Here is a 60,948-nt window from a genome sequence, read left to right as displayed (position 1 = left end):
TAGAATGGGAGTGGTAAACTCCTTTTGTTCATGATTAATGACTGAAGAACTGTAAGCGATAGTTGTAAATCAGAATTACAATACAGAAAATTTAGCTCTAATACTAACTTGAAGTGTTTGAATTTATGTCATCTCAAATACATAGAAAATCATCTTTTTTATAGAAAAATTACAAAAATAGTTTTATCTAAAAAATAAAAAATACTCACTTAAAATAAAAGAAATTAATCATAAAATTCTTAAAATTAAATTAAATTAAAAAATATAATAATTAATTTTATTTATAGAAAGAATTTATAAAAAAAAAATAAAAAATCTGATTTTGATTTGATTGATTCAACATAATTTAATTGAAAACTATTTTTTTAGAAGATAAATATTTACATGTTGAAAAGCTAATTTTTTCAAGGACTAATCTTAAACAAAAGTTGATAAGAATTAATGTATTTTGACGTGAATTTTTTAGCAATTAAAATATATCCATTTAATTTAATATTTAAAGAAATAAAAATCTTGAAAAGAAATAAAAATCTCACTATATTATTTACTTACCCGACAATGACAAATAAATGCAAGGCGGTGAAGAGGGAATATTCTTGCTATATAAAGCAAGAAATCTCTCTCTCAGTTTGCACTTATATGATGTCTACACAAAATCCTTTGTAGCAAAAAAAGCTAAACTATACAAAGGGTTCCCAATTTATTTATTATCAACTTCCAACGAACTCTTATCAAATTGAAGCAGCACCAATATTGTTACTGTTGATTTTTTTCGTCATCACAACTACTTCTACCAATTTCAATTATGGTGCGTACCTTAGCTTCTTCTCTTTAATAATATCTCTCTGCACCTTCAATTTCCTTGCCCCTTTATAAACTTGATTTCTTTGTGTGTGTGTATATATATAATGGAGCCCAGAATTAATTAACAAATATATTTGAACAAAGTGTTTCTGATTTTTCTTTTTCTTTTTTGTGCCAAGTTCGTGTAAAAAGTATAGAACATTGTTAGGAAGATTATGATGAGAAGAACAAAGATTGTCTATCCTTAAATTCTTGTAGATATATACATGCGTGTGCCCATACCTTCATGATTGATAAACTTGTGTTTTTTTTAATTTAAAAAATAAGATAGCATAAGTCAAGATTTTTTTTTTTTTTGTTTTCATCTAGGATCAATATGTTCTTGCAATCATTTTTCTGTCGTTATGTGTACTCACTAATTTCATTACATCATTGCCGCCTCTTTTCTAAAGAAATGCCTTAGAAGTTAGAATGTATTAGGACGACAAGATATCATTATTGAAATGCCGAAAGCCGAAAATTTATTATTAGAGGGTTAAGAAAAATGATGAAAATAATAATATTTTTGGTGTCTAATATTAAGATCATATATCAAGCTTTAAGGGAACTCTTTATTTTTTTTCTTTTATATCCAAAAATGAAGGAGATTTCTGTGCTCCAGAAACAATACAAATAAAGTATGAAAAAAGACCAAAATCAACTTTACCTCTTCTTCCTACGCCTAATAATGTGACCGTGGGGTTACTCAATACACATCCCCTACATTCTTCTAAATATCTATAATAAATTAATAATACAAAAGGATTTAACTATCTTATACTCTAAAAATATATTTAAGAGCATAATAATAAAAATTTAATTTTAATATATTAAAAATTTAAAATATTTTACATAATTATTTTACTATATCTGTTTTTCTAGATAATTATTTATACTGTTAATATAAAAAATAGTTATTATTATTGACGTTACGATAAATAATTAAATACACGTATAAAATTATTTTATACTGACAGTACATTAAAATTAAAATTTTTTAATATATTAAAAATATAGAAAAAAAATATAATTTATTTTAATAATTTTTAATAAGATGTTTTTATGATTTCTATAACATATACCCTCACAACACAATATAGCCAAATGGCAAAATTAGACCCAATGCCAAATACGAACATAAAACAGAAAACAAACACATTTAAATGCACCCACGTGCATTGGTACTCGTCCTTGTTCCAATTTTGCCCTTTTAAAGAGTCAAACTTATACGCCCCTTTTTTTTTTAGTGATTTTTCAAAAGTTTTTTAACCAATTAATAATTTTTTTTTTTAAGAATTAGGAATGAGATTTGAATTTATGATCTTTAATCTTTAGATGAATATAAAAAAATTATACCATATAAATTATAATTTATTGTATATTATTTAAATTATAGCTCGTTGAATCACTTTTTAAGTTAGCGGTTAACTTTTATTAGCAATCTAATAAACAGCAAGTTTAATTTAAATTATATATATTTTGAACTCCATTATTTAACTTATTTTTAGTAATATTTTTTTAGTGTCATTTTTTTGAGATCTAATATTCATATAATCATCATTAAAAATAATTATGAGTGTTGGGAAAACTCAACAAAGATTTAAATAAGAACCTGTCTAATAGCAGAAGCATCAAAAATAATTTTTTCGTAACTTGTGCGATTAAATAGGCAATACCAAAAATACTCCAAACAGCAAATATAGTGGCAGAAATTAAATAATCAGGCACCAGAATTTTAACGTGGAAAAATCTCCAAAAGAGGGATAAAAAACCCACGGGACTTAATTCAAAAAAATCTTCTACTATCAGAATAATGAGTATACAAACAGTCTTTCTAGTGACACTAAGGCATCTCAATAATCAACAAAATACATCATTAAAACTGGTGGAATCAACATAAATCCTCCACAAAGTGGGTATTTCAAATCAGACAAAAGAGAAAGCAATACAACTAGCAAGTTATATCCTAATGTTCATCTCTACACCAGGAATAACATACTAAAATTTCATAAGAAATGAAGCAAGTTTACCAATTCAATTGGATAAAAATGACTTGTCCTTTTCCCCCAAATTTCCTTCTTCTCTCCGCCGCCGAAGCAAGGCTTCGTTTCTTTCTTTTCATTCAAAGAATGAAGCTTCTCTTTTCTCTCTCCCGTGGCCTGTGCCACTTTCTTTCTTTATTTATTTATCTTTTAATTTTTAAAATTTTTAAAATATTTGTGGGCCCCACTTGGTTGGGACCCACTAACAAATCTCCCTCTCACCAACTCAAGTGGAGATAGGTTGCTCCATCAAGCCCGCCTTCTCTTTGTAGGAATCAAATTTCATTGTAGGTAAACTTAGTAATCATATCTGAACCATTATCATCAGTATGAATCTTCTCAAGTGCATATGACTTCATCTCAAGCACTTGTCGTATCCAATGATACCTCACCTCTATGTGCTTCGATCTGGAATGAAACGTAGGATTCTTACTGAGATGGATAGCACTCTGACTGTCACAAAATAACACAAACTTCTCTTGATTGATGCCTAACTCTTGTAGAAATTTCTTCTTCCATAAGAGTTCCTTAGAAGATTCAACAACAGCAATGTATTCTGCCTCTGTAGTAGACAAAGCAACACATTTCTGAAGTCGAGATTGCCACGACACAGCTCTCCCTGCAAAAGTCATCATATAACCAGAAGTAGACTTTCTTGAATAAAGATCCCCAGCCATATCTGTATCTGTGTAACCATCCAATAGAGGTTGGCCACTTCCAAAGCATAAACAAGCTCTAGAAGTACCATTAAGGTATCTGAGAATTCACTTCACTGCTTGCCAGAGTTCCTTGCCAGGATTAGACAGAAATCAACTAACAACTCCAATGACATGAGCAATATCTGGCCTAGTGCAAACCATAGCATACATCAAACTGCCAACCGCAGATGCATATGGAATCTTCTTCATTTCTGCTTTTTCTTTCTCACTTGTAGGACATTGCTGTGAACTTGGCTTGCAATGACTAGCAAGTGGAGTACTAACAGGTTTGGAATTACTCATGCTAAACTTCTCTAAAACCTTCTCAATATACTTCTGCTGTGACAACCACAGTTTTCCATTCTTCCTGTCACGAGTGATACTCATGCCAAGGATTTTTTTTGCAGGACCCAAATCTTTCATAGCAAAGGATCTGTTCAAGTCTTTCTTAAAATTTTCAATCTTCTTAGTGTCATGACCAACAATCAACATGTCATCAACATAAAGCAAGAGAATTATAAAATCACCATCAAAGAATTTCTTAACATACACACAATGATCAGAAGAAGACTTACTATACCCATGACCTTCCATGAAGGAATCAAACTTCGTGTACTACTGCCTTGGTGCTTGCTTCAACCGATATAAGCTCTTCTTCAACTTGCATACAAGATGCTCTTTTTCTTTAACCTCAAAACCCTCTAGTTGCTCCATATAAATTTTTTTATCTATGTCACCGTGAAGGAATGCAGTCTTCATATCAAGTTGCTCAACCTCTAAATTCAAGCTAGCCGTCAATCCAAGCACAACTCGAATAGGAGGACATCTTCACAACTAGAGAGAAAATCTCCTCAAAATCAATACCTTTCTTTTGCTCAAAGCCTTTCACAACTAATCGAGCTTTGTACCTTGGCCGTGAGACATTTTCATCTGCTTTCAATTTGAACACCCATTTATTCTTGAATGCTCTCTTACCCTTCGATAGCATCACCAATTCAAATGTATGATTCTCATGCAAGAATTTCATTTCTTCTTGCATGGCCTTCAACCAATCTTCCTTATGCTCATCAGACATAGCTTCCTGGTAGCTCTCTGGCTCCCTAGTCTCAATGTTCATCACATACTCATGAGGAAAGTATTTTTGAGAAGGACGATGCTCTCTAGTAGATCTTCTCAATTCAGGCTCAACTGGTGGTTCAGGTGAAATTTCTATATCTGGCACCTCAGGTTGAGGTGTAGGTTCATCATGCAAATCATCACCATCATTATCAACTTGTACATCTCCCCCATTAACAGGAGGTCTAGTGGAAGGACTAGGTTCATCATCAGCAGAACGTCTAACAGTTATTGTTGGCTTATTTGTCTTCTCAAGGTCTTCAAGAAAAAATCACATCTCGGCTTCTAATTATCTTCTTGCTCACAGGATCCCATAATCTGTAACCAAAGTCTTCATGACCATAACCCATGATGATACACTTCTTTGACTTTTCATAAAGTTTAGACCTTTCATCTCTTGGAATGTGAACAAAAGCCCTGCAGCCGAACACTCGCAAGTGACTATAGGAGACATTTTTTTCTCTCCAAACTTTTTCTAGAACATCACCATTTAGTGGAACTGAAGGAGAAATGTTGATCAAATATACTACAGTTCTCATCGCTTCATCCCAAAAGGATTTAGGCAACTTTGCATGAGATAGCATACATTTGACTCTATCATTGATAGTGCGATTCATTCTCTCTACAACTTCATTATGTTGAGGAGTCTTAGGAACCGTCTTCTCAAACTTGATCCCATGTCCTTTACAATACTCTTCAAACAGACCCCTGTATTCACCATCATTATCTGCTCGAACATATTTCAATTTTCTTTCTGTTTCTCTTTCAACACTTGCATGAAAGTGTTTAAAGATACCGAGCACATGGGCTTTAAATTTCAAAACAAAAGTCCACACTTTTCGAGAATAATCATCAATAAAAGTAACTAAATATGATGCACCACCTAGTGTCTTAGCATCCATAATGCAAACATCAGCGTGAACTAAATCTAGAACATGTGATCTCCTATGAGGTCCATAATTATGAAATGATACTCTAGCATGCTTTCCTACAAAACAATAAGTACAAGTATTTAAATTTGTACTTTTCACGGGAAGTGAGTGCTTTTTGACTAAGACGCTTAGTCCTTTCTTATTCAAGTGACCAAGACGTATATGCCACAAATCAGAAGATGAATCATCAGCTACATTCACATCTTCTTTGCACAACTTTGCTTGCAACCGGTAGAGAGGACTATTATTTTTTCTAGCAACAATGAGAGCCCCTTTGGTAATCTTGCATTTTTCACTACCAAAGGAAGTACAATTCTCCTCTTGATTCAATGCCTTCACTAAAATGAGATTGAACCGCATATCTGGCGCATGCCTAACATTTTTCAACTGCAACTTGCATCTCATGTTGGTTTCAAGCCACAAATCACCCCACACTAATGATATCACACACTCCTTTATCTCCCAATTTGATCTTGCCAAAATTTCTAGCAGTATAAGAAGTGAAAAATTCACGTTTCGGAGTGACATGACATGAGGCACCAGAGTCCATAATCCAAGTGGAATCATCACAGACAAGATTCACATAATTTTCATCATATGTGATAAGAACATCTTCATAAACAATAACAGCAGTTTCTTTATCACTATCTTTATCTTTGTCTTCATTTCTTCTCCTTGGTTGTTCTCTTTTCAAGAACCTACAACACCTCTTGATATGCCACGGCTTGCCACAATGGTGACAAATGAACTCCTTTCTTGACTTGTACTTTCCTCTTAACTTGCTTCGACTCTCTGACCTATCAGAACTGTGAGATGTTCTACTTTGACTTCTCCCTCGTGACTCTGAAACAAGTGCTTCTGACTTGGAGGAGGCATTAGCCAAACCTTGCTCTCTTCTTTTGGCTTCTTCATTCAGCATGCTCTCTTTAACCATTGCTAACGTCAACTTTCTATTTGGAGCTGAGATAGTCAGTGTCACAACCAGAACTTCCCAACTATTAGGCAAAGAGCTCAACAACAACAACGCTTGCAACTCATTATTCAAAGTGATTTCATTATTTGTTAGTTGGTTCACCGTCTCCTAAAAAATGCTCAAGTACTCCAACATTGATTTACCTTCAATATACTTCATATTGACAAGATTTCTAATCAAGAATGTTTTGTTTTGCACATTCTTCCTCTCATATAACTCCTTCAATTTGTTCCACATCTTCTCGGCATTCGTTTCAGTGTCAACATGTGGATACACACTAAGATCAAGCCATTGCCTAATCAAAGCAACTGCCTTCGGATTCAGCTTTTTCCATTCAGCATCAAATTTAGTACCTTTGGATTTATCCCCCTCCACAAGATCATACAAGTTCTTGCTATACAACCTATCTTCCATGAGGGTCTTTCAAATTGAATAGTTTTGGGAATTCAATTTGACCATATTCGGTCTATGAATATTTTCCTCTATTTAATCAGCACAGAAATAAATAACCAAAGCTCTAGATACCATTTTGTTGGGAAAACTCAACAAAGGTTCAAACAAGAACCTGTCTAATAGCTGAAGCACCAAAAATAAATTTTCCACAATTTGTGCGATTAAATAGGCAATACCAAAGATACTCCAAACAACAAATATAATGGTAGAAATTAAATAATCAGATACCAAAATTTTAACGTGGAAAAATCTCCAAAAGAGGGACAAAAAACCCACGGGACCTATTTCATAAAAAATTTCCACTATCAGAATAATGGGTATACAAACAGTCTTCCTAATAACACTAGAATATCACAAAAACTGATGAAATTAACATAAATTCTTCACAAAATGAGTATCTCAAATCAGACAAAAAAAAGACAATACAACTAATAAATTATATCCTAATATTTATCTTTATACTTGAAATAACATACTAAAATTTTATAAAAAAATAAAATAAATTTACCGATTCAATTAAATAAAAAATGACTTATCCTCCTCCAAATTTCTTTCTTCTCTTCGTCGCCGAAGCAGGACTTCGATTCTTTCTTTTCATTTAAAGAATAAAGCTTCTCTTTTCTCTCTCCCGTGGTCCGTGCCACTTTCTTTATTTATTTATTTATTTTTAATATTTTTATAAAATTTGTGGGCCTCACTTGATGGAGACCCGCCAACAATGAACAAGTAAAAATTATCTAGCTAACAATCTTTCTAATCTACTTTAAGTGGAACGTAAGCCAAAATCACTTTTTAATTTATGAATACTGAATAGCAAACTTCAAAATCTAATTTAACAGTGGTAAGTTGAAAATCTATGTGAGATTTTTAATATATGCATACCATTAGATTATATTTCTATAAATAATAATGTGAATCTTTTAATGAAAAAACTATTTTGACAATTTCACATTGTATTGATTAGTATTCCAAAATAAACACAAGAGAGAGACAGAACAATTAAGGTGATTGAATTTTTCTTTGAAGAATAGACCCAACTAGTATTTTTACTAGTAACATTATTACGGGAATATAAATCTTTTAAAATTACGTCGATTTTGGTATTATAGATTATGATATAAAAAATTTATAGCATTAAACTATTTTTATAAAATAGTCGTAAGGGACAAAAGTTTTCATTGGCTAAGAAGATCAGAGTCTTAAACAAAATTAAATAATAAATTTTTTTAGTTATTATTTTCAAATGAAAGAGTTTAATTTTTTTTACTTAATTTTAATATTTGTTATCTAAAATTTGAAAGAATTTAACGTGTATATTTTTATATTTAATTAGATATTAAGTTTATTGTACAAATAAAAATAATTAATTTTTATACTTGTTATTTAAAAATAATATTTTTTTATATATATAAAAATATAATTAGATATTAACATAAAAAATTTATATTGATAGTCATAAAATTAACTTATTTTTTTAAAACAATTGAATCTTAATTTTAACTTTTAATCACAACATTAGTATTTTTTTTAAATTATATGTAATAAATATTTAAAAGAAAAGAAGTGAAAATATATATTAAAAAGATAAGCAATAAAAATTTAAAATTAAATAAAAAATATGTATATACTAATATTTTTAATTAAATTATATTATGTTGTTAATTTTATTTTTATAGAACATAAAGGTAGAGAAAAATAAAGAATGAGAGAAATGAGAGAGAAAGATAAAGAAGAAGAATGAGAGAGGGAGTTTGTTAATTTTGGAAGCTAAGAAAATTTTTTATTTTAATTATAATGAAATATCTGGTGACACATTTTGATTTGTCAAATTACTAATATAAAATATAAATTATAAATTATATATAGAGTGGGAAGGATAAAGAGAAATAGAAAAAAAGAGAGAGGTAGATAAGAAAATATAAGAAGGATGTTTACTAATTTTAGAGGAAAATATTTTCTCTAAATTTTAATAAGAGGGTGTCATGTGACACATTTTAGTTATTAAATTAGTTAGTAATATATAAATATAATATATAATATAGTTATATTTCAATTTTAGTATTTCAGTTTTAATTTTAATTTAATTTAAATATAAATAGAGAATGTTTTGTTGTATATTTTGATTGTCAAATTCGTAATTAGTCTTGACAATGATATATAAGAGAGATAGAGAAAGAAAGAGAAAAGAGGGGAGAGTTCCTTAATTTTGAAAGGAAAGATTTGATTTCAATTGCAATGAGAAAGTGACATGTGGCACATTTTGGTTTTAAAATTAGAGATATATAATAGATATAATAGAAATAGATTTTAATTTTAATTTAATTTAAATACAAATAGAGAATGTTATGTTGTATATTTTGATTGTTGAATTCGTAATTAGTCATTGACAATGATATATAAAAGAGATAGAGTGAATGAAGAAATGAGAGAGATAGAGAAAGGAAGAGAGAAGAGGGGAGAGTTCTTTAATTTTTGAGGAAAAGATTTGATTTCAATTGTAATGAGAAAATGACATGTGGTACATTTTGACTTTAAAATTAGAGAGATATAATAGATAATAAAATTAGAGAAATATAATAGATAATAGATAGATTAATTGAGTGCTTGATTTGTACTTGTGAGTGTCTGAGTTATCAATAATTAAATATATAACTACTCTTTGTGAATTGTGAATATGAATGAAAGGACAAAGAAAATGTTATTTGTATTATACATAATCACAGAGAATGGGGTGTATATATTGGCTGACTTAGAGACAAAAGATAAAATGAGAAAAAATAATTCTACTAAAAGTATACTAAAAAGATTAAGTGTCAAAAAAATCTTAAAAAATAAATTAGGCAAAAAAAAAACCTTATAAAAAGATAATAATAATAATAATAATAATAATAATAATAATAATAATAATAATAATTTGATAAAAATGACACAAACAAACATCATGTTAATAAAAATAATTGGAATCGAAAAAGTACTTGTATATAATTTTTAATGGAACAAATATATACCCATACAAAAAATATATGAAATGTATAAGAAAAAACTCTTGCTTATCTCACTTAGTTTATGCATTTGGTAATTGGTACCATACACGGTTTTTCTCGTTCTTATAGATTTAGCAAGAATAATTTTAATCTTCTCTTGGAATATCAATTGCTATATATTTCGTTACTAAATAAATAACACAGTAATTAACCGTCAATGACTCATGTTAAAGAAGCATAAAAACTTAAATGAATTTTGCTATTTCGTACGATTATAAATTGAAACTTTTTTTATTAAAAATATAAAAAAAATTAACTTTTTAATGTATTTATTTGTCTTTATTAAAAGATAAAATTTAAATCTTTTCATTATTGATAATCTTTTCATGTATTCTAAAAATACATGTTAACTAAATCCAAATTTAAAAAATACTCAAAAGAACAATAAATATCAAAATTACTCTTAATACAAGATATAATGAAATTGATCTTAGAAACTCTTATTTTCATATAGTATTAATTACTTTTCTTTTCATTTCTTAGAAGAGGAGTGCTAGGGGCCAGCATATTTTATGAGTTGTAGCCATCAATTAGCTATCAATAGTGTATTTAATGGTATGAGATTTCATCTAATGGTGGAAAATCACTCATTTTTATTTTGCTGGCTAAGTGCTGGCCAAATTTTAACAAATTTGCTGGCCCTAAACTTTTCCTTCTTAGAATACTTATTTTGGTTAACTAAAATTTTTAGGTAGAAGATAGAATATATATCTTATTTTTATCCTCATTTAACAATAATTGAATTTGATGTTCAAAAATACTTTGAACTTTAATTTGCAATATTCACATATCATGTAATTGATTACTTGATTGGTTGTGAATACACCGAGCATCTTTATCATAGAGATAATACTTGAAATGTACCCACAACCAACACTGGTTAGATTAGAGCACATGTCATGCAATACTATCTCTGTCCAATTTCTTTCAGAGTATGTGTGGAAGATTGGAACTGTCAAAGCATGGGTAATATTTATGGTCAAGAGTTATTGATTAGGATTCTTTTAATTCTGAGGGTTTTTTTTTTTTTTCAAATCAGAATTTATTTTTCCATTGCAAATTTTAAGATATATTGGAATACTAATTAAAATTTTGACGGTTTTCTGTATTTATTTCTTGTTTCTTTGATCTAAAATTGAGGTAACTGTAATTTTTAATAGGATGAATAAAAGTGATTTTATTAAGATTTAGGGACATAAAGTAATTAAGATGTATAAATTTTTTGAAAAAATTAAGCTACCTAATCCCTTAGCAGAGTAGACTAGTAGTACATAGTTGTTGCTATCAAGTATCAATATCATTGTAGCAGAGAGTAATCAATATTGAAATTTAATTGGAATTAAATGTAAAAACTGTTTTGGGTGATGCGGTGGCAGGACAAAAACATTGTGCTGACAAAGCCATTCTCGTTGGAGAAAGAATCGGATGGTGATTCTGATTATAGAGCTCCAAATCTTATGAAACGAATACTGAGTCTATTTAAGAATGTGCGGCCAGGATCTGATCTTACTCGCTTTCAGGCAAGTTCTTTTTCGCATTTATATTTATTTGTGAGTGATGATGTTCTATATTAGTCTTTATATTAGACATAACTCTAATGATTTGAAATATGTTGTAGTTAATATTTTTTGTAAGTTTAGTTTTTGCTAATTTTAATTTTAAAATTTCTTATTTAATTTAGTCAATAAAATATTTTACCTAAATAAACAAAAAATAATTAATACAACAATTTCTTATATCCAATATTGAATCAACAATTTGTATAAAATATATATTAAAAATACAAAAAACATATTAAAAATAAAATAAATTCTATATATATTTATATACAAATATATAATAACTGATTTTTTATGTATACATATTATTTTTGCCATATAAAATAAATGGTGAAATACAAAATATATATAACGTTTTTGTATACTTAATATTTATAAACGAATACATAACTATTAATTTGATATCTGATTTTTTATATACGCATAGCATTTTTGGATAATGCAAAGATAAAATTGTTTGCAGCTGCCAGCAGAGTTCAACATGCCAAAGTCACAACTCCAATGCTATGGTGAAGAGGTATATTGTGGTGGTTGTGACATGCTAAGCAGATGCAACAATGGAGAAAGTCCAGTTGATAGGTTCATATCAGTTGTAGCATGGAGCATTTCTACAAGACGCCCTGTCATTTTTGGAGTTGCTCCTTACAATCCCATTCTTGGAGAGACACACCATGTTTCCACACCAAATCTTAATGTCTTGCTAGAACAGGTCTACATATATATATATATATATATATATATATATATATATATATATCTTTAACTGTGATCTTGGCCAAAATGGTATGAATAATGAATTTTTATGTGGATTATTGTCATTGTGTGCAGGTTTCTCACCACCCTCCGGTGACTGCACTTCATGCAACAAATGAGAAGGAAAAGATAGAAACAATATGGTGTAGTTATGTTGTTCCAAAGTTCAATGGTAATTCATAATATATATTATTTGTGCATTAATTAATTAATTACAAGTTATTGTATTAGTATTTTAATGTTTACTTTATTTGGAATTTGGTAAAGGACAAAAATATAAATATTTCTTAAATATTACATTAAAATGTGTGAAAATAAAAAATATATTGAATTAGAAAGAAAAAAAAAAATCTGCTAAGCAAGTTAATCCACATCAATGTACTATGTTAACATGCTTCATGGTATTACTCAATTCTTGAATCAGGTGCCGCAGTGGAAGGTCAAGTGCATGGTAAAAGAGAATTGAAGCTCCACAATCATGGAGAGACATATGAAATGAATGCTCCTTATCTCATGATCAGGTTTCTTCCAGTTCCTAGCTGTGATTGGGTCGGCAATGTCCATATCCGGTGCCCGGAATCTGCCATTGAGGCAGAGTTATGCTACACAAGCCACACTCTGTTCGGATTCCGGGCAAGCCGGAAATCAATAAAGGGGAAGATCATTGATTCAATATCAACGAAGATTCTATATGAAATTAATGGTAATTGGGATAGGTATGTATATGTAAAGCATCTGTTTTTGAAGTTTTTGGTGTATATATTTATATTGATCATTCTAATAAAACTACGTTACGATGGTTATAATATCTCAAAATGTATTGCTAAATTTAAATTAGTGCTTTTTAGAAAGTGCTGCTTAAAAAATGTGTTACCAAAATGTAAAAAAAAATGTGACTTTAATTTTTACAGCATTTGAGTAGTTACCATAACATAATTATATTAGAATTCACCTATTTATACATAATTTGCCAAATTAAAAAATACTGCGACAAAACCAAATTTATATATACTAGAAGTCTAGAAATCAATGATCTTGATCATCAAATGTTCTATTGTCATAATTTGTGCTAATTAAATTGATTTTTTTTCCTTACCTTCTTAAACTTATGCCTTGTGCTATGCAGTATTGTGACAGCGAAGGATACAAATAATGGAGAAGTGAGAGTGATATATGATGCAAAAGAAGTCATTTCGGGGCTCCAAACTCCTGTTGTGAAGGACTCTGAGGTTATTATAGTAAAGATCTATTTATCAGTTTTGTACATAATTATATAACCTATTTGTATATCCTATAATTCCTATAATTCAAATATAAGAATATAATAAAAAGATTTTTCAATAAATTTTAGGCCTAAAAAAATATTATATAATGGGAATGAAATAAGAAACTAACAGAAAGATAAAACATGTCTAGTATTGTAATTCTTTCAAAATTTATTTGGTACTTTTATTTATAAGTCTATCTTAAAATTGTTAAAAGACTTGGTATTTTTTTCTTTTTCTTAATAAATTGTTGGTAAAAACTCAGGTGCAGTTAACTTCATGTGAAGTTGATAGATAAGAATCGTTAAATGATTTGTCTGATTTGACTAAATTATCATCTAATAATTTTCAATTATTAATTTTACGTGAAGTTAAGTGCACTTGAGTTTTTAATTAAATGGTTGAGTACTTAAATGACTTACTAACATGGTAAACATTAAAGGGGTATTATGATATTCACAATTCAGGGATAATTACTACACTAACAAATAATTAAACCATGTTGTTCAGTGTGTGTGGGGAAGCGAATCAGCAGTTGTATGGAGTGAAGTAAGCGAAGCAATCATGAACAAAGAGTGGGAAAAAGCAACAGAAGCAAAGAAATCTGTGGAGGAAAGGCAAAGGGAGCTTTCAAGAGAAAGGATCACAAAAGGAGAAACTTGGCTTCCTAAGCATTTCACTCTCTCTCACTCCAAAGAAGGAGGCTGGAATTGTTTTCCAATTCAAAACTGGGTCCCACCTTCTCCTATTCAGACCTTGTAATTTCTTTCTTACAATAAATAAAAGTATACATGGCAGAATTTGAAATTAATAAAAATATGCATCAAAGATTCGTTAATATTAAATTTTTATTAATAGCATGACATTTTTGTTCTAAATAATTTCTAAAATATATACTTTGATATTTATAGATCTTTAGTATGTAATTTTTATTCATTTTAAATTCTTTAGTATGTGATCCGACCGCTACAAATATCAAGTCATAACTCGCCATTATGAGTCATAACTCGGCAAAATGCAGCATAGTTCGGCGTTACGCGTTACAACTGAGCTCAACGGTCTACATCCTAGAATCAAAACGTCCGACCAGACATCATCACTCATTAAACTTTATTATTACTCTTTAATTCAGACATCATCACTCATAAATTTTTGGCCGACGTTGCAACAAGATTGTAAAACAAAAGTCAAAAGCTGTGACAACTACCAGAAACACAGTCCGATCACCCACCTTCCAGCCGAACTACTACACTGTTCCGAGGTATGCTGGCCGTTCAACCAATGGGGGCTCGACATCTTCGGCCCTTTCCCCCTAGCGGCCGGCCAGGTAAAACTTTTAATAGTAGCAATTGATTACTTCTCAAAATGGATAGAGGCACAATCCTTAGCAAAGATCGCCTCACAACAAATGATCTCCTTTTTATAGAAGCATATTATCTGTCGATTCGTCATACCTTGGCACATTATCACTGATAATGGACGCCAGTTTGTCGATAAAAAATTCATCTCCTTTTTACATAATCTAAAGGTCAACCAGCATTTTTCATCTGTAGAGCACCCACAAACAAACGGGTTAGCAGAGGCCGCGAATAAGGTCCATCTTACATGCCTTAAGGAAGAAACTTGACGAAGTCAGAGGGCTTTGGGCTGAACTCATCCCCAAGATCATATGGGGATACAATACCATCCACTCAACAACAAAGGAAACACCTTTCCGGCTAGTCTACGATTCTGACGCAATGATACCCGTGAAGATCTCTCAATCCTCACTGCGCATTGAAATGGACGACCATACTACAAAAGACGCAGCTCGGCAATCCGAGTTGGACCTCCTTGAAGAAGTCAGATCTTCCATAGCAATCAAACACCTAGCTATGCAACAACGCATAGCTCGGCGATATAATCAAAGACATCACCCAAGGTCTTTTCAAGTAAAGGACCTTGTGCTCAGAAGAACTGAACAGGCCAGAAAACCATCAAGCCATGGCAAACTAGCAGCTAACTGGGAGGGCCCTTACCGAATCATAAAAGTCATCGGCAATGGAGCTTACCAATTACAAACCTTAGATGGTAATGATTTGCCTAACACTTGGAATGTATTATCTTTAAAGTTATATTACAGTTAAAAGCCAGGGACAGGCGAGTACTCTTTTTTCTACTACTAAGATTTTGTCCAAAACGGGTTTTGCTTGGAGAGGTTTTAACGAGGCTTGCCTGCCTACACCTTTGTAACCAAAGGTTTGTTAACATATATAAGTTTCCTATTTTCATCAGATTAATTATCATATTAAGTACTTTTTCTTATCTCCGAATTTATACTATTATCCTGCCAAACTCTATTTCGAATCCGACTATTCAGACTTCACCAGTCAAATAAACAGCCGAGCTCTGTTCTATTCGGACTTCACCGACCAAACGAACAGCCGAGCTCTGTTCAATTCGGACGTAATGATCAAACAAACAGATGATCATTCAGATTTAACCAAATAGACTACCAATACTCCGAATCCGACTAATCAGACTTTACCAGATAGGAGATCTATAGTCCGAGTCCGATCATTCGGACTATGCCAATTAAACAAATATCCAATAACTATTCATACACAGCCTACTTGGTATTTACCCATCAACTTAAATTGGCCGAACCTAACCCATCAAATCGATCAACAGACAAAGCAAGCTCGAAAACAAACTCACTGTACCCAACTTGCATCTACTTTATTTGACATATCCTATCCTACACCTATTACAGGGTACCTCGCAAATAATCCTACTTATAAATCGAAAGATGCAACACAACATTTTACCATATGAAAAATAAACTGCCCACTTCAAACTGGCAGCAAAAACATCCAAAATATAAACAGTCAAAGTGCTCATTCTAAGAGCAAACAATTTTTACCAAACCACTATTACAAAGTTTAAACAAAAACATACAGATGTATGAAACTAGGGTTACTGCCCAACATTTTCACCTCCCTCCTCTTCAGCACCATCATCCTCAATCATGGCTCCATCCCGAACAATTTTGCCCGGATCCATCAGACCAAAATCCACGTTAGGAGCTAGGAACCTGGCTTGAAGAGAAGCTCGCTCAAACCCTTCAATAAAAGAATCCAAGATTGCTGTCTCCTTGCTCTTCTCTGTATTTTTCAACTTAGCAGTCAACTCTACCATCCGAGTACTCATACTCGAGAGATCAGCCTCTTTCTTTCTCACATCCTCCACTTCCTTTGCATAATTTTCCTTGGTCAACTTTAGCTCTTTCTCAATCTCAGATAATTTACTCTCCAGTTCTGTAACCCTAGCATTCTTCAAATTCAACTGTTCCTCCAAATTCACATCTAGCTTCTGCTCGGCAACTTGCCGATGTTTTTTTCTCTTGGCTGCGCCCCAAGCTCGCAAGCCGAAGTCCAATAACCTTCAGAGACATAGCAACTAATACATAGATATCCACCCAAAACATAATTGACAAAACTAAATCACATACATACCTGCATATATTTATCAATGGCCACATCACCGACTTCACCAGCCAATGTGACATCCGACGGCCCCGGACACACCTCGTCTGTCACCACCATATATGGAAAATCCTTCCCTCACAGCGACGACCCATCACTTTGCTCGGCCACATCATGCAACTTCTTTTGATTTTCAAAATACCATTGAAGCTCCTCCGTTGGAACCTCGTCTCGAATATCCTCGGACTCATCAGACAAATCAACCACATCATGTTTCATCTTCTTCAGAACAACCTTTCTCCTCCTCGGCTTGGGCTGGTTAACCTCGAAAACACTAGCGGCTTTGTCAACCTTAGAGGACGAGCCCTCCTTGTCCAAATTTTTGCTTTTTACTCACGCCCTCAGAGTCGCAGCAGACACTCCAGGATAGTTTCCTCCTGGAAAACAAGCCAAAACAAACAGTTACAACATATCTCGACCTCATTCATAACACAAAAAATTCAAACCCTCACCTAAATACTCTATAACGGCATCCCTATTATCCTCCCACTGAAGCAAGTCAAACACCGAGATTAGCTCTTTTCGATCAACAGCTTCAATTAAGTATTCTATGATGCACTCATTCCTTGCATTTATAATCTCCAGACCCAAAATACTCTAAGGCTCCGAACACCACCAGACAGGAAACTTCTCCCCGAAATGCTCATCCATATAAAAAGGAAACTCTCCCTCAACATTTCTAACCTTCACATACATTTCCTTGAAATTTTTAAAGGAGAATTTGTAAAGTTTGAAAACAGCAAATCGGGGTGAACTATTCAAGTTCACCCAACCCCCTTCCAAACCCCTTTGGCTTGAAATAATGAAAAGAACAACTCCACTGTCGGTTTCTCCTCCAGAAATTCCATTAGAATTTCAAAACTACGAAGAAATGCCCAGCCATTAGGGTAAAGTTGGGAAGGTGCACAATTTAGCTGCTTCAACACCTGACACTTAAAGTCCGTAAACGGCAGCTTCACCCTCAATTTCTCCAAAACACTACTATATATATAGAATGCTCAAAACCCTCCCCTCTGTGAAAATCCTGTCACCTGAAGAACAAGGAAGTAGCTCCACCCGAACCCCAGAACCTACCCTAACAATCCTACTACTATCAATCTCCTTCACAACATCTTCATCTTGAAACAGAAATGCACGACTCCTCACGTCCTCATTCACCCAATCATATGACCAATCAATCTTCTCTTTTTTCTCCTCTTCGAAACCCATCAGCAACCAACAAATGTAGAAGAAGAAGAAGAAAAGCAAACAAATGCAGGAGGAAAAACAAAGAAATTAGAGCATACCTCTTTTACTCATATTGCTTCAAAACATCTCTGATAAACAAGAAAGAGAAAGGGAGCCAAAGTGAAAACTTTCAGGATTACAAAAGTGTTTTAATTAAATACACTTTACCCAACTCTTTCGATTCCACTGCCCTCAATCAATCAGGGACATTGGAACCACGCACGTGCATTTAATTCTGTATCTCTCCTACCCACACCACCATTTGCCATCATTAACTCTTTAATAAAGCAATTTGAACAGGGGGCTACAAGGCCTAACCTAATTGGCCGAGTTACTCGCTCAATAACCGACTTATGTTTCATTAATAAGCTCAACCTGCTTCATTAAACACATTTCCAAGCTAAGCTTGGGGCTATGATCTGACCGCTACAAATATCAAGTCATAACTCGGCATTATGAGTCATAACTTGGCAAAATGCAGCATAGTTCGACGTTACGCGTTACAACCGAGCTCAACGGCCTACATCATAGAATCAAAACGTCCGACCAGACATCATCACTCATTAAACCTTATTATTACTCTTCAATTCAGACAATAAAGCAGAAATATAACTGACCTGTTTCATTCCACTTATAAAAAGGTATGATCTTCTATCCTAAGGGACAGATTGAATTCTCAATACTAACTTAAGCTTCGGAGTGCCTTTGCAGGTACACTCTCCCTTTGTTTCTTGTTCGCACTCTGCACAATTGGACATCTCTCCAGGCGTAAAGCTCAGATTTTCTCAAGGCTTATAGATCGACACCGAAAATAACAACTCGGCGCCGACTCCCAGAAGTCGAGCTCCCCTCCAGGTATCCACACAGGAATAGTATATTTTTGTTAAGTATTCAGTCTTTTTATCTTTTTTACATTTATTGCATATTTTAAAATAATAGCATGAAGAAATTTAGATATGACTTGATTTGCGATTGATAACCTTTTTTTTTTTTATTTTATTTTTTATAATTTTACAAAAAAAATGAAAATAAAATATTTATTATTTTTCACTTTTCTTTTTATAAAAGTATTAAATAGAAATAAATCAAATGATTGAAAATAAGAATGAGAACAATTTTATGGGTCAAACATGCCCTAATATTGGCAAATTCATTGTTAGCTAAAAAGCAAGGATATTGTATAATATTGTCAAACTCTGCTCAGTAACATTGGATATTGTACTAAACAAGGTACTATATTTGAAAGATTTAATGATTTAATTAGATACAAATTCATAATACATACTATATATATATATCCATAAACATAAAAATATACTTAAAAAAGGAGGTGAATTGAATGATAAAATTAATGATAATTAATTTTTTGTGGATTTATATACGAATTTTAAATGTTCAAATTATGTAATAATATTTTTTGCACCACTTAAAAGTAATTTGAATTAACAATAATACTCCACATTCATGTAAAAAACTTAACTAAGTCATTCAAGCACTTTTTTGTTAACGCGCCTCTCCCACCCTCAAGTTATGTGAAATACACGTGCGTCCCCTCTCCCTCCTATTAACGTAATAGAATTATGTAAAGCTTTTTCTTCAACGTGAACATTTTTTTCACATTAATGATCTGATTGCAATTTTTGGATCTACTCTGCTACTGCGTCGTTCTTCTTCTTTTTCTTATCTGCTGCTCGTCGTTCTTCTTCCTATTCTTCTTCGTTTTCTTTTTCGATATGTGAATTTATCTTCTTCGCTTTCAGATTTCAATAGGCTATCAAAACAATGAATGATTCAACTTCAAATCAGTTGAATGAGAGTGATTTGAATTATTTTTCAGAATTGAATCAAGCGGACAAGGTTTTTATTATTGAATTGAATTGAATGCAATTGCTAAATTCTAGGCGCAGATGTTGTAAGATCCGGTTAATTAACGGCTAATTAACCCATAAATGAGAATTTATTCTAGAAAGCCAAAAATGTTATTTTTATGGCTTAATATGATAGAGGAAATTGAGACGAGAATTTCGGTACCAATTTTATAGAAATCGGACCAAGATTGGACCGAACGGGCCAAACCGGACCAACCGGACCCAAAGTGGGCCCTTGGCCCAACATAACTAAACCAAAACCCTAGTTTTCAGCACTCTCTCTCCTCACACAACACCAAAACACGCTGAAAATTGAGATGGAAGGGGGAAGAACACTCTCTCAACTTCCTTCTCTCACTTGATCTTCAAACCACCATAACTTTTGATCTAGAGCTCCGATTGCCGCTCCGTTTGCGGCCACGCGTTCACCGCGGAGAGCTCTACAAAACCCATACAATCAATCTTGAGGTAAGCCACGTTTTACTGTTCGAAATTCCAGCCCTTGATTTCGAGTTTCATGAGCAAAAATGTTGAGATTTTGGGTTCTTTGATGTTATAGGACCCAACTCTCTTGAAGGAGAAGGTTAATATTGTCTCCTTGGACCTTGGGTGTGGTAAGATTCTCAACCCTAGTGTGATTTTGTTGTTCTATGATGTTTGGGTTTTGAGATGTTGTGTATGAGTATGATGGTTGTGGCTTAGGTTGTGTATGTGTGGGTATTGGAGCTTGATTGGTGACTTTGAAAAGCTTGGAAAGGGTTTGGTGGTGAAAAATCTGTTCTTGGAGGTGTTGAGGCCTTGAGAGCTTGTGGATAAGTGGTTTGGAAGTGCTCCGGGGGAGCTTGGGAAAATCGGCTAAGGTATGGTTTTGGTTTCCCGTATCTAATATGTAATGTGGTAGGAAATACTTAGGCTAGAGACCCTAAGATAGGCATTGAATTGTTGGTGTTGTTGGATGGTTGAAATATATGATGTGTTCATATATGTGATTATGAATATTGATGCCTTGATTGTGTGAAATATGAGAAATGCATGTTGTGATATATGCTTGATGGATGATTGATGTTGAATTGATGGGTGGTATCATGTTGATGGTGAGTATGATGTTGATTATGTATAATGATGGTTAATTGAAAATGGTATTATTGGAAATTTGGAATGAGGAAGGATGTATGACATGATATTGTGTTTGTCCTTTAGCCATTTGATTGAGAAGTGTTAAAATGGTTGGATGTGGTTTTGGAAACCTTGGTAAAGTGTCAATGTGTGAGTTGAGGATGGCTTGTTGTTGATTTTGGTACATTTTGAATGATTTCAAAGAGAAGGGTTGAAATTGGCATGTTTGATTGATTTTGAAAAGAGTTGAAAGTGGCTTGTTTTGAAAATGGCACCTTGTGGTTTTGTATGAAAACATGGTTTTTGGGCATACTTTGACGAGACATAACTTGGACTACGGATCTCTGATTTGTGCCAAATCTGTTTAGAAATGAAATTGGATCCGGGATGTCCATGCCGTTCGAAGAACGGGTGAAAAACGATTTAAAATGAGGAAGTTATGTCCGTCGGAAGATTGGGGTTTGAATCTGTAAATTCTGCAGCTTTTAACTTAGAAAATTTTTAGCAGAATGACCCCTCGCGCGTAGGCGCACTTGGTGCGTACGCGCCGTTCTTCGAGAAAGCGCCATCCACGCGTGCGCATGGAGTGCGCGTACGCGTGGACCTATTTTCATCCCAAAGTTGATTTTTGAGTTTTAAAAGCCAAATTTCATACTTCTAAGCCTCCGATCTCACCACTTATGTCTTAAATCATTATGATATGCCTAGCATGAGAAAAAGGGCTAGTGAATGTGGTAACTTGCGAGTGAAGCAAGGGAAAAATGAATGATCATTGAGGATCAAAGATGATTTTGTGAGATGCGGAGAATGGCGGTGGAAGTGCTTGTTGTGCCATGGGCCGAAGGGCCGTAATTGTTAATGAATTGGCTGGTTATGGATTTAACCGTGAGCCGGATGGCTAGATTATTGCCGTGTTACGGCGGAGCCATGTTTATGGCCAAGTATAAATGCATATATGATGTTGATTGAATTGTGAAGGTTTGCACTTCCACCATTGGAGATGAGGGTTTCCCTGGGTAGTAGCAATGGCTAGCCACCATGTGCTCCAGGTTGAGACTCGAAGCTCTTTTGACCCTATGTCGTAAGTGTGGCCGGGCACTGTGAAAGGCCCGGATGAGCTCGCCCCCATAAATATTCACCAGTGATGGTGATGGATAAATATTCACCAGTGAGGGTGATGGATATGGATCATGATTATGATCAAGTTTATGATGAGTATAACTCGAGTTGGGGATGCACGACAGAGGGACAGTCCAATGGCTAGCTACCAGGACTTGTCGGGTTGGCTCTATAACCGACAGATGATATCATCAGCCACTAGGGACAGGCATGCATCATAAGCATACTACATGAATTGTTTGAGATTGCCTATTTGACTGCATATTACTTGCTAATTGCCTAAATGCCTTATTTGTTCCTATTTGTAAATCTCTTGTCTGATATAACTGTGTTTGCTATATTATACTCCTGCTGGTTGTTGGGAGGTCTGAAGGAATTGGAAAGGGAAGTATTAGTTAGACTGAAGAATCTTTAGTCAGTTGCCACTTACGGTTTAGCTTGTTTATAAGCTTTGATATTATCTGAAGGAAGTTCTAGGATTGCCTTCGGCTTTCCTCTATTATTATGTATTATATATGTGGAAGCTGTTACCGTGCTGGGGACCTCTGGTTCTCACCCATGCGGATTTTGTGGTTTTCAGATGCAGGACGCGAGGCTTCTCGTTGAGGCATGCTGGAGACTTCTGGATTAGCGAAGATCCTTTGTTCTCGGGACTCTGTTTTGGGTTATATATCTTGTTTAGATACTTTTATCTCCATTAAATAATACAAACTGTGACGACTCCTTCTAGAGGGGATTTTTGGAGAATAGGTTTTCTGTATTTGTGTCCCTTTGGGTTTTCCTTGGGGTTTTCCTTATTTTATTATATGTATATATTGCTATGCTCGAACCGGTTACCTTCGCAGCCGGATTTTGAGTCTTGATATTCCTGTTTTTGATACTCTTTATATATATGATCTTGCGTTAGCTTATCCTTTTCTCGTTACGTTATCGATCGGAGTGTTGCGCGTTCGAGTTACGGTTTTTGTTTACCCCTTTTTCTACAAAGGCTCCTAGTTATAATCAATTATTCATACTACTATACGTACTAAATTTTTGTTTTAGAGGTCGTAATACCTTGCCATCTCTGTCTTATGACTTAAGCATAAGACTCTGTATGATAGGGTGTTACATTATGGTATCAGAGCAGTTCGTTCCTGTAGAGCCTGAGGGATGGACTGACTATGCTTCTGTGCATTCTCTGTATGTGTGTTATGTGCTGTTAGTATATCTACTTGATATAGTTAGCATAAACGTTCATGAGCATGCATTTGGGACTTTGAAGCACTAAACTTTCGATATTGAGACTGATCAACTTAATATCGATTGTTTGATGTGTATAGGAACCAGATGGCACCTCGTGGACGCGGTAGAGGCCGTGGGAGAGGTCGTACTAATACTCGTGCGCCGGAGACTAACCCTAATGACCCGGTGAACTTTATGACTGCGTTGGAGAATATGGCTGCTGCTATGCAAGCCACTGCTGAGGCTCTTGGTCAACAGATGAACAACCATGGTAATGACGGAGGTGGAGTTCAGGACCCGATGACACTGGCAAACTTTTTGAAGGTTAATCCACCTAAGTTCAAGGGAACTACTAGCCCGACTGAGGCCGATACATGGTTTCAGGCTATAGAGCGAGCACTGCAAGCACAAGTGGTACCTGAAGGACAGCGTGTCGAGTTCGCTACCTATATGCTCATAGGTGAAGCGTCGCATTGGTGGCAAGGTATCCGTCGTCTTCTGCAGCAGGGTGATGATTATATCACCTGGGATGTCTTCCAAGAGGAGTTCTATAAGAAGTACTTTCCGACTTCTGCTAGGACGGCCAAGGAGCTTGAATTGTTGCAGCTGAAGCAGGGTACTATGTCCGTATCTGAGTATACTGACAAGTTTGAGGAGCTGTTCAGATTCTCTCGTATGTGTCAAGGGACTCCGGTGGAATATGAGGAATGGAAGTGTGTTAAGTACGAAGGAGGACTCCGGAGTGATATTTTCGGTTCGGTGGGGCCAATGGAGATTAGAACTTTCTCCGAGTTGGTGAACAAGTGTAGGGTTGCTAAAGAGTGTGTGAAGAGGGAAGCCGCTGAGAAAGGAAGTCACAAAGGATCATTTCCACAGAACCGAGGGAAGAGCTTTGCACCTAGAGGTCCGTCTTTCAAGAGGGGAGGTTCTTTTAGGAGGCCTAACAACAACTACTCCCAAGGGAAAAGGTTTGGGAAGCAGCCTCAGAATGATCAAACTTGTACTAGGTGTGGGAGTCACCATCCGGGAGTACCATGCAAGGCCGGATGGGGTTTGTGCTACAATTGTGGAAAGGCGGGGCATAAAGCCGCAAGTTGTCCAGAGAAGCAAAAGCAAGGTGCTGGGAAAGCACAACAGACTGGTCGGGTGTTCACCACCTCAGCTGTGGGTGCAGAAGGATCTGAGACACTCATTCGAGGTAACTGTGAAATGGCTGGTCAAACTTTAAATGCTTTATTTGATTCGGGAGCATCGCATTCATTTATTGCATTTGAGAAAGCCCATGAGTTAGGATTGAAGATCGTAACCTTAGGTTATGACCTAAAGGTACATAATGCTACCCATGAAGCCATGGTAACTAGGCTAGGATGCCCGAAAGTTTCGTTCAGGTTCAAGCAGCGTGATTTTGTCCATAATTTAATCTGCTTACCGATGATCGGTCTTGATCTTATCTTGGGATTGGACTGGTTATCTGAGAACCATGTCCTGCTTGATTGTTCTACAAAGTCGGTGTACTTTATGCCGGAAGATACAGAAGGGCCGGTCGTGGTGAATAATTATTACTTGAATTCGATGATGGTGAACTGTTCTGGAATCGAATGTCAGGGTATCCTGTTGTTAACCGCGGGTGTTTCGGGTGATGATCAAAGGTTGGATCAGATTCCGGTAGTGTGTGAGTTTCCGGAAGTGTTTCCCGATGATATTGAGGAATTTCCACCTAACCGAGAGGTCGAGTTTGCTATTGAATTGGTGCCTGGGGCGGGACCAATCTCAAGTGCTCCTTATAGGATGTCACCGTTAGAGATGGCCGAGCTAAAGTCTCAGTTAGAGGAATTGTTGGGTAAGAACTTTATCCGACCAAGTGTTTCCCCGTGGGGTGCTCCAGTGTTACTGGTAAAGAAGAAAGATGGAAGTATGCGGCTCTGTGTGGATTACAGGCAGCTGAACAAGGTCACCATAAAGAATAAGTACCCATTGCCGAGGATTGATGATCTCATGGATCAATTACAAGGAGCTGGGGTTTTCTCTAAGATTGATTTGCGATCCGGTTATCACCAGATAAGGGTGAGGGGTGAGGATATCCCTAAGACCGCTTTCAGGACTCATTATGGTCATTACGAGTACACTGTAATGTCCTTTGGGTTGACGAACGCTCCTGCAGTATTCATGGATTACATGAATAGAGTGTTCCGTCCGTTTCTGGATAAATTCGTGGTTGTCTTCATTGACGATATACTAATTTACTCCAAGACTGAAGAAGAGCATGCGAAACACTTGCGGACCGTGTTGCATATTTTAAAGGAGAAGAAACTCTATGCGAAACTGTCTAAGTGTGAGTTCTGGAAGAGTGAGGTGAAGTTTTTGGGTCACGTGGTGAGTAAGAAGGGAATAGCCGTAGATCCAACCAAGGTAGAAGCTGTGATGGATTGGAAGCAACCAACCACAGTAACTGAGATAAGGAGTTTTCTGGGTTTAGCTGGCTATTACCGAAGGTTCATCAAAGGCTTTTCGCAATTAGCTTTGCCGTTGACAAAGTTAACTCGCAAAGACACTCCGTTTGTTTGGACTCCTGAGTGCGAGGAGAGCTTTCAGACATTGAAGAAAAAGTTGACCACTGCACCTGTGTTAGTGTTACCTGAGCTGAACGAGCCTTTTGAGGTGTACTGTGATGCATCGTTAAAGGGCCTAGGGTGCGTGCTGATGCAGCATCATAATGTGGTGGCGTATGCCTCACGACAGTTGAGACCTCACGAAGTTAGTTATCCTACGCACGATTTGGAACTCGCTGTGGTTGTGTTTGCCTTGAAGGTGTGGAGGCATTATCTCTATGGGGTTAAGTTCCAAGTCTTCTCCGATCACCAGAGCTTGAAATACCTCTTTGATCAGAAAGAGCTTAATATGAGGCAAAGGAGGTGGATGGAATTGTTGAAAGACTATGACTTTGAGTTAAATTACCATCCTGGAAAGGCGAATATAGTGGCGGATGCGTTAAGTCGAAAGTCGTTATATGTGTCTTGGATGATGCTTCAAGAGGAGAAGTTGCTCAAGGGATTCGAAAGTCTAAAAATTGGTGCTCGAGAAGTATCTGGAACCTTGTGTTTGAGCCGATTAGAAATCTCGAGTGACTTTAAGTCCGAACTCCTAAAGGCTCATGAAAATGATGAAGCGTTATGGAAGGTGTTACCGGCTATCGAGCAAGGAAAACAGTGGAGAGTGTCGGAAGAAAAAGATGGGTTATGGAGATTCAAGGGTAGGATCATTGTGCCGGATGTTGGCACTTTGAGGCAAGATATCTTAAAGGAGGCACACAAAAGCGGATTCTCCATTCACCCGGGAAGTACTAAGATGTACCATGATTTAAAGGCGATGTTTTGGTGGCCGGGTATGAAGAATGATGTGGCGGAATATGTTTCAAAGTGCTTAACTTGTCAAAAGGTAAAGATTGAACATCAAAGACCTTCTGGGATGTTGCAACCCTTAGAGGTTCCGCAATGGAAGTGGGAAAGTATTGCAATGGACTTTGTGTCGGGATTGCCAAGGACTAGGACTGGTTTTGATGCTATCTGGGTGATCGTGGACCGACTGACGAAGTCAGCTCACTTTTTACCCGTTCGGATGACTTACACCCTTGAGGAGCTAGCTCGGTTATACATAAAGGAGATTGTGAGACTCCATGGTGTACCTGCTACTATAATCTCTGATAGAGATCCTCGTTTCACTTCGAGGTTCTGGGGTGCATTTCAGAAAGCTTTTGGAACCCGATTAAGCTTGAGTACAGCTTACCATCCTCAAACAGATGGTCAATCTGAGAGGACGATCCAAACACTAGAGGATATGTTGAGAGCTTGTGTTTTGGACCAACCGATGAGTTGGGATCGATATATGCCGTTAGTGGAGTTTGCATACAATAATAGTTACCATGCGAGCATCGGAATGGCTCCGTATGAGGCATTGTATGGGAGGAAATGTTAATCTCCACTATGTTGGTATGAAGCTGGAGAGAAAGGCTTGTTGGGGCCAGAAATGATAGCTGAAACCACTGAACAAGTCAAGAAAATCTGAGACAGGATGCTTACGGCGCAGAGTCGCCAAAAGAGTTACGCCGATCAGAGGCGGAAGCCCTTGGAATTTGAGGAAGGAGATCATGTTTTCCTGAAGGTTACTCCGACCACAGGAGTAGGTAGAGCGATTAAAGCAAAGAAGTTGAATCCTCGATACATTGGTCCATTTCAGATCCTGGAGAGGATTGGGCCGGTGGCGTATCGGGTGGCTCTACCACCTCATCTTTCGAACCTGCACGATGTGTTTCACGTGTCACAGCTTCGGAAGTACACTCCTGATGCTAGCCATGTGTTAGAACCTGAATCAGTTCAGTTAAGAGAAGATTTGACGCTTCCAGTGGCTCCAGTTAGAATTGACGATACTAGTATCAAACGGTTGCGTGGAAAAGAGGTTTCATTAGTCAAAGTGGCTTGGAGTCGAGGCGGTGTTGAGGAACACACTTGGGAACTTGAGTCGGAGATGCGAACGGATTATCCGCACTTATTCTCAGGTAATTGAATTTGAATTTGAATTTTGTGGGCAAAATTCCCAATTAGGTGGGTAGAATGTAAGATCCGGTTAATTAACGGCTAATTAACCCATAAATGAGAATTTATTCTAGAAAGCCAAAAATGTTATTTTTATGGCTTAATATGATAGAGGAAATTGAGACGAGAATTTCGGTACCAATTTTATAGAAATCGGACCAAGATTGGACCGAACGGGCCAAACCGGACCAACCGGACCCAAAGTGGGCCCTTGGCCCAACATAACTAAACCAAAACCCTAGTTTTCAGCACTCTCTCTCCTCACACAACACCAAAACACGCTGAAAATTGAGATGGAAGGGGGAAGAACACTCTCTCAACTTCCTTCTCTCACTTGATCTTCAAACCACCATAACTTTTGATCTAGAGCTCCGATTGCCGCTCCGTTTGCGGCCACGCGTTCATCGCAGAGAGCTCTACAAAACCCATACAATCAATCTTGAGGTAAGCCACGTTTTACTGTTCGAAATTCCAGCCCTTGATTTCGAGTTTCATGAGCAAAAATGTTGAGATTTTGGGTTCTTTGATGTTATAGGACCCAACTCTCTTGAAGGAGAAGGTTAATCTTGTCTCCTTGGACCTTGGGTGTGGTAAGATTCTCAACCCTAGTGTGATTTTGTTGTTCTATGATGTTTGGGTTTTGAGATGTTGTGTATGAGTATGATGGTTGTGGCTTAGGTTGTGTATGTGTGGGTATTGGAGCTTGATTGGTGACTTTGAAAAGCTTGGAAAGGGTTTGGTGGTGAAAAATCTGTTCTTGGAGGTGTTGAGGCCTTGAGAGCTTGTGGATAAGTGGTTTGGAAGTGCTCCGGGGGAGCTTGGGAAAATCGGCTAAGGTATGGTTTTGGTTTCCCGTATCTAATATGTAATGTGGTAGGAAATACTTAGGCTAGAGACCCTAAGATAGGCATTGAATTGTTGGTGTTGTTGGATGGTTGAAATATATGATGTGTTCATATATGTGATTATGAATATTGATGCCTTGATTGTGTGAAATATGAGAAATGCATGTTGTGATATATGCTTGATGGATGATTGATGTTGAATTGATGGGTGGTATCATGTTGATGGTGAGTATGATGTTGATTATGTATAATGATGGTTAATTGAAAATGGTATTATTGGAAATTTGGAATGAGGAAGGATGTATGACATGATATTGTGTTTGTCCTTTAGCCATTTGATTGAGAAGTGTTAAAATGGTTGGATGTGGTTTTGGAAACCTTGGTAAAGTGTCAATGTGTGAGTTGAGGATGGCTTGTTGTTGATTTTGGTACATTTTGAATGATTTCAAAGAGAAGGGTTGAAATTGGCATGTTTGATTGATTTTGAAAAGAGTTGAAAGTGGCTTGTTTTGAAAATGGCACCTTGTGGTTTTGTATGAAAACATGGTTTTTGGGCATACTTTGACGAGACATAACTTGGACTACGGATCTCTGATTTGTGCCAAATCTGTTTAGAAATGAAATTGGATCCGGGATGTCCATGCCGTTCGAAGAACGGGTGAAAAACGATTTAAAATGAGGAAGTTATGTCCGTCGGAAGATTGGGGTTTGAATCTGTAAATTCTGCAGCTTTTAACTTAGAAAATTTTTAGCAGAATGACCCCTCGCGCGTAGGCGCACTTGGTGCGTACGCGCCGTTCTTCGAGAAAGCGCCATCCACGCGTGCGCATGGAGTGCGCGTACGCGTGGACCTATTTTCATCCCAAAGTTGATTTTTGAGTTTTAAAAGCCAAATTTCATACTTCTAAGCCTCCGATCTCACCACTTATGTCTTAAATCATTATGATATGCCTAGCATGAGAAAAAGGGCTAGTGAATGTGGTAACTTGCGAGTGAAGCAAGGGAAAAATGAATGATCATTGAGGATCAAAGATGATTTTGTGAGATGCGGAGAATGGCGGTGGAAGTGCTTGTTGTGCCATGGGCCGAAGGGCCGTAATTGTTAATGAATTGGCTGGTTATGGATTTAACCGTGAGCCGGATGGCTAGATTATTGCCGTGTTACGGCGGAGCCATGTTTATGGCCAAGTATAAATGCATATATGATGTTGATTGAATTGTGAAGGTTTGCACTTCCACCATTGGAGATGAGGGTTTCCCTGGGTAGTAGCAATGGCTAGCCACCATGTGCTCCAGGTTGAGACTCGAAGCTCTTTTGACCCTATGTCGTAAGTGTGGCCGGGCACTGTGAAAGGCCCGGATGAGCTCGCCCCCATAAATATTCACCAGTGATGGTGATGGATAAATATTCACCAGTGAGGGTGATGGATATGGATCATGATTATGATCAAGTTTATGATGAGTATAACTCGAGTTGGGGATGCACGACAGAGGGACAGTCCAATGGCTAGCTACCAGGACTTGTCGGGTTGGCTCTATAACCGACAGATGATATCATCAGCCACTAGGGACAGGCATGCATCATAAGCATACTACATGAATTGTTTGAGATTGCCTATTTGACTGCATATTACTTGCTAATTGCCTAAATGCCTTATTTGTTCCTATTTGTAAATCTCTTGTCTGATATAACTGTGTTTGCTATATTATACTCCTGCTGGTTGTTGGGAGGTCTGAAGGAATTGGAAAGGGAAGTATTAGTTAGACTGAAGAATCTTTAGTCAGTTGCCACTTACGGTTTAGCTTGTTTATAAGCTTTGATATTATCTGAAGGAAGTTCTAGGATTGCCTTCGGCTTTCCTCTATTATTATGTATTATATATGTGGAAGCTGTTACCGTGCTGGGGACCTCTGGTTCTCACCCATGCGGATTTTGTGGTTTTCAGATGCAGGACGCGAGGCTTCTCGTTGAGGCATGCTGGAGACTTCTGGATTAGCGAAGATCCTTTGTTCTCGGGACTCTGTTTTGGGTTATATATCTTGTTTAGATACTTTTATCTCCATTAAATAATACAAACTGTGACGACTCCTTCTAGAGGGGATTTTTGGAGAATAGGTTTTCTGTATTTGTGTCCCTTTGGGTTTTCCTTGGGGTTTTCCTTATTTTATTATATGTATATATTGCTATGCTCGAACCGGTTACCTTCGCAGCCGGATTTTGAGTCTTGATATTCCTGTTTTTGATACTCTTTATATATATGATCTTGCGTTAGCTTATCCTTTTCTCGTTACGTTATCGATCGGAGTGTTGCGCGTTCGAGTTACGGTTTTTGTTTACCCCTTTTTCTACAAAGGCTCCTAGTTATAATCAATTATTCATACTACTATACGTACTAAATTTTTGTTTTAGAGGTCGTAATACCTTGCCATCTCTGTCTTATGACTTAAGCATAAGACTCTGTATGATAGGGTGTTACAGATGTTCTGATTTGGATTGAACTGAATTGAATTGAATGGAATGCACTCTTTGAATTCTAGATGCAGGTGTTTCGAATTTGATTATATATATACAATGTTCAAATTTGAATTTATGTAATGAAAAATATTCCGTTCATTTAGTACTATACAATTGTTTTACTTTAATAATGTGTTCGGTTAATTATGCAAACAGTTGTTCGAATTTGAATTTATGTAATGGACAATGTTCCGTTTATTTAGTACTATACAATGATTTTATTTTAATAATGTGTTCAGTTTATTATGCAGACCAGGTGTGTTGTAGATGAACAATTTGTCCCAAAGGTTGGTATGATTTTCAAAACATTAGAAGAAGTTAGAAAGTTCTACAAAAATTATTCCAAACTTGCCCATTTTTCGTTTGTGCATTTTGATAATATATGATTTATTTTGTCTTTTGCAGTTGAACCTTTTAGATGGTGGATCAGTGATTCAGTCAAGCTGTAGCCTTTACGATGCACATGATATGAATTATCCCAGAGTGGATTATAGGAGTTTCAGTTTTTATTAACATAAATTTCCATTCATATATGAGTAATTTTTGGTTCATTGAAATTATAGGAGGATTAATTTCTTATTGATGTTATTCTTTATTGAATAGTCACGTTTTTTTTTTTTGAAATTAGCTTTCTGAAATTTTTTATTGAATAGTCACTTCTTTATTTATTGAATAGTCACTTTATTCTGTTATGTCAAAGAGTTTAGCTATTTCTGAAACTGAATACTGTTACAAATATTTTTTTCAAATTAGCTTTTTGCAATAGTGATATATGCACTTTTTTGGTTCATCTGGTCTATTAATTTCGGTTCATTTATGTTTTTGGGCTTTTAATGTTTGATAAATATTCTGAATCCATTCACTTTAACCTAGAAAAAAATAGCAACCAGACTGTTCCAACAGATATATGCATTAACATTAGATTTTCAATAATATTTACATTAATATTCACATATATACATTAAAGAAGTATTGTGAGAGACATTCTTTTCCGGTATATGTGCCAATACACCGAATCCCATTTCTTCGATAATATCTTTCTTTTGTTGACTCATATTCTTGAACATCTACGCTATTGCTTTTATCTGGCATCTGAGATCGTGAGTTTTCTTCAAGGCTTTGAAATAGTATGTTATGATATATTTATAATACAAAATAGAGTTTATTTGAATAAAAGGTGATAAATATATTTAATGTGTATAGATTCTTAAGTTATAGTGCGGCTTCTACTTTTTTGTCACCATCATCTTTTTCATTTTTATTGTAGGGACAAAAAAATTTGGTCAATATTTCACTCAATACATCGACAAGCACAAGCATGCATATTTTAATCAAGTGAATCAAAATCACCAACTCCAATGAACTGAACTCCCATCATGTTTGAATAAAATGTGTTAAACATTCAATCAGTAAGAAAAATATTTCTGCATGCAAAAGAACTCAACTGAACTCATAACAATATGGTGAATCAAAATCAGCAACTCTAATGAACCGAACTCCATTCATGTTTTGAATAAAACGTGATAAACATTCAATCAATAAGAAAAATATTTCTGCATGCAAAAGAACTCAACTGAACACTTAACAATCAAGTGAATCTAAAGCAGTAACTCCAATGAACTAATCTCCATTCATGTTTTGAGTAAAACGTTATAAACATTCAATCAGAAAGAAAAATATTTATGCATGTAAAAGAACTCAACTGAACACACTAACAGTCAAGTGAATCTAAATCACTAACTCTAATGAATCGAACTATATATAATAGAAAGAAAATAACAACACATTTCCATTCGTATGCCCTAGTTACGCAAAAAAAAAAAATGGAATCAGAATAAGTCGATCTACTAAACGAAGCAACTCAATCCAACTAAACCTTAAATCCAACTAGGAGAAATGCGAGATTGCGAGATTTTAAATGAACAGTAATTTTTCTCATACCTTTCGCAGTCTCTGTTCTTGTTTTTGTTTGTTTTTCTTCTTCATTTCGAAATCTTCTCGCGATTCTTCAGTAAAAGCAGTTTCCACAAAGAATACGAACGAGCTTTGAGAGATTTTGAGAGAGATTTGAACTCCAGCAATGGTTTCGAGGGAGAAGAATGAATGTTATTTCATATTCAAGGCGCAAATGAATGTTAATGTTTTGGAAAATTTTGGCGCGTGTAATACTCGCTCATTTAATGAAATTAGATTTTTTTAGTGTTGGGCCAACTTAGATGGAAAATAACATGGATGTGTAGCCCATTTGTTAAATTAAATATATAAAATGTTTGTTTGGGTGCCATTAAGTTGATATAAAAAAATTCAGTAAAAAAATATCTTTTTTATTTTTAGTATGTTTGGTAAATTTCTGGTAATAAAAATAAACTGTAGAAGTACTAAAAAATTAAAAAATATCTTTTTTTGAGAAGCTACATCTTTTCTTAATTAAAAGATTTTTTTCTTAAAAAAATATATTTTCATATAATAAATAAACAAAAAAATACTTTTATATTATTATACCAAAATATAATTAATAGATAAATTTTTTTTGCATGAGATATTCAAACATAAAATTACTTTTACTTTTCTATAAAATCTTTTAAAATAAGATAACTAAAAAAGATATTTTTTTAGAAGCTCACTCAAACAAGTCAAAAATAAACTTGTACTAATATTTTTGAAAGACTTGCAAACATACTCCAAACACATATAAAAAAATAGATATTTCATACCACTTTGAAATATTATTTGCAATGAAATTTAAAGAGTTTAACAAAATGATATTGCAAACTTTGATTTTATTGTGGTTCAATACAATCATTTTATCTATGTTCAATCTTTTGTTATTGGACATCATATTATTTTGTGTAACAAGTCTCTCAACCTTATTAAAGATATTTGGTCTTTTTTTTTTAAACAACAGAGCTCAACACAAACATGAAACAAAAACAAAAAAAATAACCAAAACAAAACACCACCTGTTAAAGTCACCTAGCAACATCTCAAAGTAAATATTTATCCCAATGTTATTTCCGATATTGCTATCAACAACAAAAAGGATATTCCTACCTCCACTCTTTGTAACTAAGAAATGTCATGTTAATAATTTCTTCAGCACCTTTATCTTTATTCTGAAACAATTTCCTGTTCCTTTCTAACCAGATGTTCCAAACAATGGCAAAGAAGCTTATGAACCACTTCTTGCGCTCCTCTTTTCTAGTTGTAGCTTCTGTCCAACTTTAAAAATGTTCCTTCAAAGTATCCGGGACGGACTATTGTGTACCAAATTCAGATAGCTAAACACACCACACCTGCCAAGTAAATTCACAGCCAAAAAACAAGTGAGAATATATTCAACATTCTGATTACATAACACACACATGTTCTCATCGTGATTAACAATTCCAAAATGACACAACCTTTCCTTAGTGTTCAAGAGATATATGGTCTAAGAAAACCTTAAAGCAAACACAATTCCATAACACTTGAAAGTGCTTCAAAACTCTTTATTTTACAATGTGATATACAAAGGATTAGAATCTAATTTTTCTAAAAAGAATTTACGATTACAAAGGAAGTTCTATCGATAAAAATATTTTATCTCTCATGTTCTAATAAGAAACACTTATACAACTGAAGAATTGAAATCAATTTGATAGAATAAGTTTATGACGATGTAAACTTTTTAAACAACACTCCAATAATCTCTATTTATAGAGTCCTAAACCGTTATGGAGTTAGAATTGATTGGCATATGACTAAGAAGGAAAAAATAGATATTTTTTCAAATAAACTTCTAAAACAAAATTAGTTTTTCAAATTTTGACGGTTTGAAATTGATTTAATTCAAACCTATCAATCGTAATCTTTAAAAAATAACTTTAAAACGTGTTTTAAAATATAATTGAGTTTTTCTCAAATCAATTTGAATTTGATGATTTAAAATTATTTTAAACTTAATTTAAAATATTTTTAACTTAAAAAATAAAATTAGTTTTATTATTCTAATATGATTTTAAAGTCCTAAAACTGATTTTACTAAATCTTGAATTTTAATCTTATCATTGCCTATATTCTAAATTTTGTAACGAGTAAAAACTTTGAATTTGCAACACTCTTCTTCCATTAAAATTTATTTTTCTTTTGTGAAAATTATTTGCTAATGCTTCCAATTATTGTTATATTGTTAATATTTAAAATTTATTTTTTTTCATTCATCAAATAATATTTTTATGCATGAGATATGATTGTCATTATCAAATTCTAAAATTACCCTTTTTAGAATAAAAAATGAACTCATCTTAAATGGATAAAATATTAAAATACTATATATGGATAAAAAAGTAACTTTAAAAGACTAAAATGATAAAAAAAATTCTCAAAAAAGTAACTTACGTAATATATATTAGTTTAATAGAAAAACCCAATTGTTAGATGAGGCTAATTTTTTTATATATAAAAAAAATATTGGTGTTACAATTGGCAATTGACGAAGTAAAGAGAAATTGAATTACTAAGGAATAGGCCATGAGAAAAAAAAAGAGAGAATGAGAGAGAGAGAGAGGGGGTGGAAAACACAGGGAGGGGTAGGCGTAGGGAACATGACAAGGATCCAAGGGTTTGGAATCGAGAAGAGTATCAGCGGGGAGAATGAATCATTCTCTGTTTTTGTGAGTAATCTGCCGCATGACATATCCAAGAGAGAATTATTCCAATTGTTCATCTGGACGGGACGCATCAATGATATATATTTATCACGGAAACAAAAAAGTAAAAATATGTACATGATTGCTGTCGTGCGATACACAACGAAAGGAGGGGCACTGAAGGCTATTGCGGAAATGAATCATCAGAGACTGAGAGGGAAGATAGTGTTTGTGGAAGAGACTAAATACAGAAGAATGTCAGGAGCAGCAACATTAAGTAATAGACGTGCGGAGGGGGACAAGCGACAAATTGTTACATGGCAACCACGTAGGAAAGATGCCCAGAATGATCCTGAAGCACCTGAAAATGAGGTACGGAAGCAGGAAATCGATAAAGACCCGCATGGAAATGGCTGGACAAAGAAAGTGAAAGTAGTAGTGGCAACAGAGAATTTGGAATGACTGCAGAGGAGCCTCGTCGGGGGCACGACCAAAGCCATTAACTTTGCTTCTTTAAAGAAAATGATCGCGAAGAATGTGCCTAATGCTGTTCAGGTGCGGGAGATGGGCGCATACAAAGTACTTTTGACTTTTGACAGTGTTTGGCATGCTGACGACGCTTACACCTTTAACATGAATAGTCTCTTACAGTTGTTCCATAGAGTGTGGCGATGGGAGGAGTCGGAACATAGTGAAACTCAAAGGGTGTGGTTGGAATGCTTTGGGGTCCTATTGCACGCTTGGTCAGTTAACACTTTTAGAACGATAGGAGGCCAATGGGATGAAGTCGTTGGGTGTGCCAGAGAAACGGATATGTAGCTCTTTCACTGTAGGTCGTGTTCAGATTGACACTTGTGTAATGGATGTGATTCAAGAATGGGTTCACGTCACAGTTGGTACGGGAGGCTTTGATGTTCTGGTGAAGGAGGTTGGACATGAGGTGTATAATCTGCTTTGCATCGGAAGATTTGAGGATGAGAAGACAAGTGTACAAGGGAACTCCGGTAGCAACATTAACAGCGCCGGTGTGGATATTATGCAGAAGTTTGAAGCAGGGTCGTTGCATGAAGGGATTCAAGATGAAGAGCGGTTGTTGGTGGTTCCACGGGGTGAGGAAGAAGACAAGGGCAGAATTGTAATTACAGACTCAATTTTGAATGAATGGAGTAATGGCTGTGCGTATCATAATCGCGGGGAAATCGGAACGTATCAAGCATTAACTAATGATAATCATGGTATGCATGATTTGGGGGGAAGAGCCGTTATTCTCTATGAGGAAGGTTCGGAAAAAACAGTAACTTGTGACCTAGTTGGGCTGAGAAGGGAGTCCACAAATGCAACACCAAAAAAGGCATACTTAGGAAAAACTTGGGCCATATACAATAAAAGACAGCATGGGGGCAGGCAGGAAATGTTGGTCCTAGCACTCCAGGAGCAAACAGATACGGGTCAGCGGCCTGTGGGGGATTACTCGAGTCGGACACCTGTGGGGGAAGCGGGTCGCGATTCTCCAGATCTGGCCAGCACGGGAGAAAGACGCGGCGCACTTGGAGAATCCCCAGTCGCTGGAAGGCAGGAGGCGATCGACGGGGAAGGCCACAGAGGGGTTGGACTCGGCATAAACCTGGGGGGTGGGGGAGGCAGATGCTACGCGATGGGAACGTCTGCCTCCAAACCAGCGTCACTGGTGCTGTTGAAGACGCGGAGAGTGACGTCAGTGGTGGGGAGGAGATTCCTTCAGCGGCAGTCGATCATGGTTTGTGTGGCGCTTCAGCTCATCAGGTAGCAGGGGGAGAACGACGTGACAAACTCCCTGAGATTTCGAGGGATGGAGGCATGATATTGGCTGGTAAAATAGAGGGGCGGCACGGGAAGCAGAGCGCCAGAGCAAGGAACGTTACCTTGAGTGAACGAAGGCCAGGTAGACAACAGTGCTGTGTGCAAACCGATAGGATGCTCTGCAGTGAGAATGAGGACGGCATTGGAAAGACTGAACCGGGCCAAGAGGAAAGGGGGAATGATGCAGAAGCAAGTGACAATTAGCAAACCGATGTGGAGGAGCAACTGATAGAAAATAGAAAGACATGGGAGCTGGCACATGAATCAGGAGCGATATTATACAACGAAGAAGATGACATTATGGCAATTCTACAAGCACAGAACGAAAAATGGCAAAGCAGAGAGTGAAAATGAGACAGTGCAGACCTAAACATGCAAAACAGGTGTGTAAAATAATTTTAAAATGATATTCAATTCATGGAATGTTAGGGGGTTGATGGGAGATGAAAAGTTAAGAATAGTGAAGGACCTAAGGAATAAACATAGGATACAAATGTTAGGTTTAATTGAAACTAAAAGGCAGATAGTGACGAGATTTGACGTTGCAAGAATATGGGGACAAGGTAGTCCAGGTTGGGAATATGTAGGCTCTGATGGGGCATCTGGTGAACTTTTGTTAATTTGGGATGAGGTGATGTTTAAATTAAATAACTTCTATAAGGGAGAGAGGTGGTTGTATGTTGAAGGAGTGATATTAAAAAATAGTTTCAACTGTGCGTTTGTCTTGGTCTATGGTGCACATGATAGATATGAGAAGATTCATGTATGGGAGGAGCTGAGCTATATAGCGGGGTTATGTCAGGTTCCGTGCTGTTTTATGGGAGACTTTAATGAAATAGGACATGTAGAGGAACAGAGAGGTACTACTGGGTTGACACGGTCTGCGGAAGATTTTAAGTTTTGGATACAGGACATGAACTTAGTGGATATGCCACTCACTGACCGGAAGTTTACATGGTTTCGCGAGCACTCTTGCAGTTGCATAGATAAAGTTCTGGTCAGTTTGGAGTGGCTAGAAGAGTTCCCAGAGGCACATTTGCGAGGTGGACCAAGGGGTTTGTCAGATCACTGTCCGCTAATAGTGAAAGGTAGGAAGCTGAGAGGAGGTCCGAGGCCGTTCCGGAGCCTTGATTCGTGGTTTACGCATGAGGGTTTTCTCAGGATGGTGAAGGAGGAATGGAGAGGTTTGGGGGAGCTACAGTTCACAGATAAATTGAAGGCGCTGACAGAACCACTGGGAAGATGGCATAAGGCAAATTTCGGTGAGATGGATAAGAAGATTATAAAGTTTGAGAAAGAGATCAAGAGGATTGATGATATGGTCAGCAATGGAGTATATGATGGAACACTAGAGGCTAGAAGAAAGGCGTTGGTTAAGTGCTGTGAGCGATGGTATGTGAGAAAAGAAGTGCATTAGAAGCAGATGTCGCGGTCTCGGCACGTGAATGATATGGACAGAAATACAAGATACTTCCACAATATAGCTTCAGCAAAAGGCGAAATAATAGGATTGATACTCTGGTTATCAACGGCAGGCTAGTTCGGAATCAGGCTAGAATAAAGGTTGCTATCAGAGAGTTTTATAAGGATTTATATCATCAGGAAGACTCTCCTATTATGGGTTTCAGAGATGGTCTGGTGGTTCAAATAGGTGAGGAGGATGCAATGGCTCTAGAAGTGATGCCGTCGGCCGAGGAGATCAGAGAGGCTGTGTGGGACTGTGAGTCCTCCAAGGCGCCAGGGTGTGACAGATACAACATGAACTTCATCAAGAGATGTTGGGATGAGATTGGTTCTGAATTCACGGCTGTAGTGATGGGGTTTTTTTAGACGGGCAGGCTACCGGCGGATGCCAATATCACTTGGGTGGCGCTGGCACCTAAATTTATAGGTGCGAATGAGATTAAAGACTTGCGATCTATCAGTTTGGTGGGGGTGTGTATAAGGTTATTTCGAAGGTGCTAGTTAGGAGGATGAGATCAATGATGCCAGCATTAGTATGAGAGACCCAGAGTGCGTTTGTACAGGGAAGGAAAATCCATGACGGGGCGCTTATTGCGTGTGAAATAGTTAACTGGCTTAAACTGAGGAAAAAAGAGGCTGCCTTAATCAAGCTTGACTTCCAAAAAGCATATGACAGGGTCAAGTGGAGCTTTGTGAACATTATGCTGCAAAAGATGGGATTTGGGCATAAATGGAGAGCATGGGTTATGGAATGTGTAGCTACTACGTCTATGTCGGTGCTGATAAACGGTTCGCCGTCTAAGCCTTTCAACATGAAAAGAGGTTTGAGACAAGGTGACCCACTATCTCCATTCTTGTTTATACTGGTTGTGGATGTGCTGCATCGAATGATTGGAGAGGCAGTGAAGAATGGTTGTATGTCACCGTTGCTGGTTGGTAGAGATAGTGTAGCATTGTCACACCTTCAGTTTGCTGATGACACTATCCTCTTTTGCCACCAGAAGAGGAAACTATTAAGAATTACAAGAGGCTTCTACGATGCTTCGAGTTGATATCAGGCCTGAGTATCAATTTTGATAAGTCCAGCCTGATTCCAATTAATCGTGAGGAGCAATGGATCGAGTGTATGTGTAACTTGCTGGGTTGTAAGGGGGATGCCATTCCAGTTAAATACCTTGGAATCTCTCTAGGAGATAATTTGAGGTTGGTAAAGACATGGAATCCTATAATAGACAAGGTGGAGGAGAAACTCAGCTTGTGGAAAGCCAATGTGCTAAACAAAGCTGGGAAGTTGGTGCTTATCAAATCAGTGTTGAACAGTCTGCTAGTATACTATTTGAGCTTGTTCAAGATGCCGAAAGCTGTTGCCGAGAAATTGATTTCACTGCAGAGAAGATTCCTGTGGAGTTCAGAAGAGGGTAGGACTGGTATGGCATTAGTAAGGTGGGAAGTGGTGCATGCGCCGAAGAAATTAGGTGGGTTGGGAGTTGGGGACGCTATGGTTCGTAACACAACGCTGTTGTTTAAGTGATGGTGGTGGTTTGCAAAGTAAGAGTGTGCACTGTGGAAAAAGGTTGTATGTTCATGTCATAATCTGAATCCCAATGAGCCACTGTCGACTCAAGAACTGACCATGGAAGGATATTTGCCAATTACAAATCATGAATCAAAATTTAAGGGATAAGATGGTCGCAGGCCTATCCATGGAGGTTGGTGATGGGCATCAGACTCGATTTTGGGAGGATGTATGGTTGCTTGGTGGATCTCTGAAGGATCGTTTTTTGAGGCTTTTCTCTGTTTCAAACCAATGTGGATATGTTATAGGGGAGTGCGGTTTTTGGGATGGGTTTGAGTGGATTTGGAACTTCCAATGAAGGTGAGAGCTCTTCCAATGGGAGTTGGAACTCTTGAGTGCATTGCATGAGGTTTTGAGACCTGTGAAATTTGTTCATAACAGAGAGGATAGAGTGGTATGAAAATATGATAGGCGAGGTGTTTTTACAACTAAGTCATTTGTGCAGGTGATGCAGGAGGAACTGATCCCATAGGAGGTGACTAGATATAGCTTCATTAGGACTGTTTGGAAGGGGTTAGTTCCGCCTAGAGTGGAGTTGTTTGTCTGGTTTGTTCTGATAGGAAGAGTGAATACAAAGAACAGGTTGAGTCGGTTTGGAATCATCAGTCAGGAAGATGTTACTTGTGTTCTTTGTAATAACGAGGTGGAAGATGTACATCACTTGTTTCTAGGATATGTATTTGCTTGGCAGGTGTGGAGTGCTTGGATTTCAGCCTTTGGTCGACCCTGGTCTTATCCGGGATCGATGAAAGAGCACTTTCTTAGTTGGACAGAAGAACCGAGGAGGATGGAAGAGCGTAATCACCGGTTGAGGTGCTTCTGTGCGATCGTCTGGAACCTATGGTTGGAAAGGAATAGGCGGATTTTTCAGCACACAAGCAAAGGAGTTGAAGAAATTATCAACATGTCTTCGAATAGTGCTAACGAGTGGAGAGGTGGGGATCCCTTTAGTTGTTGATGGCTATGCCGGAGATGACATGGGGATGGATTTGTTTTGTTATATTTCTTGTTAAATTTGTTTGTTTTTAGTTTGGGTGACTCTGGTTGCTCCACTACTATTGTGTTGAGCTGTTTGCTTTCAAAAAAAAATATTGGTGTTACACAATAAAATGAATGTGTTTAAAATATTTATAGTTTTATACTACTATAATGTCGTACAAAATGCAGTCTGCAATTTTTTTTTTTAATTTTAATCCTACAAAATGCAGGTTGCATTTAGTAAATCATAAGTTGCGTTTTGATTAAATAAGATATTTTAATCCGAAAGCTTTGCCTATAAATACCATTGACATTCATCTCTCTTTTGTACCTGTGATTTTTTTGTGACAATTAGTAGAGTTAAAAAAATTAGGTTGAATGAGATGAGGTTGAGGCTATGAAAGATATTGTAAATTTGTGAGTGTATTATAATGGTAAGATCATACCAAACATACACAAGGGAGTGACTTTTGTTTGTGAATGTCCGTCCTTTTTTATCTATTCCATGCACCATATAAGTTTTGTAGAGTTACAAAATGGCCTTTGTGAGAACATACAAAGTCACATTTTAAAAAAGGTGAGCAATATTTCATACAGGAATCATGTACAAGTATTTGGTGGTGGGCTAATATAGTTTGAAATAATGTCCTCACTGACGATAATTGTATGCAGCAGATGTTATATTTATTAACAAATCCAATTTCACGTGCCGATGATAGAGTTGTACGTTGAGTTTGAACAGCATATGGAGCTGGACACAGTTGGCGAGAAGGTGAATATAGATAAACTCGGGGATATAGCTTGAGAAGAAGATAACAACAATAGTGAAGAGGAATTTGAAGTTAACTACAAAGTCGATGACAAAAATAATGAAGGAAACTGTAACATCCTATATTTTTGAAAATCTAAATATAAATAAGTTATGATTTATTTTATTAAGTTTGAGCTTTATATTTTGAGAAACTATTTTATTAAAAGTAATTAAATTGGTTATAAGATAAGTTAATTTTAAATCAATCAAGATTCTTATTTGTTGAGTTAAGAAAAATAATTAACACATTGATGATGATAAACATGTTAATTGGGTTAATAACCCAAATGGGCTTTGATGATGTGTTGCAAGTATGCAGACCCAAAAGAGAATTGTTGCAGCCCAAACCTATGAAGACTAATCTACCCAAGGCTACTGATTGAAGTGAAAAATGATCCAAAGACCAAGCCCAATGCCAACCAAGATTTAGTGAATCAAACCTAAACTAGGTTTCACATGTGCACTTCGAGTAAACACAAGAAAAAGAGAGAGAGAGAGCTTCATCTTCGAACTTACATACCATAGAAGAAAGAAAGAGAAAGTTAATCAAGAAAGCAATGTCCAATCAAACTAATCAAAAGTATGTTAATCTAAGTTAGAGGTTAAAGGTATTAGTTTCTATTTGCATGCAATTTAATTTCTTCACTTCTTCTCCAACTCTTTGCACCACCATTTTGGGTCGTAACAAGAGGAAAGAGGTGGCTGAACTTTATCTACTGTAAATCAATGGCTTACAATGTTACTTGGAGCCAATGCATATTTTCAAGGGTTTGAATTTGGGATTATCACTGAGCAATCAAATTTCTGTTGCTCTGCCCTCCTCGGTCAAACAAAGAACCAGATCTAAAATTCCTAAGTTTTGGGGTTGATTGAAGAAAGAGAAGGGAGGATCTTTGCTAGCCCAGGATCCAAGAAGTTGACTTTGAAGAAACCCTAACTGTGGCTCTGATCAAGATACAAAAAGAAAAATAATTCTCATTAGAGCGGAAGGAGAGAGAACCAGAATTTAAGTTTCATAGAGAGCTTCTTTGTGAGAGTTCAACATTTTGGACAATGTTTCTAGATCAAAGAAACATTCCGCCAAGATGAAGAGCTTCATCAAAGAATGCTAAATACGGTTCAGCACATAGAGTCAAGGATGTGAATCATCATCTCTTTCATTGTTTACTATTTGTATTTCTGTTTCAATGTATATCTTTCTTTGTTTTCTTTCTAAGGTAAAAGGCAAGAAAGTGAGACATTGATAAAAGCCATAGAGTGAAAAAGGTTGAATGAAACACTTGAGAGAAAAGCCAAAAGTAAATTCAGATTTTTTTTGTTGTATTTTATGTGTTGTATCAAGTACCTGAGAGGTATCCCTTGCTAAGTTGGGTGAGCACTTAGTGTGTCTAGTTTAGGTAGTTACATAACCAAATAAGGTTTATGTTGAAGCTTGATGTGTCTCAGATAGGATTAAGTTGAGTCCTAGAGAATTGGTGTATGTAATGCTTAAAAGATAGTGAAAATTCTACTAACGTTGTGGTGGAGACTGGATGTAGGTTGTATTGCACAAAGCAACTGAACTAGGATATATGATTGTGTCACCTTCTTTCTCTCTGCTTTAGTTCTATTTTTTTGGTTTCTATTAGACAAAACAAAATTGTCTCCTGTATAATCCATTGCACAGACCAAATAGAAGCCAAGTTTAATTTCTGGTTTTAAGTCTTGATTAATCAAAGTTAAAGAAGGCCATAGATTCAACCCCCATTCTCTAAACCTTCTGGAACCTTCAATTGGTATCAAGAGCCAAGGTCTCAAGAATCAAGCTTAACAACTTGGAGAAAAGGTCCAATGGCAAACAACTTGGGCGCAACCACAATGGCCTACACCCTAACAGATGGTCAGTCAAACAACAGGCCTCCCTTCTTCAATGGGAAGAACTACGCTTACTGGAAAGAAAGGATGCGGATCTTCACTCAATAAATTGATTACAACATATGGAGGATAGTTGTGAATGGTCCCAAAATCCCAACAAAGACTAGTGCTGATAGAATGGTGACTCCAGAGGAGAAAGCCATAGAATGATGATGACAAAAAGAAGGTGGAGCTGAATGTTAAAGCTATAAACTTGCTACACTGTGCTATCATCTTTGAGGAGTACCGAAAGGTGTCTAGATGCAAGACAGCAAAAAAAATCTAGGAGAAACTCCAAGTCACACACGAAAGCACTAAATAAGTCAAAGAAACATGGATTGATATGCTGTGAAAAGAGTATGAGATGTTTACCATGAAGGATGGAGAAAGTATTGATGAGATGTTTGAGAAATTCTCAATCATCATCAACAGCCTTGATGCTATGGGCTTAACACACACTGAACAAACTCTAGTAAGAAAGGTCCTTAGAAGCCTCACAAAAGATTGGAAAACAAAAGCCATTGTCCTACTCAAGAGTAACAACCTCAGCCCACTAACCTATGATGAGTTAAGAGGAAAACTTAGCTTATGAAACCACACACACAAGCCAAGATACAAAGAAAAAAGGAATAGCCTTAAAATAAAAAATAGAACCTGAGGAGAGTGAGTTAAGTGACAGTTTTTCAGATGATGAACTTGTATTTTTTGCTAGGAGACTAAGGAGGCTAATGAGAAACAAGGGAAGGCACAAAGGATCAAGCTCAAAGGAGTACAAGAAGGATTTGAGCAAGGTAATATGTCACAACTACAAGGAGGCTGGACATTTCAAGTTCAACTGTCCTAAGATAAAAAAGGAGGACAAGGCGAAGAAGGAAAAGAAGAAAGTGCTCATGGCCTCTTGGGAGGATTTAGAAAATGATTTGGATGAGGAAGAAGACTTTGAATATGAAGCTCAAGTCTGTTTTATGGCTAGTGAAGATCAACTAGATGAGATAAATTACTATGACTTGTCTATGGATGATTTACATGTTATTGTTGATGATCTCACCCACCATTCTGAGAAATTTCCGAATAAATATAACAAATACAAATATGAAAATGAAGTGTTGAAAACTGAAAATGATTTCTTGAAAGAAAAAGTAAAGGAGACCGAATGTGCAATTGATCTTATTGAAGAAAATAGGTTTTTAAAATCTGAAATTGAAAAACTTAAAGGAGAGCACATCGTTAATCCTTCTCAATAACTTGTTGCTGAAAATGAAATATTAAATGAAATGATTAAAAGATTGAATAGCGATTTAGCAAAATTTGCTCATAGTTCAAGTAACTTGGACAAATTACTTGCAAATCAAAGACTATTGTTTGAAAAATCAGGTTTGGGGTATGTGACAAAAGAGGATGCAGTTTTTGGAATCTAATTGCAAAAGGCATGGCTTCTTCTTCAAAAACAAAACCCACTTTTAATAAATTTAGCCTTGGAGATGATTCCAACAATGAAACTGCCTTTGAAAAGCCATTTTTTATGAAATTGCATCCTCCTCAAGAACAGAACATGTTCCAAACAATTTGGGTATGGGCTACTTTTCCAAAAATGAGGTTGCTTTAAAAAAAAATCACAACCTTATATAATAACCTCACATTCAAGAAGCCCATTTGCTCAAAAAAAAATTCTAGTTTAAGACGCTAAAAGAGGTGCATATGTTAGAAATGAATTTGTCAAAAGAAATGCACTCTTTTCAAGAACCAGAAAATTTCACTTTTTTAATCATTATCAGCATTAAAGCTTCAATCAATTTCAGCAACATGCACACAGAAACCACTATTTTAACTGTAATAAACCTGGTCACTCTTATTCTTAATGCTTTATTGACAAAAGAAGAGTAGGAAACAGGACATACAAAGTTGTTTGTGATTTTAAAGCACTTGGGTAACTGGTGCGTGATGGAATCATGATCTCAACACTTTTCTCACAACTCCGTGCAGCTGACCAGCAAGTGCACTGGGTCGTCCAAGTAATAAACCTTACGTGAGTAGGGGTCGATCCCATGGAGATTGTCGGCTTGAAGCAAGCTATGGTCATCCTTGTAAATCTCAGTCAAGCGGATTCAAATGGTTATGAGGTTTTGACAATTAAAATAAAATATAAAATAAGATAAAGTTACTTATGTAATTCATTGGTGGGAATTTCAGATAAGCGTATGGAGATGCTTTGTTGCTTCTGAATCTCTGCTTTCCTATTGTCTTCTTCCAACCATGCGTTACCCCCTTCCATGGCAAGTTGTATGATCCTCTCGGATGAAAACAAATCCATATGCATTGTCACCGCACTGCTAATCATCTGTCGGTTCCCGCTAGTGTCGGAATAGGACCATTGTCCTTTTGCACACTTTCACTGCACCCAACATTCGCAAGTTTGAAGCTCGTCACAGTCATCCCTTCCCAGATCCTACTCAGAATACCACAGACAAGGTTTAGACTTTCCGGGTCTCAAGAATGCTGCCAATGGTTCTAGCCTATACCACGAAGATACTAATCTCACGGACTCGGTCCGTGTATTAGATATCCAAGAGAGTATACTCCAACTGTCGTCCAATGACTACGTTGAACATCATGTAGATCGCTTTGTGGTTGTCAGGCATGCGATCTTGGCTAAGCGAGTAACGAAGATTGGGTGATTGTCACGGGTCACCCCTTCATTCTGAATTAACTGAATTAAGAACAAGAATATATCTTGGAGAAGAAGTTGGCATGAATTGAATAGAAAATAGTAGTAATTACATTAATTCATGAAGAACAACAGAGCTCTACACCTTAATCTATGGGGTGTAGAAACTCCACCGTAGAAAATACATAAATGAGAAAGGTCTAGGCATGGCCGTGAGGCCAGCCTCCAAACATGAATAATGGCATAAAAAGCTCTAAAAGATAAAAGACTCTCCAAGTGCTTGATAAATCTCTAAAAGTAGTTTTTATACTAAACTAGTAGCCTAGGGTTACAGAAAATGAGTAACTAAGTGCAGATAGTGCAGAAATCCACTTCCAGGGCCCACTTGGTGTGTGCTTGGGCTGAGCATTGAAGCTTTCATGTGCATAGGCTGTTCCTGGAGTTAAACGCCAGCTTTAGTGCCAGCTTGGACGTTTAACTCCAATTCTGGTGCCAGTTTGGGCGTTTTACGCCAAGATGTTTTAGGCTGACTTTGAACGTCAGTTTGGGCCATCAAATTTCGGGCAAAGTATAGACTATTATATATTGCTCGAAAGCCCAGGATGTCTAATTTCCAACGCAATTGAGAGCGCGCCAATTGGGCTTCTGTAGCTCCAGAAAATCTATTTCGAGTGCAGCAGGGTCAGAATCCAACAGCATCTGCAGTCCTTTCTCAGTCTCTGAATCAGATTTTTGCTCAGGTCCCTCAATTTCAGCCAGAAAATACCTAAAATTATAGAAAAATACACAAACTCGTAGTAAAGTCCAAAAATGTAATTTTTGAATAAAAACTAATAAAAATATAATAAAAAAGTAACTAAAACATACTAAAAACTAAGTAAAAACAGTGCCAAAAAGGGTATAAATTATCTGCTCATCACAACACCAAACTTAAATTGTTGCTTGTCTCCAAGAAACTAAAAAGAAAATAGGAAAAAAAGAAGAGAATATACAATGAATTCCAAACTTATCAATGAAGATTAGCTTCAATTAGATGAGCGGGACTTGTAGCCTTTTTGCTTCTGAACAGTTTTGGCATCTTACTTTATCCTTTGAAGTTCAGAATGATTGGCATCTATAGGAACTCAGAATTCAGATAGTGTTATTGATTCTCCTATTTCAGTATGTTGATTCTTGAACACAGCTACTTTTTGAGTCTTGGCCGTGACCCTAAGCATTTTGTTTTTCAGTATTACCACCGAATACATAAATGCCACAGACACATAACTAGGTGAACCTTTTCAGATTGTGACTCAGTTTTGCTAGAGTCCCCAGTTAGAGGTGCCCAGAGCTCTTAAGCACACTCTTTTTTTTCTTTGGACCACGACTTTAACCGCTCAGTCTCAAGCTTTCACTTGACACCTTCACGCCACAAGCACATGGTTAGGGACAGCTTGATTTAGCCACTTAGGCCAAGATTTTATTCCTTTGGGCCCTCCTATCCATTAATGCTCAAAGCCTTGGATCCTCTTTACCTTTGCCTTTTGGTTTAAAGGGGTTATTGGCATTTTCTGCTTGCTTTTTATTTTTCTTTCTTTTTCTTCTCTTTTTTTCTTTATTTTTTTCGCCATTTTTTTTCGCAAGCCTTTGTTCTTCACTGCTTTTTCTTGCTTCAAGAATCATTTTTGTGATTTTTTAGATTATCAATAACATTTCTCCTTTTTTATTATTCTTTCAAAAGCCAACAATTTTAACATTTATAAACAACAAATTCAAAAATATACACTGTTCAAGCATTCATTCAGAAAATAAAAGGTATTGCCACCACATCAAAATAATTAAACTAATTTCAAGATAGAATTCGAAATCATGCATTTCTAGTTCTTTTGCAATTAAAAACATTTTTTATTTAAGAAAGGTGATGGATTTATAGGACATTCATAGCTTTAAGACATAGACACTAGACACTAATGATCATGTAATAAAAACACAAACATAGACAAAACATAAAGCATATATTTCGAAAAATAGAAAAATAAAAACAAGGAAATTAAAGAACGGGTCCACCTTAGTGATGGCGGCTAGTTCTTCCTCTTGAAGATCTTATGGAGTGCTTGAGCTCCTCTATGTCTCTTTCTTGCCTTTGTTGTTCCTCCCTCATGGCTCTTTCGTCTTCTCTAATTTCATGGAGGAGGATGGAATGCTCTTGGTGCTCCATCCTTAGTTGTCCCATGTTGGAACTCAATTCTCCTAAGGAGGTGTTGATTTGCTCCTAATAGTTTTGTGGAGGAAAATGCATCCCTTGAGGCATCTCAGGGATTTCATGATGAGGAATTTTCTTATGCTCTTGTTGAGGTCCATGAGTGGGCTCTCTTGTTTGCTCCATCCTCTTTTTAGTGATGGGCTTATCCTCTTCAATGAGGGTGTCTTCCTCTATGACAACTCCAGCTGAATTGCATAGGTGACAAATGAGATGAGGGAAGGCAAACCTTGCAAAAGTGGAGGGCTTGTCTGCCACCTTGTAGAGTTCTAAAGATATGATCTCATGAACTTCTACTTCCTCTCCATTCATGATACTATGGATCATGATAGCCCAGTCTATTGTGACTTCAGACCGGTTGCTAGTAGGAATTATAGAGCGTTGGATGAACTCCAACCATCCCTAGACCGGCTTGCCTCTTGAATCTCTCTTCCATTGAGCGCCTTCCACACAAATTTCCCTAAGGACTTGGTCCAACCTTTGATCAAAGTTGACCCTTCTAGTGAAAGGGTAAGGATCTCCTTGCATCATTGACAAGTTGAATGCTAGCCTCACATTTTCCGGACTAAAATCCAAGTAGTTCCCCCGAACCATTGTGAGCCAATTCTTTGGGTTCAGGTTCACATTTTGGTCATGGTTCTTAGTGATCCATGCATTCGCATAGAACTCTTGAACCATTAAGATCTCGGCTTGTTGAATAGGGTTGGTGAGAATTTCCCAACCTCTTCTTCGAATCTCATGTCGAATCTCCGGATATTCATTCTTTTTTAGCTTGAAGGGGACCTCGGGGATCACCTTTTTCTTGGCCACAACTTCATAGAAGTGGTCTTGATGGACCTTTGAGATGAATCTCTCCATCTCTCATGACTCGGAGGTGGAAGCAATTATCTTCCCTTTCCTCTTTCTAGAGGTTTTTCCGACCTTAGGTGCTATTAGTGGTTATGGAAAACAAAAATCTTTAGCTTTTCCCACACCAAACTTAGAATGGTTTCTCGTCCTCGAGCAAAAAGGAAGAAAGAAAGGAGTAGAAAAAGAAGAAATGGAGGAGATGGAGGGGGGTGTGAATTCGGCCAAGGGGGTAGTAGTGTGTATGTTGTGTGAAGATGAAGGTGGTAAGGAGGGGGTATTTATAGGGTAAGGGAGAGAGGGAATTCGGCCATGTGTGGGGAGGGGGGTTAGGAGGGAAACAGTTTGAATTTAAATGGTGAGGTAGGTGGGGTTTAATGATGGATGGATGTGAGTGGTGAAGAGGTTGTGGGGAAGAGGGTAAAATTTGATAAGTGAGGGGTGTTTGGGGAAGAGTGTTATGGAAAGGTGTGAAGAAGAGAGAAGAAGAGGTGGGGTGGGTAGGGATCCTGTGGGGTCCACGGATCTTGAGGTGTCAAGGAATTTGAGTCCCTGCACCATTCTGGCGTTTAAACGCCCATTGTGTGCCAATTTTGGCATTTAACGCCAGCTCTGCTACCTTTCCTGGCGTTAAACGCCACTCTACTGCCCATTTCTGGTGTTAAACGCCAGCCAGATGCCCATTTCTGGCGTTCAACGCCAGCCAGATGCCAGACAGCCCTTTCTGGCGTTAAACGCCCAGAGTGCTACCCATTCTGGCGTTTAACGCCCAGAATGCTGCCAGGCTGGCCGTTAAACGCCCATTCTGCTATCCTTACTGGCGTTTAAATGCCAGTAAGTCTGTCCTCAAGGGTGTGCTATTTTTAATGCTGTTTTTCATTCTGTTTTTGATTTTTTGTTGTTTTTGTGACTTCACATGATCATTAACCTAAAGAAAACATAAAATAGTAATAGAAAATAATTAAATATAATTAAATAACATTGGGGTTGCCTCCCAACAAGCGCTTCTTTAATGTCAATAGCTTGATAGTGAGCTCTTAGAGAGCTTCACAGAGACTCAGAGCTTGACGTTGGCCTCCCAACACCAAACTTAGAAGTTGAGTGTGGGGGCTCTGTTTGACTCTGTATTGAGAGAAGTTTTTCATGCTTCCTCTCCATGGTTACAGAAGATCCTTGAGCCTTAAACACAAGGTAGTCCTCATTCAATTGAAGGACTAGCTCTCCTCTGTCCACATCAATCACAGCTCTTGCTGTGGCTAGGAAGGGTCTTCCAAGGATGATAGAATCATCTTCATCCTTCCCAGTGTCTAGGATTATGAAGTCAACAGGGATGTAATAGCCTTCAACCTTCACTAAGACATCCTCTACAAGTCCATAAGCCTGTTTCCTTGAATTGTCTGCCATCTCTAGTGAGATTCTTGCAGCTTGTACCTCAAAGATCCCTAGTTTTTTCATTACAGAGAGGGGCATGAGGTTTATCCCTGACCCCAAGTCACACAGAGCCTTCTCAAAGGTCATGGTGCCTATGGTACAAGGTATTAAGAACTTTCCAGGATCCTGTTTCTTCTGAGGTAATTTCAGTTGAACTAGATCATTTAGTTCATTGATGAGCAATGGGGGATCATCCTCCCAAGTCTCAATACCAAATAACTTGGCATTCAGATTCATGATTGCTCCCAGATATTGAGCAACTTACTTTTTAGCAATATCTTCATCCTCTTCAGAGGAAGAATACTCATCAGAGCTCATGAATGACAACAGTAGGTTCAGTGGAATCTCTATGGTCTCTATATGAGCCTTAGATTCCTTGGGTTCCTCATTAGGGAACTCCTTGGAGGCCAGTGGACGTCTATTGAGGTCTTCCTCACTGGAAATCACTGCCTTTTCCTCCTCATTAGGTTCGGCCATGTTGGTTATATTTATGGCCTTGCACTCTCTTTTTGGATTCTCTTCTGTATTACTTGGGAGAGTACTAGGAGGGAGTTCAGTAACTCTTTTACTCAGTTGACCCACTTGTGCCTCTAAATTTCTAATGGAGGACCTTGCTTCAGTCATAAAACTGAGAGTGGTCTTAGATAGATCAGAGACTACAGTTGCTAAGTCAGAGTATCTCTGCTTAGAATTCTCTATCTGTTGCTGAGAAGATGATGGAAAAAGTTTGTTATTGCCAAACCGTGCTCTCCCACCATTATTATTATTGAAGCCTTGATTAGGCTTCTGTTGATTCTTCCATGAGATATTAGGATGATTCCTCCATGAAGGATTGTAGGTATTTTCATAGGATTCTCCCATGTAATTCACATCTTCCATTGCAGGATTCTCAAGGTCATAGGCTTCTTCTTCAGAGGAAGCTTCCTTAGTACTGCCTGTTGCAGCTTGCATTCCAGACAGACTCTAAGAAATCATATTGACTTGCTAAGTCAATATTTTATTCTGAGCCAATATGGCATTCAGAGTATCAATCTCAAGAACTCCTTTCTTCTGAGTTGTCCCATTATTCACATGATTTCTTTCAGAAGTATATATGAACTGGTTATTTGCAACCATTTCAATGAGTTCCTGGGCTTCTGCAGGCGTCTTCTTCAGATGAAGAGATCCTCCAGCAGAGTGGTCCAATGACATCTTGGACAATTCAGACAGATCATCATAGAATATACATATGATGCTCCATTCTGAAAGCATGTCAGAAGGACACCTTCTGATCAATTGCTTGTATCTTTCCCAAGCTTCATAGAGGGATTCACATTCCTTCTGTCTGAAGGTTTGGACTTACACTCTAAGCTTACTCAACTTTTGAGGTAGAAAGAATTTGGCCAAGAAAGCATTGACCAACTTTTCCCAAGAGTTCAGGTTATCTTTAGGTTGTGAGTCCAACCATGTCCTAGCTCTGTATCTTACAGCAAAGGGAAAAAGCATAAGTCTGTAGACCTTAGGATTAACCCCATTGGTCTTAACAGTGTCACAGATTTGCAAGAATTCAGCTAAAAATTGATGAGGATCTTCCAATGGAAGTCCGTGAAACTTGCAATTCTGTTGCATTAGAGAAACTAATTGAGGCTTAAGCTCAAAGTTGTTTGCTCCAAATGCAGGAATTGAGATGCTTCTTCCACAGAAGTCAGAAGAGGGTGCAATAAAGTCACCAAGCATCTTCCTTGCATCTCCATCATTGTTGTTGGGTTCAACCATCTCTTCTTCTTTTTCAAAAAATTGTGTCAGGTCCTCTCCAGAGTGTTATGCTTTAGCTTTTCTTAGCTTCCTCTTTAGAGTCCTTTCAGGTTCCAGATCAGCTTCAACAAGAATGTTCTTATCCTTGCTCCTGCTCATATGAAAAAGAAAAGAACAGAAAAGAAGAGGAATCCTCTGTGTCACAGTATAGAGATTCCTTTATGTGAGTAGAAGAATAGAAGAGTAGAATGAAGAAGAGAGAAGATGAAGAATTCGAACACATAGAGAGAGAGAGAGAATTCGAATTTTAAATTAAAATAAAATGAAAATATTTTTGTTTTTATTTTAATTATTGGTTAGTATTCGAAATTTAAAAAGAGAAATAAAATTACAAATTAAAAAATTAGTTAATTTAAAAAGAATTTTAAAAAGGTGGTGAGGATTTTTCAAAAATTTAAGAGAGAAAAGTAGTTAGGTGGTTTTGAAAAAGATATGATTGAAATAGTAAACTTTTAATATCAAACAAAAAGTCAAGTAGTTAATTGAAAAAGATTTGAAAAGATAAGTTAGAAAAGATTTTGAAATTAAGTTTTGAAAAAGATATGATTGAAAGTCATTTTGAGAAAGATTTGAAAAGGAAATTAAAAAGATTTAATTTTTGAAATTAAAGTTGATTACTTGACTAATAAGAAACTAAAATATATGATTCTAGAATTTAAAGATTGATCCTTTCTTAATAGGCAAGTAACAACTTGAAAATGTTTGAATCAAAACATTAATTGTTAGCATTAATTTCGAAAATATGAAATAAAAAAAAGATTTTGAAAATCAATTTTAAAATTTTCGAAAATATTAAGAAGGAAAATGAAAAAGATTTGATTTTTGAAAAAGATTTGAAAAGATAGAATTTTTAAATTGAAATTTTGACTTGACTAACAAGAAACAAACAAATTTTAAAATTTTTTTGACCAAATCAACTCAAAATTTCGGAAATTTATGAGTAAAATAAGGGAAAGATATTTTTTTATTTTTTTGAATTTTAATGAGGAGAGAGAAAACACAAAAATGACACAAAACATAAAAGTTTAAGATCAAAACATGTAATGCATGCAAGAACACTTTGAATGTCAAGATGAAAACTAAGAACACTTTGAAGATCATGATGAACATCAAGAACTTATTTTTGAAAATTTTTAAGAAAATAAAGACATGCAGGACACCAAACTTAGAAATTTTTAATGTTTAGACACTAATAATTTGAAAATGCATATGAAAAACAAGAAAAGACACCAAACAAGAAAATTCAAAGATCAAACAAGGAAAATCATCAAGAACAACTTGAAGATCAATGAAGAACACCATGCATGAATTTTCGAAAATTTAAGAAAAGTTAAAACATGCAATTGACACCAAACTTAGAATTTGACACAAGACCCAAACAAGAAACACAAAATTTTTTTTGGTTTTTTTGATTTTATTAATTAGTTTTTTGTATTTTTCAAAAATTAATCAGGAAAAGAAAATAGAGAAATTCAAAATTTTTAATAAGAATTCCAGGAATCATGCAATGTTAGTCTAAAGCTTCGGTCCAAAAATTTAGACATGGCTTAATAGCCAGCCAAGCTTTATGTGAAAGCTTCGGTCCAAAAGATTAGACATGGCCTATGCCCAGCCAAGCTTCAATAGAGCATTACATACAACAGCCAATTTGATGGGAATCAAAAAGCTCCTGCAATGATAAGTGGAAGCCTCGGTCTAAAAGAATTTAGACATGGCTTGACAGCCAGCCAGGCCTCAATAGATCATGATGAAACTCTAGAATTCATTCTTAAGAATTCTGAAGAACAAAATAAAATTTTTGTATATTTTAAAAAAAAAAATTTTCGAAAATAAAAAGAATAAAAACAAAAAAACTTAAACATAAAATAAAATTACCTAATCTGAGCAACAAGATGAACCGTCAGTTGTCCAAACTCGAACAATCCCCGGCAAAGGCGCCAAAAACTTGGTGCACGACAGAATCGTGATCTCAACACTTTTCTCACAACTCCGTGCAGCTGACCAGCAAGTGCACTGGGTCATCCAAGTAATAAACCTTACGTGAGTAAGGGTCGATCCCACGGAGATTGTCGGCTTAAAGCAAGCTATGGTCATCCTTGTAAATCTCAGTCAAGCGGATTCAAATGGTTATGATGTTTTGACAATTAAAATAAAATATAAAATAAGATAAAGTTACTTATGTAATTCATTGGTGGGAATTTCAGATAAGCGTATGGAGATGCTTTGTTGCTTCTGAACCTCTGCTTTCCTATTGCCTTCTTCCAACCATGCATTACCCCCTTCCATGGCAAGCTGTATGATCCTCTCGGATGAAAACAAATCCATATGCGTTGTCACCGCACGGCTAATCATCTGTCGGTTCCCACTAGTGTCGGAATAGGACCATTTTCCTTTTGCACACTTTTACTTCGCCCAACATTCGCAAGTTTGAAGCTCGTCACAGTCATCCCTTCCCAGATCCTACTCGGAATACCACAGACAAGGTTTAGACTTTCTGGATCTCAGGAATGCTGCCAATGGTTCTAGCCTATACCACGAAGATACTAATCTCACGGACTCGGTCCGTGTATTAGATATCCAAGAGAGTATACTCCAGCTGTCGTCCAATGACTACGTTGAACATCATGTAGATCGCTTTGTGGTTGTCAGGCACGCGATCTTGGCTAAGCGAGTAACGAAGATTGGGTGATTGTCACGGGTCACCCCTTCATTCTGACTTAACTGAATTAAGAACAATAGTATATCTTGGAGAAGAAGTAGGCATGAATTGAATAGAAAACAGTAGTAATTGCATTAATTCATGAAGAACATCAGAGCTCCACACCTTAATCTATGGGGTGTAGAAATTCCACCGTAGAAAATACATAAGTGAAAAAGGTCTAGGCATGGCCATGAGGCCAGCCTCCAAATGTGAATAATGGCATAAAAAGCTCTAAAAGATAAAAGACTCTCCAAGTGCTTGATAAATCTCTAAAAGCAGTTTTTATACTAAACTAGTAGCCTAGGGTTACAGAAAATGAGTAACTAAGTGCAGATAGTGCAGGAATCCACTTTCGGAGCCCACTTGGTGTGTGCTTGGGCTAAGCATTGAAGCTTTCACGTGCATAGGCTGTTCCTGGAGTTAAACGCCAGCTTTAGTGCCAGTTTGGGCGTTTAACTCTAATTCTGGTGCCAGTTTGGGCGTTTTACGCCAAGATGTTTTAGGCTGACTTTGAACGTCAGTTTGGACTATCAAATCTCAGGCAAAGTATGAACTATTATATATTGCTCGAAAGCCCAGGATGTCTACTTTCTAACGCAATTAAGAGAGGGCCAATTGGACTTTTGTAGCTCCAGAAAATTCATTTTGAGTGAAGCAGGGTCAGAATCCAACAGCATCTGCAGTCCTTTCTCAGCCTCTGAATCAGATTTTTGCTCAGGTCCCTCAATTTCAGTCAGAAAATACCTGAAATCACAAAAAAATACACAAACTCATAGTAAAGTCCAAAAATGTGATTTTTGAATAAAAACTAATAAAAATATAATAAAAAGTAACTAAAACATACTAAAAACTAAGTAAAAACAGTGCCAAAAAGGGTATAAATTATCCGCTCATCAGTAACCAAGATGGATTAACTTCAAAGAATCCAAATTAGTTTAGATACTTAATGTAACAGCCTAGACTACCCACTAGCACGATATTGTCCGCTTTGGCACACAAGGCCTCACGGTTTTGCCTTTGACGATAAGGATGATAGCCGAAGCCCCCCCCCCCCCCCACACTCACTCGTCAAAACGCGTCATGCTAGGGAGAGGTATCCATACCCTTATAAGGCATGCTTCGTTCCCCTCCTCAATCGATGTGGGACCTTACAATCCACCCCCCTAAGGGAGCCCAGCGCCCTCGCTAGCACATCGATCCGGGCTCCCGCTCTGATACCATCTGTAACAGTCAAGACCACCCGCTAGCACGATATTGTCCGCTTTGGCACACAAGGCCTGACGGTTTTGCCTTTAACGATAGGGATGATAGACGAAGCCCCTCCACACTCACTCGTCAAAACGCATCATGCTAGGGAGAGGTATCCACACCCTTATAAGGCATGCTTTGTTCCCCTTCCCAACCGATGTGGGACCGTCGCTTGTAAGGTCCCACATAGGTTGGGAAGGGGAACGAAGCATGCCTTATAAGGGTGTGGATACCTCTCCCTAACATGACACGTTTTGACGAGTGAGTGTAGGGGGCTTCGGCTATCATCCCTATCGTCAAAGGTAAAACCGTGAGGCCTTGTGTGCCAAAGCAGATGATGAGCGGATAATTTATACGCTTTTTGGCATTGTTTTTACATAGTTTTTAGTATGATTTAGTTAGTTTTTAGTATATTTTTTATTAGTTTTTAAATAAAAATAACATTTCTGGACTTTACTATGAGTTTGTGTGTTTTTCTATGATTTTAGGTAATTTCTGGCTGAAATTGAGGGACTTGAGCAAAAATCTGATTCAGAGGCTGAAGAAGGACTGCAGATGCTGTTGGATTCTGACCTCCCTGCACTCGAAATAGATTTTCTGGAGCTACAGAAACCTAATTGGTGCGCTCTCAACTGCGTTGGAAAGTAGACATTCAGGGCTTTCCAGCAATATATAATAGTCCATACTTTTTCCGAGTTTTGATGATGCAAACTGGCGTTCAAATGCCAACTTCCTGTCCTATTATGGAGTTAAACGCCAGAAACAGGTTACAAATCAGAGTTAAACGCTAGAAACAGGCTACAACCTAGCGTTTAACTCCAAAAAGAGTCTCTACACATGAAAGCTCAATGCTCAGCCCAAGCACATACCAAGTGGGCTCGGAAGTGGATTTCGGCATCATTTACTCATCTCTGTAAACCCTAGTAACTAGTTTAGTATAAATAGAACTTTTTACTATTGTATTTACATCTTTTGGACAATTTTATGTTCAGAGATCACGTTTAGGGGGCTGGCCATTCGGCCATGCCTGGACCTTTATCACTTATGTATTTTCAACAGTGGAGTTTCTACACCCCAAAGATCAAGGTGTAGAGCTCTGCTGTTCCTCATGAATTAATGCAAAGTACTATTATTTTTCTATTCAATTCAAGCTTATTCTTATTCCAAGATTTTTAGTCACATTTCAACCTGATGAATGTGATGATCCGTGACACTCATCATCAATTTCACCTATGAACGCGTGCCTGACAACCACTTCTGTTCTATCTGCAATAGCTTGAGCATTTATCTCTTGGGCTCCTGGTTCAGATCAGAGTCTTCGTGGTATAAGCTAGAATTATTGGCGGCCATTCCTGAGATCCGAAAAGTCTAAACCTTGTCTGTGGTATTCCGAGTAGGATCTGGGAAGGGATGACTGTGACGAGCTTCAAACTCGCGAGTGTTGGGCGTAGTGACAAACGCAAAAGGATCAATGGATCCTATTCCAACATGATCGAGAATCGACAGATGATTAGCCGTGTGGTGACAGCGCATTTGGACCATTTTCACTGAGAGGACGGATGGTAGCCATTGACAATGGTGATCCCCCAACATACAGCTTGCCATGGAAAGGAGTATGAATGATTGGTTGAAGGCAGTAGGAAAGCTGAGATTCAGAAGGAACAAAGCATCTCCATACGCTTATCTGAAAGTCCTACCAATGAATTGCATAAGTATTTCTATCTTATTTGATTTTTATTTATATTTTAATTATCAAAACCTTATAACCATTTGAATCTGCCTGACTGAGATTTACAAGGATGACCATAGCTTCCTTCAAGCCGACAATCTCCGTGGGATTGACCCTTACTCACGTAAGGTTTATTACTTGGACGACCCAGTGCACTTGCTGGTTAGTTGTGCGGAGTTGTGAAAAAGAGTTGAGATTATAAACGTGCGTACCAAGTTTTTGGCGCTGTTAAGATCACAATTTCGTGCACCAAGTTTTTGCCGCCGTTGCCGGAGATTGTTTGAGTTTGGACAACTGACGGTTCATCTTGTTGCTCAGATTAGGTAATTTTATTTTAATTTTAAGCTTTTTATCTTCGAAAAATTCAAAAAAAAAATTAAATAAATAAATTATTCTATGTCTTCAGAATTTTTAAGAATGAATTCTAGAGTTTCATGAGATATGTTAAATCCTGGCTGACTGTTAAGCCATGTCTAATCTTTTGGACCGAGGTTTCAACTATCCTTAGAAGAGCTTCCTTGTCTTTCTCAGCAATTTAGCTGTTGTATGTAATGATCTGCTAAAGCTTGGCTGGCCATTGGCCATGTCTAGTATTTTGGACCGAAACTTTCACTGAAAGCTTGGCTGGCTAGTAAGCCATGTCTAATTCCTGGACCAGAGTTTTAGGCTAACATTGCATGATTCCTGGAATTCTCATTAGAAATTTTGAAATCCTTATTTTTCTTTTTCCAATTAATTTTCGAAAAATACCAAAAAAATTTTAAAATCATAAAAACCAAAAATAATTTGATGTTTCTTGTTTGAGTCTAGTGTCAATTTTTAAGTTTTGTGTCAAATTGCATCTTTTTAATTTTCTTAAAAACTTTTGAAAATTCATGCATGTGTCTTCATGATCTTCAAGTTGTTCTTGATGATCTTCTTTGTTTGATCTTGGCATTTTTATGTTTTGTGTATTTTCTTGTTTTTCATATGCATTTTCAATTTGTTAGTGTCTAAAGTTTGAAAATTTCTAAGTTTGGTGTCTTGCATGTATTTCTTTTCTTAAAAATTTTTCAAAATTATGTTCTTGATGTTCATCATGATCTTCAAAGTGTTCTTGGTGTTCATCTTAACATTCAAAGTGTTCTTGCATGCATTATTAGTTTTGATCTTGAATTTTCATGTTGTGCATCATTTTAGTGTTTTTCTCTCTCTTTAGTAAAAATTCAAAAATTAAAAATATATCTTTCCTTGTTTTAATCGTAAATTTCAATTTCAAAATTCTATCTTTTCAAATCTTTTTCAAAAATCAAATCTTTTTCATTTATCTTTACATATTTTCAAAATTTTTTTAAATTGATTTTCAAAATTTTTTTCGTATTCTTACTTCATATTTTCGAAAATCTCACTAACATTTAATGT

At 36.5% G+C, this 60,948-nt stretch overlaps 2 protein-coding genes across 2 annotated transcripts; both read left to right on the top strand.

Moving 5' to 3' along the window:
* Positions 1-631: 631 nt before the first annotated feature.
* LOC107637698 (oxysterol-binding protein-related protein 4C) lies at positions 632-14,526 on the top strand. Its single transcript, XM_088485783.1, has 7 exons — positions 632-808; positions 11,478-11,621; positions 12,124-12,369; positions 12,489-12,585; positions 12,838-13,129; positions 13,540-13,642; positions 14,189-14,526. Exons 1-7 carry the CDS (start codon positions 806-808, stop codon positions 14,438-14,440), a joined length of 1,137 nt encoding a protein of 378 aa, XP_088341909.1. The 5' UTR covers positions 632-805; the 3' UTR covers positions 14,441-14,526.
* Positions 14,527-15,417: 891 nt separating this feature from the next.
* LOC148567038 (uncharacterized) lies at positions 15,418-16,492 on the top strand. Its single transcript, XM_088484515.1, has 2 exons — positions 15,418-15,748; positions 16,431-16,492. Exons 1-2 carry the CDS (start codon positions 15,418-15,420, stop codon positions 16,490-16,492), a joined length of 393 nt encoding a protein of 130 aa, XP_088340641.1.
* The last annotated feature ends 44,456 nt before the right edge of the window (positions 16,493-60,948 follow it).

This window comes from Arachis ipaensis, chromosome B4 (genome assembly GCF_059453495.1).
Source record: "Arachis ipaensis isolate K30076 ecotype BB chromosome B4, ASM5945349v1, whole genome shotgun sequence".
Taxonomy (NCBI): domain Eukaryota; kingdom Viridiplantae; phylum Streptophyta; class Magnoliopsida; order Fabales; family Fabaceae; genus Arachis; species Arachis ipaensis.
Note: the sequence above shows the minus strand (reverse complement) of the source record. Positions and strands in the feature narration are given on the sequence as shown.

Coding starts and splice junctions, on each gene's coding strand:
- LOC107637698 (XM_088485783.1), top strand. Junction 11,622..12,123: donor CTGATCTTACTCGCTTTCAG/GCAAGTTCTTTT, acceptor AATTGTTTGCAG/CTGCCAGCAGAGTTCAACAT. Junction 13,130..13,539: donor ATTAATGGTAATTGGGATAG/GTATGTATATGT, acceptor TGTGCTATGCAG/TATTGTGACAGCGAAGGATA.
- LOC148567038 (XM_088484515.1), top strand. CDS start 15,418: ATGATACCCGTGAAGATCTCTCAATCCTCACTGCGCATTGAAATGGAC. Junction 15,749..16,430: donor CCAATTACAAACCTTAGATG/GTAATGATTTGC, acceptor CACCTATTACAG/GGTACCTCGCAAATAATCCT.